The sequence below is a fragment of the Neltuma alba genome, unplaced genomic scaffold, assembly GCF_004799145.2.
Source record: "Neltuma alba isolate B1F8T4 unplaced genomic scaffold, ASM479914v2 tig00012036_pilon, whole genome shotgun sequence".
NCBI classification, from domain to species: domain Eukaryota; kingdom Viridiplantae; phylum Streptophyta; class Magnoliopsida; order Fabales; family Fabaceae; genus Neltuma; species Neltuma alba.
The window spans coordinates 920,485-992,573 of NW_021636601.1; the positions used below are offsets into that span (position 1 = coordinate 920,485).

General features: G+C 34.3%; 2 protein-coding genes and 1 long non-coding RNA gene across 3 annotated transcripts; 2 read left to right on the forward strand and 1 right to left on the reverse strand.

Moving 5' to 3' along the window:
- Positions 1-9,250: 9,250 nt before the first annotated feature.
- On the forward strand, positions 9,251-11,248 carry LOC114721406 (uncharacterized). The gene is made up of 3 exons (XR_003738075.1): positions 9,251-9,366; positions 10,151-10,215; positions 11,156-11,248. It is a non-coding gene; the product is annotated as an uncharacterized LOC114721406 (long non-coding RNA).
- A 28,155-nt stretch (positions 11,249-39,403) lies between these two features.
- On the forward strand, positions 39,404-39,910 carry LOC114721460 (uncharacterized). The gene has a single exon (XM_028907274.1). It carries the CDS (start codon positions 39,404-39,406, stop codon positions 39,908-39,910), a length of 507 nt encoding a protein of 168 aa, XP_028763107.1.
- Positions 39,911-53,472: 13,562 nt separating this feature from the next.
- On the reverse strand, positions 53,473-62,073 carry LOC114721462 (TMV resistance protein N-like). Its single transcript, XM_028907275.1, has 9 exons — positions 61,905-62,073; positions 59,898-60,342; positions 58,293-59,338; positions 57,643-58,096; positions 56,140-57,256; positions 55,634-55,909; positions 54,120-54,596; positions 53,911-54,000; positions 53,473-53,586 (listed from the first exon to the last, which is right to left on the reverse strand). The coding sequence occupies exons 1-9, from the start codon at positions 62,071-62,073 to the stop codon at positions 53,473-53,475; spliced, it is 4,188 nt and encodes a 1,395-aa protein (XP_028763108.1).
- Between the last annotated feature and the right edge of the window lie 10,016 nt (positions 62,074-72,089).

Sequence of the window (72,089 nt, forward strand, 5' to 3'; positions counted from 1 at the left end):
TTGCCTACTAGACCCTTCACCTCTCTTCCTCTTCCCATGGCTTCCTGAACCACTAGGTGTAGTATTTGCTGTTAAGTTTACGCCTGCCATCTCATCCGTAACTCCTACACTAGCACCTCCAAGATCTTCTTCGCTATCCCCCGATCCTTCAAGGAGATCTGTATCAACTCTATACACATTCTCTTCATCATCCTCTTGTGTCTAAGGTTGGGTTAAAGACGGTGCCAACATATCCTCTCCAGATGCTATCACACCCTTGAATATCGTGTTTAATTCATAAGCAAACTTTAACCCCTGGTACCTAAACTTTTCATATTGGGGATTCTCCTGCAAGAATACAATCAACAAAAATAAAAGCCTATAACAAGTAATAACACAGTTTATAACTCAAGATCAACAATTATATACCAGTTTTTTCTTCTCCCACCACTCATTTGTTGCCACCACTGTATTGTTTACAGGGTCCCAACCTACACCAGTCTCTTTGTTTAAATTAACCCATGTCCTCCAATCCTTCCTCAAGCTATCGAGCCTATTTTTCAATTGCTTCTTCTCATATGATTTTCCTGTTTTTGCATTGAATGCAGAGTGAATGTTGTTCCACCCAGTCTTTGAAAATGATGTTCCTTGACGATTTTTCCGGTAGATTTGCTCCATGCATTCTTTAAGTAACACCTCTGTAGTGCTTGTATCCCATGTTGCCTTACTTTTTTCTTTGTTCATAGTTCTATTAAAAAATGTCAATCAAGAATGCAAAAGGGAGTTACAGTGAACCAGAACACTTTTCTTCCAACAATGCAGAAATATTATGTTTATTTTGTAAATAAATATGACAGGAAATATCTAATATATATAATATGTATAAATTATAATATCACAATCATATATATTTAGGTTTGTAAAACATACTTATCAACAATAAGCATTATTGATGAATATATACGCCACTTTTTACAAACACTGATCTTCAGATTTTCAAACTAAAAAACGTATACTTTTCGGAGCTTGTGGCAAATAATTAACAGCAAAGGGGTAGTCAGTTTGCCAGAACCACAAATCATAAAATAGAAACATAGAACTACAAATAAATAGAAACACAGATCTTCAAATTTTCAAACTAAAATGCGCCTACGAGTCTGACCTTGTCACAAATAATTAACAGGAAACACAGACTAAACACAGCCAAAAAACCACATTAATCGATACGTTCAAGTCAGTTCTTCCTACTACACTACTACCAAGTTCTACAGCCAGGCCACACTGATCGAAAGAACATCAGATTAATAGCAAGAATATCATATTAACACTCCTATAACAGCCATGCATCCGTCGGCAGCCAAGAACAATAGAAGACAACCAGATCTGGGACCAAAATCGTGTATCTCTTACCAGGCATACAAAGGAGACTCTGAGCAGTGTGGATCTGGAGCAGATGCGATCCGGCGGCGGTGAAAACGGACGGCGACGCTTGCAACCGAACAGAGGAAGAAGATGAACGGCGACGGTATTTGAAGGATCTGAACGAACGACCAAGGTCTAGCCACTCCCACACAACAACCACAACTGATGAGACGGCGGGACACGGCGACGCTGGAAGAACTGAACGAACAGAGGAAAGAACTGATGAGACATTGGAAGAACTGAACAACCGACCACACAAGAACCCGAACTGTTGAGACGGCGGGAGACGGCTGGCGCACGGCGGGAGACGGCGGGCACACGGCGAGTATATGGCAGCAGACGTCGGGAGGAGTTTTTTTTAGCTTCAGAGTGTCTTATGGCTGAGTGCGTGTGTGCGTCTTTTTTTTTGAGCTGAAGTGAGGTGAGAGAAAATACATGCAGAGGGTCAGTTAGGTAAAACAATTAAACACACTCCAGCGGTTTCATCACCCCAGCTGCACGTCTGAAAAAAAAAGCTCCTTGTATGAGCTTCTCTCAGAAGCCCATTTAAGCCTCAAAAGTCAGATTGGGTAATCGGGGATCCAAACACTCAAAAATCTCAGCCACCCCACAAGTCCGTTTGGGACGCACGTTTGGGGCCCAAACGTGATCCCAAACGGGCCCTAAAATACTCACCTGCTTCTCGTCTCATCTCTTTGCAAAGTCCTGTAAAGTCCTATCCCTACGCTTCCATCACTTTGTTTCTAATTTTGGTCCTGTGGCTGAGGATTCACCTATGCTGCCACCGTCTCCTCTTCTCCCGCCAACCACGTCTATCTCAAAAGGGCTCAGATGCACTGCCAGCGCGTCACAGTAGGTTTCAATTCTGACAGTGATTCGGGCATCAGTGGATTGGCAAGGAAAGAAGGCTAGAAAGAGGAAGCACCAAGACCTGTTCTAGGCTTCTTGATGGTTCTGCTAATTGCATTAATTTTCAAGAGGTCTGGGGTGGTCTTGCAATTGGGTTTTCGGCAGATGTTGCTGCGTCTATTGATTACATCATGGGGAGGAAGAATGTTTCTTCGAAAGGGATGATTAATGTGGAAAGGATGACTCATAGAGAGGTATTATTGTTTTCTTTGCATCCTGATTCATCCGTCCTCTGTTTCTTCTTCACCTTTCTTTAATCCAATGGGTGTTTCTTTCTTTTTTTCTTTATCATTCATTAGGCTGACGAGGGATCGATTTTCTTCCTTTCAACTCTAATTTTTGATGTTCAATATTTTTGGTAATTCTGCTTTTCATGATTTACACAACCTGTCTATAGTAAGGATGATTTCTTCGACACCCCATCTTGTAATTCGCTTGACCATGATCCACAGAATGGAAGGACTAGATATTCTGAACAAATTAAGATCGATAATGGGATAAAGTGTATCTTAAGATTCATTCTATAGAGTTTTACATGTTGGAAACATTTGAACATCAGCAACTAATAGATATCCCTAAAGATTTTTGCTTCGTATGCAATAATAGAAGGCTGATATTTAACATGTTGGAAACATTTGAGCATCAGCAACTACTGAAGGAAGGACGAATTTAAACAATTTTAATTCTTGACACATGTAAATATTCATTTTATAACGTTTTACGTTTTCCTTTTGTTTCATCATGTATGACAGCAAATGTTCTTGGCTTAGTAACAAAAGGGAAGTTGAAAAAAGATGGGGGCAGATAGAACACTCTCACTGCTTCAAGGCGTGCTTGATTACTCTAAATTTAAAGATGTGGATATTGTCATTGAGGTGGGTTGCTTAATTATTATCTTTTCAATTTAATATGTATACTGTGTGACAAGGAAAGCCCTTTGTTTTAATGGGAAAGTAGTTGACTTTGTTGGGATTGGATGCTTTAAACAAGTTTGACAAATGCCCTTGTATTTTATATTCACTTAATGTTCGTTTCTCTAGCTCTTGTGCTTTTGGTATGATGAAGAATATCTTATATAAGTTGTGAACTGACTTATGAAAATGCTGTTGGAAATCAATTAATGTTGTTTTCTTTCTTTCCAGGCTGTGATTGAAAATGTTAGTCTTAAACGCTATATTTAAAGATCTTGAGAATGCCTGCCCTCCCCACTGCTGTTTAGCAACAAACACATCAACTATTGATCTTAACATCATTGGTGAAAAAACCAGCTCTCAAGATCATCAAACCTTAAATGATTAAGAAGCTGTTTATGTGAGAGATAGGTTCTATAAAACCAGCTCTCTTCTTCTCAGAGAGCTTTAATTTTCTCTCCTATCTCTTCTATTTTCTTCTGCCTCCAACATGCCTTCTCTAACTCCAACTGCAACTCCCGCCTTGACCTCCATGTTGCTTGACGAGGAAGGGGATGGGGATGTGGAGATGGGGTTGAAGTGGGCTAGGGGAGATGGGACAAGGGATAAGGAAGGGGGTTAGGAGAGAAATAGAAGGAAGAGGAAGGAGAGGAGAAGGAGGAAGAGAGAGAAAGAGAAGGAGAGGAGGGAAGAAAGAGAAGAAAAAGGGCAGGAGTATTTTTTATTTTCTTCCAACATTTTATAATTTATATTTAAGAATTTAGATACTCATTCGCAATTTTATAATTTTGAGGGTTTTTTTTTTTGCAATTTTCCCAACCTTCTTTTTTTTACAACCAAAGTTTGGTCATTTTTATATTCTTGCCGCAATTTTATCTTGGGAAAATTAGGGAAAGGTCCCTATTTGGACAATATATTGATAAATATAACCTAACAATTTGTCAGCTTTTGAGGTCTTTCGGTGTAAATAAATGTCACGATGAAAAGGCTAAAACATCCTTAATTGTATAGACTAGAAGTTTAGTTGTACATAAGGAATATATATTGCATATTACTGAAATTTGGTTGTATCTAACCTAAGTTGTATATAGTGAAAGATAAATTGCACATAACAAAAATTCAGTTGCCCATAGGGAAGATATATTGCATGTAATAAAAAGTCAATTGCATTTAACCTGTAAGTTGCACATAATAAAAGATAAAATGCATATATGGAGAGTTTAGTTGTATAGAAGAAAGATATTACACGTAAGGCAAGTTAAATTGCACACAACATGCTTTGAATATAAGTACAATATGTGCAAATTACATGAGGTGCAACTAAACTTTCTGTAATATAATTTCTTGCGTGCAACTAAACTTCTCGTATGTATAATTTGTCTTCTATTATGTGCAATTTAAGTTAAGTGCAACTAAATTTTTTTTTATGTGCAATATATCATTCTTATGTTCAACTGAATTCTTGGTTTGTGCATTTATTTTTCATTATGTGCAACTTAGGCTATGCGCAATCGAACTTCAATAACGTACAATATATCTTTTCTATGTGCAGCTAAATTCTCAATCTAGGCATTCTTTTTTTCCCATTATGTGCAATTTAGGTTAGGTGTAATCAAACTTTAATAAGTTACAATATATCTTTCCTATGTGCAATTAAATTTATATACAACTTATCTTCCATTGTATTTAAAACATGTCCAGTGTAATCTAACTTCCTGATAAGTATTTATTTTATTATGATTTTTTATATGTTATTTGAGGATTTTATCACATTTATTGTACTTAAATACATTTATTATGATTGATCAGATTAATTGTGATGAGATGAAAACATTGCTAAAAAAAAAGAGGCAAAAATATCATATTTTTATGATTTATTTTAACTGACTGATTTTTTGAAAAATATGATATCATAGTATCTTAGATTTTATTGTAAAAAATTTGGGAGAAATTGAAGGTGAAAGCTGAACCTGAAAGAGAAGGACTTAATGAATTATAGGCAAGGACGCAAGGAGCAGCAGATTTCAATAAGTACATAAGGGGACCAGCACATGACACTCGCCGTTTTGGGAGACAGGCTTAGGGCACCTGCTTCAATTCTTCTTCTATTAAGAAGGACAAGAGAAAGACCGTAGAATAAGGAAGCGACGGACTCCATCACCACCATCACCCTTCACCTTCCATTCAACCTATCCCTTCTTCCGTTCACCTTCATCATCACCGTCAATCCTCTTCTTCCAGTCCGTCTTTTCTTTCTTTCTCCTTCACTCCTTTTGAGATTCATGATCTCTGTCTCTATTCCTCTTCAAAACCCAACGGCCTTCGTCCGTTTCTCCGCTCTCACTTGTGCTTTCCTCTCCAGTCCGTTAACACCGTCCCTTTCCCACATTCTTTATCTTCATCGTCACTTGCATCCTCTTCTTTGCTGACAGGGCCGACGGTATGAAGGAGCTCATTGGAGTAGATTCTGAAATTATGTGTGGCTGAGCTCATTGGAGACTGAGATTGCGGTTGATTATCTCCGTTGAATTAAGCATTTGTGATTGTGATTGGATTTTGTAGCTTGAATGTTATATATTCATATATTCCCTTTTGTGAGTTTATTGATATTGCACTGTTTGGCATGTTAGTGGGAGTGAAACGATTGATTTGAGCTTGTTTTTTAATGTCTCGGTTGAGTGGCATGTTAGTGGGAGTGAAACAATTGATTTGAGCTTGTTTTTTAATGTCTCGGTTGAGCACTCTATTAATGTCTGGGTTAAGCAAGTTATTTGATTTAATCACAGTTGCACACTGAGTAGCTTTTAATAGTAACTCAAGAGGTGTTTATTAGCTATGGTACTAGAAATAATCAACTCAAACGGTGTTTTGGGGTTTTCTATTAAGACTTAAGGTATTGTTTTTACTCCCAAAATATTTTGAACAAGGAGGTCATTAATCCATTTTCAAAGAACATTTATATTATACATTTTAATATATCCATTTCCATACCACTTTTATAGCCAAAAATATAAAAAATAGTAGTTTAGATTTATTCCATTACATTTTTAATAATTAGTAAAGTAAGACTAATTTTCAAAACCCTAAACCTTTTTTCCTTGTCAATTTATTGTTTTTAATGCTTGGTTAGCTTAGGATCTCAAATAAAGCTCATCAAAGTAAAATGACCCAAGTTTTGTATTATATTGTGTTGTTTGGATTTATTTTTTATTGAGAACCCTATGGTGGGCAATAAAGGCTCTCATTACTTCCCTTATATGCAATAAATTTTCATTGCATGCAGCTAAAATTTCTATATGTGTACTTTATCTTCTATTATGTTCAAAGCATGCTATGTGCAATCTAAACTGCCTTATATGTAATATATCTTTCTTATGTGTAACTAAACTCTCTATACGCATTTTATCTTTCATTATGTGCAATGTATAAGTTAAGTACAATTGATTTTTTCTTATTTGTGATATATCTTTCTTATGTGCAATTGAATTTTTGCTTTATGCAATTCATCTTTCGTTATGTGCAATTTAGGTTAGATGCAATCAAACTTTAATAATGTGCAACGTATATTCCTTATGTGCAACTAAATTCTCAGTCTGTGCAATTAAGAGTATTTTGGTCTTTTCATTATGATTTTAATTTAGACTGAAGGGCCTCAAAAGATGACAAGTTATCAGGTCTCATTTACCAATATATTTTTCAAATGGGTACTTTCCCTAATATTCCCTTTTATTTTCAACTTTTTTTCAAATAGAGACCAATAGAAGAAAAAGGAAGAATAAATAAAGGAAAATCACACGACATTTTATGTAAAAAGAAAACCACAAATGGGAGAATATAATGCTCTATGTACAACCATGCATATCTGAGATGAAATATTGACTTCATGAAAAGTGTCGTGACCAGAAAAGAAAAACAATTAAAAGTGTTGTAGCCAAAAACGGAGGAAAGTATCCAAATTTCAAATGCTCCTCCTCCTCACATTTGTGTTTGGTGCCAATTAAATTTGCGGCTTTGGATGGTGAAGGCTCCATCGGTTCATCAAGGCACTCATTATATATCAAGTAGACAGCTCCTTGGTTCATAGTGAATCCATTCCCAAAAATTGCTTTCACCTCCATTTGGTCATCAGATTCTAGATTTGATATTATTTCCTTTCCCTCTGCTTTTTTTTGACGAATTTAGTTTGTCTTCAGTGTACACCAAAAGGGTTCGCTTAGTATAATTTATTATCATTAAGCTGAATATACAAGATTCACACATCTTCTTATCCAAATCACTTGAGGGGAAATATACACAATAAATAATCATCTCTTTTAAATCATCGCGACTATTAACTGAAGACACTTCAGATTGTATAGAATCTCCTTCTCTATTGATAGTTAGCTAATAGGGAAAATTATCACTAGGGAGATAATCATCACCATACTTTTTTAGATTCAACCCCTGCACAAGAAAAGAAACATAACCTCTAATTTGACCATATAATAGCAAGTAGAAATCTCCCCCCCCCCCCCCAAAAAAAAGAATCTAGAAAGAGAGAATCTGTGAAACCCTTTCTGAAAGTGCATAGAAGACTTGAGAATTCTTTCCAATTCGAATTTAAAGACATCCCAAAGAACTTTCAAGCCTCGAGACATCCATGCAACCGGTGGCATACAATGAAGCAGGAATTCCCAACCCATCTTCCAACAAAAGATCCTGTTGCTTTGGCTCACCATTGGGAATTGTTAAATGACGACCACAGAAACGGTTTAACATATTCCACAAAATTGATGATGGCGTGCGCTCCTGTTGGAATGCGAGGTAGTGGATTATTTGCTGGGGACATCCAGGACAGGTAGAGATGAGGAATCACATAATGTGATAATCTTTCATGACCACAAACAGATAGATATAAAATGCTTTTTAATCTCACTAAAGAATAGGGAACTTGTCTTAATGTAGAAGCAACTAGAGGCATCAAAGATTCTATTTACTCTATATCCTCCCCAAGCTTTTCAATATTCTTACAACCATAACAACAAGACAGAAGAGTATTGATATTTGAATGGGAAAAGTTTGAATAAGATTAGGATAGACCGAAGGTTTAAGATTCTGGTTGATCCCAAACTTTTGTTCCAGTGATCAAGGAGCTTTTGGGGTCATAAGAACAGCATTTAGCCTCTTCATGGACAGTCCACCGGCCTCAGCGATTTCTTCATCATCAGGCTGTCTTCCATTTTCACTATGCAATTATTTTCTTGCTTCCTTCACCCTGTAAGATGCCTCCACCATGTGGAGCTGTTGAGCCAAGAACAACACAAATCAATTCATTTGAACAAATTATATGTAGCATAGGAACTACTTAGATACATGGTTAAGGAGAAATTAATCATCATTCAACAATCACAGATTACTCACCGGTAAGCAAATTGTCCTTGACTGATCAGAAAGTGATTTCCGAACAGTTTGTTTAATCCACCAGTGAGCATAGGTGGAGAACTTAAAACCCTTTGAAGCATCATACTTCTCAGCACCTCTCACAAGGCCTTGACATCCTTCCTGTAAGTCAATAAGGAAAAGCATAAGATACTCATTACTAGAAGCATCAAGGTCATCATCACCACGCTTAACATGATATTTTAATTACTTCCTATATTAGTCCACTAAAGATGACCCAAACAATGTAATATCTTTAAAATTTTCATAATAAATTAATTAATACTTATATTAATTGTTGTAGCTTGAGTACTAAACAGAGTTTGGAAATAGATGGTAATAAAGTTTGCTAAGGAAGCCAGAGGTTCCAGGTTCGAACCCCGGCCTTGTTTAACGGAGAATTTATTTTGCTCAGTTCTATAGGAAAAATTACTTAAATACCCTAGTTAAAAAAAAACCAGAGAGATTGCTACGTTGTTTTTCCTCTTCTAGTGCTTTAACTTCGACGAGAGAGAGGAGGAATTGAGAGAATGAGTCATGAACTTCAAACCCTAACCCTCCACTCTCCCTCCTTTGGTTCGTCGCTCCTCCTACCATTCCTTGCTGTCAAAGTTGCTGTGACCAACATGGCATTGTGATTCTTTTGGGCTTGCTTCAGTTCTGAACTTTTCCAGCTTTGCTGTGCCATTTTTGTCGCTTGCTTTGTTCAATTTTTGGTGGTTAAAAGGTTTGGAGTTCGTCTTTTCTTACTCTTGTCTGACCATTGACGCGATCTTTATCTTCCTCTCCTCTAGATTCTTAGTGTGCCGCTGTCAGTGATGGAGATGAGTTGGTTCTCTTGCATTTTATTCCTCTGTTTTGGATTTAATGTTTATAAGTGTGTTAGGCTGTGAAATTTTCAGTTTGTTGTCGCTGTTATGAAGTTATTAAGGCTGGAACGGTGGATTAATATGCTTGGTCATCTTGTTTAATTATTGCTGCATATAAGGTGTTTGTAGAAATGTTTGGGAAGAGGGTTTGCTTAGAAGTCATGCTTTATCTATTGAGCCAAGATGCTTGTTCGGTGGATGAGTTTGAATGATTGCATGATCTTTAATGGGTTGAAAGATTGATGACGATGGTGAATTGTGGGCTGTAAGGTGAGTAGTTGGAGTTTATGATTGCAATGTTGATGGTATTCAAGTAACGGGAGAATTGAAGATCAACGTAAAAATGTGATTTGTCATTTAAGGACCAAGTTAAATTGCTCTCTTGTGTGTTGGGTTTAATTAGATGAGGATGGTATGTTGAAAATGGCACCCAATACAGTAAATCTTGTGGGATAAATTTAAAAGTGTAATGCCCATCCTATAAGAGCTATTGGAATATTGGGGGTCAAAATAGTGGGTTCTACAGTTGTTAGAATGTTTATTTAAGATGGTTCTTGAAGTTTATCTATCTAGTTATTGTGAAAACTTGTATATAAATTTTGACTTGAGTAGTGATTTTTTTTTTTGGTTTTTGGACTTTAGGGGATTGAGGAGAGTTCCTATTACGGACATGATTAAATTTAAGTATTATTGTGGGAACTTGTCAAGTGAGTGAATAGTATCCCATTACTATGGTTTAAGGGGGGAAAAAAGAGGAAAAACTTTTACTACTTGTTATTAATCTAGTTAAATTATCATTTTTGTTGCCAAATAGTTTATCTAGGTAATTTAAAGTAAATTCTATCATTTTTCAATCTTAATTATTTAATGTCTTATTGTTTTGCTGTTTAGAGAAATTCTTTTGCTTCTTATGTTGAATAAAGTGCCAATTGTGATATGTTAATCAACATTTTGTAATTAATAAATATTTATGCTTAGAACTCGAACAGGAGTTTTAAAAATGTTATTTGAGAATCTTCATGTTGGGATCATTTGTTACAATATATATATATATATATATATATATACTTTTAAAGGATTCCATTATTAGAAAACTTTATATATATTCTTCCTCTATTAAGTTAGTGATGAAGTGATCTATGCATGCTTGTGAGTTTTTCTTGGAGGATCGAATACAGAACACTGATGACTAACAGCAGTACTGTTAGTCCTTAGCGCGCCATGGAAATCTCGAGCTCGCTTGATATTCATGGGCATTGTCCCCGTGCTTGTTTCGTGGCTTCGGCTACGCTTGTTTTGTTACTCACCCTCGTGGACTGTGTGTCCACGCTTGTACTCGTGGCTTTAGGCTACGCTTGTTACCCCGTTCTGTTAAGGTCCTACGAAAAGACAAGATTTGAAGAAAATAATAATAATAAATAGAATGATGTTTTCTATCATTTTCACGTATCAAGTTATCCTATTATGAAGTTTGATTTGATTTAATTGTTTAATGAGTTCAAGTATATACTTACCCTTTTAAATTTAGGATTGTATTTTAATTCTTACCATTAATCTATCAAAGTTAAATTTATTTTATTTAGTTCCTAATATTTTATTAGATATTATAATGGGATGTTATTCACTGTTAGATTATTTTGGCTTCAGATAGCACCGCAGACCCTGTCCCTCCAGCTGAGCAGTGAAGAGCCTCAGTGAAGATCCAGAACCTCTAAATCTATTTTGAATAGTTGTTAACTAATGTAAGCCCAAGAGTACACTTATGTATTTAATTTTGTAGTATGTGCTCCACGAAATCTAGAGTTAGATCCTAGTCTTTTGAGATAAATTAGGATGTAATTATATACCCCGAATACTGTTTTAAACATGCAGGCCATTGTAGAACTTTCAGGGAGTCTGATTTATCATGAAGACCTTGCTGAAATTTCTACAAATAGTTTATTATTTTGGTTATATGACTTATTTATAGTGGATGTTAATTGTTAGTGAAAGAGAAGGCTCGGGAATGTGAGATTTCTCATATTCCTTGTCGGTTACCTCAAAAAAAAATTGGGGTGTGACACATTCAATTTGCTCCCTCAGAGAATTTGAGTATTATTATAGTACTTGAAAGTATGGCGGTACTACTATACAATCTTTCAAGAGTTAGATGTTCCATGGAATTGAAATAAAAGCAATCTTTCAAACAACAAAGTGGCACAAAATGTTATATGGAGCAAACTGATACTTGAGTAATTCTTGGAGGACTAAAATGGGATTTACCTCTGACAATATCTATTTACCACAAGAGTATACTGGTGAGACAAAAACCTGGACAAGATCTTGGAGATTCATTCCAGCTCCCTGATAATTTTTAGCAATTGATATGACAAGCCCTATATTACTCTAAATCATTTTGCCCTTGCAAAAGGTGCCATAATTTAAGCGCTTTCTCAAGGTTTTCTGATCCACTGCAGCCCATTGAGCGAATGTTGGCGGACTGCTACATCTTTCTGCTAGATCATCCTGGAGTTTTTCCAACTTTAGTAGGTCCTGAAATATAGAAAAGGAAAATAAGATAGGCTATAAAATGAATAGAGAAATTTAATCCACAATGAAAAAGATACTTCTAGTTCTCCAGTGATACTTTATGACTTCAAATCTTGAAAGCTCTACAAAGTCACGACATCTTATGATGGTGATATTTATTTACGAGTAGCTCTATTATTATTACATTAATAATAATATTTATTTTTTAACTTCTTTTTTCCTTTTCTGCTCTCCACTTACAGAACAGATGACTAAAGGGAGAGCTTGAAAAGCTTCCCTGTATCCTCAATTCTTAACAACACAGAAGTAATGTACACCTCTATCGGTGACTACAATTAAGGACAAAATTTGAGAAACATTACATAGCTATGAGAATTTTGAGACAAGTCTAGCAGCAAACAAAATCTTCTTCATTTTGAGGTAGCAGTTTCTAAATTCCATTAAATGCCAGCAAAACAAAAATTAAAAGAACCAGAAAGAAATTTAACCAAGCTTTAGAACATAGCTACTAATCTAAAGTAAATCATTTGAAGCAACTAATAAGAAATACAGTTAGTGGTGCTAAACACTATATCTCAAAAAGGCTGGCGCCAATTCGAAAATTTTTTGAATGACAACTAACATAGATGCCCAAGATACATTAAAAAAGGGGAAAAAAAGAAACAGCTCAATGAAGATTATCTGCTAAATATCAAGTGATTAGCATCATAGACATGAACGTCACTATATGCAAATCATACCTGTATTCCTTCAGATAGCTCAAGTTCTTCAGTTGGACTAAAAAGTTTAGTAGTGCTAGTTGCTGCTCTCAAATATCGTAATGGATCAGTATAGTCTACTTCTTGCATAGCAGCACGTTTCTTACGGCTAGAAGATCCAGACTTGATAGAATATTTGTGGAAGCCCTCTCAGCTGCCCTGGCTATTCTAGCTTTGCATTCAGTTTGGCGCTTCGACCTTAGCTATGGTGCCAAAAAGCTGTCCCTCCAGATGCTCAAGTTCCTCATTTGTCGGTCCCACATCATCAGACTCCTCTTCATTATTATTTATGCTACCGTCTCGCATTGTCTCTGCTTCAGTGCCCATGGATCCTCCCACTAGACCATCTTCAGCTTCCATACGTTGAATCCATTTAAGAAGTAAGTTATCAGGTTTGGAAGAAATAGACGGTTTATACTCCGATGTGCTGGGGACTTATTTTTGGCTAGCATAGCTGCATCCTTTGCAACCTTCAAAGCTGCTTTAGCAAGGGCAACAGCTTCAGAAGCAGCAGCAGCTATTACAGCCTCTTCACTAGTAATAAGAGATTCTGTAGCTAAAGTTGCTTTAAAGCTTGCCTGATTAATAGCATAAAGCTAATTAGCTATATTAAACATTTTGCATGACTTAAAAACTTTGGAAATACTCCAAAATTAAGAACTTGGTCACAACTCACAAATTAAATATCAACACATCTGCATATAACAAAATAGAAAATTTACATTTCATAACAACACTGGTTAACACAAACCAAAATGAAGGGCGACTGATAAAGCAAGAGAAATTCTATTGACCAAAAAAATAAAGCAAATGGTGAAATTCAATTGCATATGGCCCAAAAAAATTAATAAAAAAGGGTACTTGACGTTTTTCAACATTATTATAGTATAGTTCTAATGCAACAGTACACAAGACAAATCCAATCACAGTATATCACGTTGCAATTCAACATCACTAGGTGTGCATGCACAATTAACTTGAACTAGTTTGTCCATTAAATACCTCAAATGCACACAATTAGGAATACATTGCTTTCAGCAAATGTAACATTTTGTGTTGATCAGACAATCATGGAATTGATATAATAACTATGTCAAAATATAATTGTGTAATCTAACCTCTGTGGGTGGACCAGTTGTACCAACATATGTCCATGGTCTGTTTGTAGTGACCGCATCAGAATTACCATCTATTGGAGCTAATGCCAACTTTTCCAAACTGAGAATTGCTGTTGATTCAGTTGACGATGAGGTAGAAGGAGACATGGCAGATAAAAGACAATGTGCCTGGAAACATAGAGTTTCTCTGTTTTTCGCTGCATATTTAAAATTCCAACAAAAAATCATGTTAAAATCTAATTGCAGTACTAACTGTTACAACAGAGTACAAACAGTGAAAAATAGAGGACGTTCCTCACTCACTAATTAAACTATGTATGTGATCACTCTTCATGCTAGCAGCTTTTGAATAGTTTTGAAGCAATTCATGAATATTGTCAATAACATATTCAAATGAAAATACCACTTAAATTATAGAAGGTCAGGTTTCTTCAAGGAAATTATTATCTGTATACGAAAATTAGAAGTGAACAAATGCTCAAGGGAACCAATTTGATCAGATCAATTCAATCAGTCAGAGAACAATAGGAGTCAGAAAGTACCCACCTAATCTAGCCATTACAAAACAGAGTCAATGGCAATTCAGCACATCACTACAGCTAGAGAGGTAACCGTGGAGTTTTCATCCAACTTAGTAAAATGAGTTATGTATGACTCTCCCTAATTCGCATATATCAACTATGTGAAATCCAAATAATGTCCAAAACTAATTTTACCTCATATTTTCTCTACAAGTAACTAGAATCAAGCCCACAATAGCAATTTTGTTATAATAGTGTCCAGGCACAAGTACGTTCAAAATAAGAGGAAGGAACTCTAAAACAAGACAAAGGTCAATGTGCTATAGACTATACATAATTTCCAATTCCTAGGATGGTTTCTTATATGGGTAGAAATAAAAAGACTTTGCTTTCATTTTTCAAGTTCTTCACTATTTCCATTTTTCTTCAGAAATATCAAATTGTTAAAGTATTGGTGATCCTTGAGAAAATACATACAATAGAAATAAACTTTCCTCTTTCAAACTCTTCATTTTCATTTTTTTCCTTCAGAAATTTAACTAGATTAAGTTTCTTAGAAATATGATTAAGGCAATCTATCACAACCAATTTGCTCTAGCATTGAAGAAGCACAAACAAATTAAGAAATAAAAATGGCTTCGGTAGCCAAATTGGAACGGCAGTTGATGTCAAAATGGGAAAAGACTAAACACAAATGCATAATCGTCATAACACCCAACGGTAACTCAAAAATGATAATTTGTCCCATATGTCGCATATCAACTACACGATTCAGTGACCACAGTGACAGGGACTGAGAACAATATCTATCTAAATCCCAAATATTCAAAAAGAAACAAACTGACTTCCTTTGAATATATTTTTGTAGCACATATCAACAACAAGGGCAATGCAGACTACCGAAAACTAAAAAGTCCTCACAAAATAACCAAAACTACGATAAACCCAGTTCAGCATACATCGCAATGAAATCAATAGTATAGTCAAATGGAAAAGACAAGAGAAAACTTACGGAGATGGGAGTGCGAATGAGAATGAGTGGGGGGAAGAGAAACATGAGGATGAGCTCTGAAGTGGATAGAGAAAGACTACTAGGAACAGAAAAGTGTAGCCCGCTTGGGATGAAGGGCAATCGGGGGAGTGTCATTAGGGGGGGGGGGGGATAAAAGAGAAGACTCGCGTCGGGAACTGATGTAGAGGGACAGAAAATCGGTTAAGGGGGTCTGAGCCGGTGTTTAGATGATGAGGATGAGAGAGAAATGGGACACCGACCAATTCTTTTTATTTCTAGTTTTTATTCAAGAATAACAAGAGGATTTTTAGAGCCGTCAAAACAGGTCAAGCCTATCAAACTAGTCTATTTAAGCTTTTTTAAATAGAAGGTCGGGTTTGTATTTTAGGTGGTTTAAAAAGAAATTGGGTTTAAAAGGGTTAGTCCTATAGGACTCAAAAACAAAAAGGCCAACCCTTTAAGACCAAAAGCTAACCCTTTTAAGCCCGTTTATTTTTTTTATTATTATCAGCATATTTACAAAGTTATATATTAGTCTTTATGAATAAGTTTAAATTAGAAAAATAGTTAGAAGAATCAATACTCAAGCTAGATAATTGAAAAGAATTAGATGTCTTGGACTTGCGGAAGAACAATTAAAATCAATTTTCAATTCTTTCAAGAATGGTAGTTGATATTCTTAACATTTTAATCACCATAATAGCTAGTAGATCTTTATTTACTATCAGTTTACATATCTTAACAAAGTATAAAACTTTTCTATTCGAACAAATGTTCAGGCTCTTATTTGTACTTATAACTACTGTATGTTTTATTTTAGATAAGGTAAATGAAGACAAAAACCTTAATATTTTTATCACTGAAGAAAAGCTCACTTGTAGTAAAGACCAATGAAATATTGCTGATCTTGATGATACTGATGAAGATGAAGATAAAGATAATAATGATGTTGATATTATTAATCTTTAACTGTCAAGTTTTTATCTTTCTGTTTTTCGTGTTTTGTTAGATTTTGATTTTTTTTATTTTGGAAAATAGTTTATTGGCATTTATGTTTTTTTTCTATACACCACTAATTTATTTTATTTATATTTATAATTTGAATAAAAAATCTTAGAAGTTTTGTTGTTTTATTTTTTATTTTAAAATAATTAAAAAGAATTTAAATTTTAAAAAATAACATAAAAAGGCCAGCCCTTTTATTCAAGAGCCGAGTTGTAATAATTAGATAATTTTAAGGTCTGTGGGCTTTAAAGGGCCGGTCCTTTTAGACCTTGGCCCTTCAAGGGCTAGTTCTTATTGACAGCTCTAAAGAGGATGTAGGTAAATAAAAGAAAAACAATTATCTTTTTCTTGAAAAATGAAAACAGTTATTTTTGAGTAATTTAAAAAAGAAAAGAAAGTAGATCATATATGATAATAGTTCAATCATGGCATAAATAATTGGCAAGGTTAGATCTTAAATGCCACAACCTCAATAGCTAATGTGATAAGTATTACTTCCTGTATTTAGTAAGACTTAATTAACTAATTTGAATAGATTAAAAATATTAGTTAAATTAGTTAATATATTTTTTTTAAAATAACCTAAGCATTTTCTTAATTTCCTCCTTTACTCTCTTACTTGATTATTATTGGGAGAATATTAATAAGGTTAATTTGAAATAAAATTGATAAACTTATAAAATAAGCTTTACATATAAGACCAACATCAGCTTCCCAATCACTACAAAAAAATATATAATTAACAACAAAATTTAGCGATGAAATTTTTTATTTAGCATAGAATGAATTCTGCTGCTAATTCTTCTGTCACTAATTTGATTAGTGACATAATCCGTCATTAATATTTTTTCGTCACTACTCTCTTGCTAATTTGTGACGGAAATTTTCATCATTAATTAATGAAAAAATTTTCCATCACTAATTTAGGGTAGAATTTTTTCGTCGCTAATACAATTTTTTAAACCAGTCAAGCTGCAATAACCTACTAATATTTACAACAAATTAATTATATATAATATTCTTTTACCCAAAAAATTATTTATATACATATATATTGTTAAAACTAAAATAAATTATATGATAATTTTAATTTTAACTATTTTTATGAAAAAATCATTTTTATATATTTGTGTTACTATTTATTTTATAAAATTTTATTTCTTTTAAAAATTATTTTTAATGTTCATTTCTAATGAAGCTAGTTTTAAACTTTAAATTGTAAATAACTTTTTCATAACTATTTTTTATATTTAATTTTTTTAATTAACAATGATTAGATATATAATTTAATTATATATGTATGATATTCCATTATATATATATTTTTTATGTTTTATATATTTGATAAAAACTATTTATAATTAGTAAAAAATCTAATTATTTAAAAAATAGTTATAATAATAAAATCTAATAAATTATTCTATAAAAAAAATTAAATGATTTGAATAGATTATAATGAAGATTCTTCTCTTACTTATGCGCATATCCTAAATAATTTCTTTTCTAAAAAAATATTTATATATACATTGTTTTTAAGTTGAAGACTGAAATCAATCTGAGTTATTAATTATATCATGATCAAATTTTATTATTATATTAATTTGTATAGATAAAATTAAAAGCATCAAATGCTATACACTTATAAGTTGGGACCAACCATCATGACTTATTATATATTCCGCGTCCAAGTAAAATTAAAATGAAAAGAGATAAGATAAAATGACATTGTGCCAATCGTATTATTAGCAATTGATGAACCTGAGACTAATGGACCACAAGATACGATAATTGGGTTTATGAGAGTGGGCTGAGGCGGAAAAAGACTTTAGGGTGTCTAGATGGAGGCAGTGAAGATTATTATGAAAATTCCTCTCTGCTGTTCTCTCTCTTTTCCCTCTAGCTGTTGTCCCCCTGACTATAACCTGTAGTTTTCCATCTTATCTGTTAATGTTTCTGGTCTTCTTCATCTCTTAGTATTGTAATTCTGAGACTTGTCATAGGTGTGTGTGCGCGCGCGCGTGCCCGTGTGCGCGTGCGCGAAAGTATAGTAATCTTTGCTTTCGATTTATCTTGCAATTATATGTTAAGCTCTCATTATATATAAAGAGTGATTACAGCATAGTTGGCGACCCCTTGGCAAGAAGACGTCGAGCAATTCTAAATGTCTCTTGCTTTTGCTCCAAACTACTATTTCCAGTCCTATTTATAAGACCTTATTTATAAATTACAAATGAGATCTTATAAATAAGACTAGAGGTAGTATATAACCACAGTGATTTCTTCATTTTTAATGTCATAAATAGTATAGCCCCGCCGCTACTTTTGGCCATTATTCCGCATGGTTTTTTTCACATTGTAGAGTCATTAATGTTGATTTCCCTTCTTATGAAGTATACCAAATAAAAAGAACCATAATTCTAACCTCTTACCTCGTCCACCATTTCTTCACTGTGTTTGGTTATTTTTATATTTTTGATCCAATTTTATTTTCCTTTTTTTGCTAGGAAATGGAAAAGGAAGAGGAAAAAGGGATATCACCCCACATTATCCGCAAAAGGAGAGCCACAAATGGCAGAACATAATCATTTATGTACAACCATACATACAGATAAGTAAAGTGCGGAGGCCAGAGAATAACTTAATGAGAAAGTGTCGCAGGAAAACTGGAAGAAAGTTTCCAAATTTCAAATGCTCACTGCCTTTCTAGGTCTGGTAGATTGATGTGCCTCCTCCTCCTCACATTGTGCTTGGTGCCAGTTAAAGTTACAGCTTCAGACGTTGAAGGCTCCATCTGTTCATCAACTGGCTCACCATATATTAAGTAGACACCTGTTTTCTTCTTCACAATCAATCCATTCCCAAGAACTGTTATCATCTCCACTTGGTCACCACGTTCTAAATTTGATATTATTTTCTCTCCTTCTTTCAAGGATTTTATTTTCTCTGCCGCGTAGTGAAAAACGACTGCCTTTGTATAATTTATGATCATTAAGCTAACCATGACAGATTCACATGCCTTGGTACCCAAATCACCTGAGGGGATATATCCACAACAAATAATCATCCCTTTTAGATCACGGCCAATAACCGAAGGCACTTTAAATCTTACAGAAGTTCCTTCACCCTTGAATGTTAGCCAATAGGGGTAATTGTCACCAAGAAAAATGCAATCACCACCATACTTCATAAATCCCTGCACAATAATAGAAACATTACCTCTAATTTAAATATATAATATGCATGTAGAAATCTTTTCCAAAAAATCTCGAGAGGGAGAAAGAACCTGTGAAATCTTCTTTGAAAGTATACAAAAGACTTGAGACTTCTTTCCAATTTGAATTAAAAGATGGTTCAAGTAGTTAAGTCTCGAGATGTCCGTACAATTTGTGACACTCAGAGAATCAGGAGTCTCTAATCCACCTTTCAACAAAACACTCTGTTGCTCTGGTACAGTACCTGGGATTGTTAAAAGACCATTGATACTGTTTGGCATATTACATGAAAGAAATGATGGCCTAACCGCATGGGATGGAATAAGAGGTAGTGGATTATTTGTTGGGGACATCCAAGAACGGTAGAGAGAAGGAATCACATGATTTGATGATCCTTGACGACCACAAACAGATAGACATGAAATGCTCCTCAATCTCACCAAAGAATAGGGCACTCGTTTTAATACAGGAGCAACTAGAGTTGTCAAAGATTCCATTTGTTCTATATCCTCCTCAAGCTTCTTAATATTCTTACAACAGAAAGAATAAGAGTTTTTTAAGCATTTTAATTTATAAATGTTTCTTGGGAGACTATGAAGGCCAATACAATTCTCCAAATCTAGTAGAAGAAGTTTATGATGAAATTCAATAGAGGATGTATCATGGATAAACTTCGACAATCTTTAAGGAGCAGGTTTTCAAGATTTGGCAGCCCTGAAAAATCAGGAGTTTGCACCAAGTAAGGAGAGTGGCTGAGATTGAGATTTTCAGCCGCTCCAATACCTACCATGAAAACATTTAATTTCAAAGAAAATTAGATGACAACGTTGAAAAAATAAATAATAAAATACATGGAATTATTATATGTAAATCATTCATCTAAAACCGAAAACTCAAAGTGACAACATTGTTTACAATCAATTGAAAATTAACTCTTCAAGGGAAAACCAGACTATCTTTTTCACTTTTCTATGCCAGCGGAAAACAGATTATCAAGTACTTAATCTGGAAAAGATAACACATCATTTACTATGATAGGTGTATGCTTTAGATCTATAGCAAGACACATGAAGTGAATGTGAATTGAAAGAAAATCTAGTAGCTTTACCCGTCAATAGTAGCAAGGGAAGATTCATTCATAAGCTATGAAAAAAAGTCCAAATTAAAGACCTATCAAGAAGGCTGTAAAATATAAAAATCCAATGAAAAATGGAGCAATATATCCACACGTCCCAAATGCCCCTTTCATTCCATATCCATAAAATTGGAACCTAGCAATATCAAGAAATTAACTAAGCTTTTGAGTCAAATACTGACAACACAAAAAAGAAACGAAAAGAAAAGAAATAACAGCATTGATAATACCATATATATGACAGAAACTATTTATCATAATTCTATAAATTTGAAATATTTTGGTAATCTTTAAGAGAAAGTAAGGCTTCTGTCATATAGCAGTTTGGCATAATTTTATCTTTCAATTTTTTTTGTTTTTTGTTTCTTTTTGTAGTTATGGTTCAAAAAGCCAACAACTAAGTGTTAATCTGCATACCAAAGGTTCCTTCCACACACGTTTGAGGCTGCTGTATTTGAACTCAACAACAACTAATTTCTTTTGATAAAAGCTGCTGGGAATGTATTTTAAAGGAAAGCCATGCCAGCAAAGCCATCTGAGTTCTCTACTGATGTATTTGTAGTCTCCTGTAAGTTGTACATTGTGAAGACGAAGTAATCTCAGTCTCTTCATCTTCTTAAATGCTTCTGTCTGAATATGCACTTTTTCACTTTGTGACAACTTCAAAGACAATCCTTCAATAGCCTTTGTTCCCTGCAAAAAATAAAAACATATTGAAATCGAAGGGTGCACTTGTGCTATTTGTTTGCCGAAACGAAAAATAAAAACATATATGTCATGATCAAGCCTATAGATAAGATAAAAGAATGTGGCTAGTGAGTTTTAAAATGCATACAATAAGAGAGGAAACTAAATGGTTTATATAACCAATTTATTGATGCTCATTTGCACTTCTTGCAATACATATTAATAGGAAACAGTAAGTATAGCATCTAAAATTAAAGTTCCTACCAGGTGTTCTGATAAGACAGCAAGTGCGTCCTCATGAAACCACAACCTGCTTCTCTCCCCAAGCTCTTTTAGAGATTGTTCACGAATTATTTCTCTTCCCATGTCCCGCAGCAAATCATGCATACCAAGCTTGTTCTTCTTATCAATGGTTACAAGGCTTCGCTCCACAAGGGTTCTGATTCCAATGTCAGCAAAAAATTCACAGCCATTTAATATCTGGGTCACTCTGTTCCTGTCCTTCCCAATAAAAAACACACATATATCTAGGAATATTTCTTTCTCCAATCATCACTTAAACCATCAAACTTATTTTTAGTTTCTTTTGTATCTCTCCATTGGGAATTCTTTTAAGTTTCTCCAATAAACTCTCCCATTCTACCACTTGTCTATTAAATAAATAGGAGCCAAGGACTTCAAGAGCTAATGGAAGTCCCCCAGAATATGCAACTATGTCTCTTGAAAGTTCGGTGAAATCTTCTTTAGGACTTTCTTGTTTAAATGCATGCCAGCTAAAAAGCTCAATAGATTCCCTTTCATCCAAATTCTTCATCATATAAACACGACAGCCCATTAGAAGGAGTAGATGCCTATTCCTAGTTGTGATGATTATTGTACTTCCTGGTTTAAACCAATCATGGCTTCCAGCTAAAGCACTCAGTTGGTCCAACTTATCAACATCATCAAACACAATCAGTGTCTTTTTATGGCGAAGTCTACCCCTCAGTGCGATTTTTCCTAATTCAATGCTATTTATCTTTATTTTTGTTGTCTTAAATATTTCAGAAAGAAGTTGACTCTGTAAGAGCATTGGGCCCTCTTCTTGATCCCAAACTTCTCTGATATTTGAAAGGTAACTTCTACTTTCAAAAGTGTGACCAATTTTATTATAAATGGCTTTGGCAATAGTTGTTTTGCCTACACCCCCCATTCCCCATATCCCTACCATAACAACATCTTCAGGTTGGTGGTTTTTTAGCATTGTGATCATTTCTTGTACGCGATTATCCACTCCTACTGGGTGCCCAGCGACAAATAAGTCTTTCTTGTCCAAGATATTACAAACATGCTCCACAACTTCTTGCACTTTTTCGCTCTCGTTCCTGGGGATCATATAACAATAATAGGAAATCAGCATTGGATGTATGAACGCGTACGGTTACAAATTAAAAAAAGTCCATATTTTGAAAGATACATGTGTTTGGAGGAGAGGAGATATTATGAATAAACTATAGATCTAAGCGACGGGAAATGAGCATTGGTTCATATAACTATTTACTTCGTTTTTTATCCTTTGCTAATGCAACTACTTGCTTAGTTGATTGCTATGAGTATTGACTTGAAAACATTTATAGAAAAATCGTTTTTATGACTTGGGTGTATGGATTGTTATAGCCCAAAATATTGCACGCTTGGTACAACAACAAGTATTATTATTACTTTTAACCCCAAAAAAAACAACTATTATTATTACTACTACAACAAGTTCCTGGTTAGCAAATAGTTCACCGCACCCGTCATCAATTTTATGAATCAATGTCATAGGCACCGCTCAATTGCTATTTATAAGTAACATGTATTCCAAGCTCACAAACTAATAAATGCATTAAATTGATAATTTTTGTGCGTTTTTCCTTATTAAAAAAGATATTAAAAATATGTTTTATATTTTTTCTCACCCATGTACTCTCTCTCTCTCTCTCTCTCTCTGCATTCACACCTATTTTCTCTTGCCTATTTATAAGTCAACAAGTAAAATTGGAAAAAGCTCATTAATTAATACCTTACAAGTTACTCATATTTAAGAATGAACTTTTTCCTTATAAGTGACTTATATACCGCGACAGGAAATTGTACTCTCTCACGGTCTCACATCCACAAAATATTAGCAAAATTGAAAATAAATATAACGCAAAATGAAAGGAAAAATAATTACCTAGGCTCGAAAATAGGCACAATAACCCACTAATGCCTCCAACTTCATTGAGAGCTATCCTCCACCTTGAAACTTCATCTTCAGTGGGTGAAATTCTTTGTATAAGATTTTGAAATGCTCGTCCAAAAATATTTTTGATTACGAACTTCAAATGGTTCCACGCCATAGAATATTGGAAGAACTACCTGACCATATGCTCTGCGAAACTCCACGATTTTTGTGAGTTCCTCGAGACACCGTCTAGAACTAGCATAGTGTTCAGAGAATATGATGATTGAAATTTCCGAACCTTCAATGATGCTTCCCAATAGTTCAATTGAGATCTCATCTTTGAGAACGGAAATCCCGGCTTTCCTCAGAGATGAATACAGACAGGAAGGGAAAGATTCTGGGGTGTCTTCACCTCTACGAAAACTCAACAACACTTCACATTTAATGCCTACACTTTACCCAGAAAAATAAAATGATATGAGCAGTTAGTATTTTCTCATAAACACCAAATAGGTGATTTTGACATGTCAAAACCTTTATAACAACAATGAAAACTAAGCATCATATTTTTTAGCATTTTAAAAATATGTTTTTATTGTATTTTCTCTTTATTTCCTGTTTCTTTTTTTCTCTTTCTTCTCCACCGAACTCCGCTGGAGAAGTTCCTTGAAAAACACATTCACGTAGCATTTTTTATCGAAATGAAAATCAAATTTTTAGGTCCTCATAGCCAAATTCTGAGTTCTTTTTTTCTTTTCTAGGCAAACCGTCTATGCGTTTTGCCGGAAAGAAAGATCCTATCTGGATAAAGATAAATTTTTTATTTTAAGATAAAGTTAATAAGTTAACTGTTATTTTTTTAATTGAAGTGACTTGTATTATGAATCGGAATAGGATATCCCAACACCAAGGGTTTTTTTGGGCTGGGCTGAGACGCATTTTTTTTAAAGAAAAAACTTGGATAAAGGTACATCCAACAGTCTAATCTTATTTTTCATATACATTCAGCATCCTAATCCTTTGTATAGTGCATCCAGCACCCAATCTTCTTTTTTTTTTTTGGGTGCCTTTAGTACCCTAATTTTATTTTTATTTTTGGTACATCCAACACCCTAAAAATTAGAGTGTTGGATGTAACTAAAAAATAACATTGGGGTCTTAGATGCACCAAGAAAATAAAACCGGGGTGCTGGATGCACCATACAAAAGATCATGATACTGAATGCATTTTTAACCCAAAAACTAATGCATATTTATTTATCAGTAGTTTTTGAAATATACAATATAAGATAATAAACTATTGATAATCATTTATCATTTTAAAAAATCCAATGCTTTTCAATTTGATAACAAAGTCTAATTTTGTAGTTAAGAGTTTGGAGAGGCATCAGGAGTCAAAATGTGCACTTTGATTGCTTTTTTAATGTTTCTGAACAGGGATATAAAATACTTTCCCACTGAAAGTGAAAGTAAAAGGATTTATTGTTGGCAAAAAAGACAAAAAATTAATCTTCAGGTGCTTATGATTTGTTTAATTAAATTGTTATACCATTTTTTATAAGGTAGTATATAATTTTATCTGATGTTTAATGAGATTCTGTAATTTTTTAATGGTCATCATCTAAAACTACGCTGATAAAAAATGGGTGAAAACTAGAAGGATACTATTGGGGAAAAACAGAGATTTCATTAACTAAGAATGAAATAAAACTGGAAATTAATTTTTTCTAATAAAAAGAAAGAAAATCAATCTTTTAGTCTTTTTAACTATTAACTCAATTGAAACTCAATCGCTCAAACGTAACTCGCCGCGACTCAATTCCTGAATTCTTGACTCGTTTATAACTCAATCCTTAACCTTTAAATCATTTATATTTTTATCCTTTGTCATCGAGTCATCCCAGTTGGCAAAATTATACGATGAATCAGCGAGGGCGGGAAAAAAAAGGGAAAGCCGAGAATGAGATTGGAGAAGGAATAACTCAGATTAAGATCAAATGATGAAAACGGAGGAAGGGCCAAAAAAAAAAAAGCCCCAACTTACTGCCTTGATGCAAGCACTTTTCCACCTGAACTAAATGCTGCAGCTACAGGAGACTTGGGGGACTTAAGCATGGAAACTTAAAGCAGCAGTTCAAAAAAAAAGCAGTTCTTCGCAGATATGTGCCGTGATGACTATTGTTCAACCCCAAAAAAATCACATGATGCATCAGTAGAGCAACCCAAAATAAATAAATAGAAGAGGTGAAGCCCCAGAACGAATCAGAGAAGGAAATCAAAATGATAGTTGAAGAACTAAAATATTATTAAAGGATTAAAAGAATCTTTAAGAGCTTTATAAAACATGGAGACTTAAAGCAGCAGTTCTAGAAAATGAATCAGAACTTGAATTCGAATGAGTCCTAGTTTGGCGACTGCTTTCTGTTTGTTTACACAAAGATTTCATCCAAGACAAAAGCATGTGCCTTCTCCGATCTCATTCTCCGCTTTCCCTCCCCCCCCCCCCCCCCACAAAAAAAAAACACCCTTGCTGATTGATCATATGATTTTTGCCAACTGGGATGACTCGATGACTGGGTTTGAATCATGGATGACAAAGGATAAAAATATAAATGACTCAAAGGTTAAAGCGAGTTAAGAGTTCTTCGCATCGAATCATACTTGAGGCTGAGTTTGAGTTAATAGTCAAGGGATAAAAGATTAATTTTCCCTAAAAAGAAAACGCAAGAGTATTATTACCCTGCAGGCTCGAAGGCTTGTTCACCAGATCCAGATCCAGATCCATGGAATCTTCCTTCAGTATCCGCTTGAATGATATTAGAGTGCTTGGCGATCAATCGTTTCTTTCTGAAGAAGAAGAAGAAGAATCCGTTAAAATTGTAGCAACTGGCGTCATCAATCGAACCGTAGAAACAGGGTGTAATGGAGCGGAAAATTACCCGAGAATTGCTGCCTTTCCTGGGTAGGCGAAAGAGAGACGACGGATCTAGCTTATGACGAAGATCAGAGAGGGAGAGAGAGATTTAGAAGGAGCTTGCTGATTCTGCAGGAGAGTCGTTGGAGAAAGAGTGAAATGAAACAAAGGAATCCAAACAGCGGTTTACAGGGATAAGAACAGGGAGGCTACATGAAACGCCATTGACTTGACTCCCTTGAGAGAATTATTGACAATAACAAACGGGGCGTACACTGCCGTCTCTACCGTCCCCACCACCATTATGCTATGCCCATCGGGTTCCCATTCGGTGCTCATCAGGTGATGAGCACCCAATGCTCATCACCTGATGAGCAATCTGGACCGTCCAAATCTAATCTGGACGGTCCAGATTTAATATTATTAAATAATTATTTTAAAATAGAAAAGTTATATTTTTAAGAATGATAGTTAAGAGATTATCTTTATTTTTTATCCTATACCTATTAAAATAACTATTTTTAAAAAATAAAGTAAAAATAAAAATAAATCTGGACCGTCCAGATCAGACATGGAGGGTCCAGATTTGATGAGCATTGGGTGCTCATCAAAACTGATGAGCACCCAATGCAAATCCATGCCCATCCCGCTCGGGCGTTTTTAATTGTTATTAGGAGGAGATTTTTGTTTCTTTTTTAATATTTTATTTTTAATTCTGTCTCCATTAAGGATGTGTTTGGATAAAACCAAACTGTGGTTTAAAAAAGTAATTCTGGAGAATAGATTTTTTGAAAAATAGATTTTGTAAAAAAGTGATTCTGAGAAGTAAGAGTGTTTGAATAATTTTTACCAGAAGCACTTTTTACATGTGCAAATTACTAAAAATGGCATAAGTTAATATAACAATTATATAAGGGATAGATTTTATAATATATTTTGATTTGAAAGAATAAAATTGTTAATAAAATAATTTTTACCAACATATAAAATAATATAATTAATAAATAATTAATATGTATATATATTTTTAAATTATAAGATTAAATATGTTCATATAAAAATGATTATTTTTTCTAATAGAAAAATATTAATTTGCTTTAAAAATTTTAAACATGAAATTCTATAATATTTTTTCTAAAAGTACAACACTCTCCAATTTTTTCCAAAAACAAATTCAAGATACTTTTTTTAAAATCATGGTTTTGACCCAAAATTATGGTTTTAATTTTTTTTTTATGGGTGTTTGGGTCATTTTTTCTTTAAACCATGGTTTGAGTTCCCAAGACCCACACACCTAATTGAAAAAGATAAATACAAAAGCGAAAAGAGAGAGTGAGTGGAAAAATAGCTTGGCCAACAACTCCACTGCTAATTTGAAAAACGCGATGTCCACGAGCTCTAAAACTATCTCAGATACCGGAGGTGGAAAGCTGGATGATGGCGACCCAACCGCGCGTCAGAAAAAAAGTTCAAGAAAATCAGCAGAGACCAGGAGGATGGCCTCAATGGCAACCAGCGTGTTCCTAAGACAGGCTCTTTCAAGGATAAACTCATGGCTCCAAAGCAACCTGCTTACTCCAGTGACCGAAAGGGACGGAAAGTTTTTGACGATGCTCGTAACGACTATATATTGAAAGCATGAAAGAATAATTTTATACAGGTACAGAGGAGAATGAATCAGAACAAGCGGTGGATGATGATGAAGATTGTCCCACTTTGCGAGTAATCCGAGAGGAATATGAGCGGTGGTGTGCACCGTGTAGAAAGTCACTCATCGTCAAACTCTTAGGAAAAACGATACCCCTATGGTCGATGAAGACTAACCTGGCGAGATTGTGGAAACCAAGAAAGGCTTCTCTACGCGAGATTTAGATAACGGTTTCTTTGTGGTCTCCTTTGAGGATGAGGATGACATGAACTACATATATCAAGAGGGGCCCTGGATGACAGCGGATAGACATCTAATAGTGCAGTGATGGCGGCCAAATTTTGATCCTTGGAATGCTGATTTTCAGAAGAAAGTTGCAGTTTGGGTGCGGAGTCCTTTGCTTCCCCTGGAGTTTTTCAACGTAGAAAGCCTTAGAAGGATTGGCAACTTGATAGGTAGGGCTCTCAAGATCCACATGATAACTCACATGAGTGAGAGAGGGAGGTTTACAAGAATATGGGTTGAACTCGATCTTCAAAAGAAGCTTAAGTCCTCAGTTAACATATTTGGCACACGGCGAGTCCTTGAATATGAAGGTCTACACATTGTTTGCTTCCATTGCGGGAAATACGGGCACCATAGAGATGTGTACCCACAGAAATGTCGGCAAGCTAATATCAATTCTGAACCAAACAAGTCCGATGATGGCCAGGAGAGGGTGAGCGAGACCGAAGCTAAAAACAGCAACACAAAGCCAGCTGATGCTATGTACATACAAGAAACTACTCATCCTAAGAAACAACATACTGTGTCGGAGAGCGGCATACCGAAGCGGGCATGCGATGAACAGCTCACCGGAGGTTCTGCCGGCAGGAACTCACCACCACAAGCGAAGAAACTCGGAGTGTGGAATCTGGTCCAACGTTCGAAATGGAAGAAACCAAGAAATACCGGGAAATCTGGAATGGTCAATAATGACCAAGAGAATAATCAGCAGAATCAATTTAGATCAGATCCAAATCACGATATGGAAGGAGCGTCTAAGTCAAATAGCCTGAATAGGAAAGAAAGTGTGAAAAGCAAGCACGATAATCCAAGTCAACCTAAGAGTTTTGGGAAAGAATCTCAAAATAATCTAAGTTGGGTCCGGGTGGATAAGCAAAATCACTTCAACATTAAGAAGGCAGGCAATGGCCAAGAATCCTCTTCGCTAAGTCTAAATAAAAATACGAAAATAGCATCCGGCCAATTTAACATGAAGAGTAGCTTTTGGCAAGCCCAAAACCCATTCCAGGCTATGGTAAACTTAGGTGACCAACAGGAAACACGCCACATGGACAAGCAGGAGGATAGCATGATTGTTGAAGAGACTGGGTTTCTTGACATTAATAATTCCAATAACCCCACTACAAGAAAATGTTGAATTAGCAGTGGAACATTTCTAGCGGTTCAACAAAACCGCTAGAAATTCCAACATTTCTAGCGGTTTTTAGAAAAACCGCTGCAAATTACCGACGGTTTGACCATTGCCCGCATATTTCTAGCGGTTATCACCTAACCGCTAGAAATTCAGAGCTAGAAAATTTCCCGGGTTTTGGTAGGAACTTGGCGCCAAAATTGTAGCGTTTATTTTCTAGCGGTTCAGGCCAATAAACCGCTAGATACGGAAAATTTCTAGCGGTTGATACATGAACCGCTAGAAAGGTTTTAATTTCCCGAGGAGTTTAGAAATTTCTAGCGGTTCATCTAAAAACCGCTAGAAATTGCTAGCGGTTCATGTAAAAACCGCTAGTATTACTAGCGGTTTTTACATGAACCGCTAGAAATTTCTGTAAATTCCTGAGGCGCTTGGTGACCGTTAGGCTTTTCTAGCGGTTTTTCCCAGAACCGCTAGAAATTTCTAGCGGTTTTGACAAAAACTGCTAGAAATTCTCGGCCTATATATACCTCCCTCACTTTCACTTCTTCAATCGTTCAGGAAGCGAAGCTTTGCTGAATTTTCTCCACAAAATATTCGAGTTCTGGTTCAGTTGCAGATCCTTATTTTCAGGTAAAAGTAGTAACTTATTGATAGATAATTTTTATTTTTATGTTTTATTTTATTTAATTTATTATGTTATGGCTTATAAATAATTTTTCTTTTTATTTCATTTATAAATAATTACTATTTGTTGTTATTAGGATGAGTCGTCGGCCAGGGAAGAACCCAGTTGATCCTGAGAGAGTTGGACCCAGTGAGGTTCATCATGATGCTGGTGAGCCATTCCCCAGCATTCATGACTACGATCTCAGCGAGGAGGATATCCTCAGTTTTATGGAGCAGGATGATATTGAGCGGACTGAGGAGGCTCATTTTACTGGGGATGAGCAACCCCATGCTGATGCTGATGCTGCTGACGAGGAGGAGGAGGAGGAGCAGGATCAGGGGAATGAGAATCCCCAGGCTGCGCAGCGTCCTGCTCCCAGATGTCAGGCTGGTTTTGAGGTGGAATTTGTCGATAAGTATTTATTTAACTTTTTTAAATTTTGATAAGTATTTAATTTATATAGAAATTGTATTAATTCATTGATATATAATTTATTTCTTAATTAAATTTTGCAGACACTGAGGGGAACAGGTCCTATAGAAGGCTGACAGCCAGAGAGCTGTCTATGATGACGAGCGGACGAGTGGTTGTGCCGCTCAATGAGTTGGGCCAACCGACGAAGAAAGGTGGCCAGTTGTACAACAAGTACGTGCGCCTCCTTGGTCAGCAGTGGACGCTGTTCCCCATCTACGTGCAGGACTGGAAAAGATCACCTCAGAGAAGAAGCAGCAAGGTTGGGAAATGATGAAGGTAATATAAAATTGTTATTTATAATTTTTTTTAATTTAAATAAATGATTATATATTTTGTTTTCAAATAATTTAATTGTTTGATTATAATTTTTTATTTATTTAATTTGTTTGTTATTTATAATATTTTTAAAAGTAGTTAAATGAATATATATATTTTTTATTTAAATATTTAAAAGTAGTTAAATGAAAATAATTTGTTATTGATTTCATTAATTTATTACTTATAATAATTTTAAATTTAGTTGAGTAAAAATATTTTTTCATTTAAATTACTTAATTGTTTAATTATTATTTGTTTTTGATATATTTATATTTTATTTATAATATTCTTAAATTAGTTAAAAACTAAATATTTTTATTGAAATTGCTTAATTGTTTGTTTATAATTTGTTATTTAGTTAATTTATTATTTTAATCATAAGTAAATTTATTCTGGGGGAGGAGTTGAGGGCTGACACGATCAAGAGGCTTGGGATGGCATGGAAGAACAGGAGGGCCGACCTGTGGAGGGAGAAGAAAGGTGACGGGACGAGGCCCCTCCAGGAGATACTGGCAGATGTACCTGGTGGAGTCCCGGAGCAAGACTGGTCCAGTTACGTCTATTTTAGGATGACGGCTAACCAGATGGTATGATAATATTGTATTAATTATAATTTCTTTATTTTTTATCCGACTTGACTAATTTAATTTAATTTTTTTACATTTTGCTTCAGGCTCTTTCTAGGAGAAATGCTAGGAGCGTCAGGCATCAGACGATACGTCATAGGGCTGGATCCAGGAGCTTTGCGATCACTTATGACGAGATTGTGAGTACTTGAAATAAATTTATTAAATATGTATATGTATTTAATTTGTAACTAATTATTTCTTTGATTTCATTTACAGAGGGAAAAGATACGGCAGGAGCGGGGATACACGGCCACTTATGGCGAGATGTGGCCGATGGTGTATAGACCTCGAGACGGGCGTGCGTCGGATGAGGTTGAGGAGATAGCGGTAAGTAATAAATTAAATATTAATATAATATCACAGTGTAATATCATTATATTATAATTAACTTCTTTATATTAATTTTGGTAGGCACGGATGACTCAGGTCGATACCGAGTTGCGTGAGTCTCAGGGGTCTGCCTTGGATCCCACCGCCTCACTTTTAGCGGGTCGTGGCCGCCGCAGCACCCTGGTCGAGTTAGCGGGCTTGGACTTGGACCTACACCGACTAGGTTGCCCCGCTCAAGTGGCGCTGGCCCTTCATATACTGCCGGGAGCTCTCAGGCGAGTGCGAGAGCGAAGCGGCCGGGTTCCTCATCCTCAGAGGAGTTGCGAGAGGAGCTCAGACAAGAGTTAGAGGCCAGGATCGAGGCCAGGATCGTGGAGCGTGATCGTCAGCTGCAGGAGCGTGATCGTCAGCTCCAGGCGTAGCTTGACCAGCTCTTGGCAGCTGCTACGGCTATGCGTCATGTGGTGGTCAGTATAGCTCCAAACATCTCGATTCCTGAGATCCGACCTACCTACGCCTGCCACCAGTCCCGCCCCTACCCCCCCATCCGCCAGTCCAGTCCCAGCAGGTTGAGCGGCTTGCCCACCCCCAGCCGGAGGATCCAGCAGAGGATGATCACGATGATGCTGCTTCTACCCCTCACCCATGATTTATCTTGCTTTCATTGTATAGGATTTTATTAGAATTTTGATTTTATGATTTTATACACTATTTAGATATTTATTTAAATTTTATATTTATTTGTTTACTTTATTTATTTATTTCTATAATTTTATTTATGTCAAGTATTAATTAATATTGAAATATTTATTTATTTATTACAACATGAACATTACAATTTATTAAACACGTTAAAAATGTTAATTAATCAAAATAATTCTATAATCATTTATTAATTTAATAAATATTATTTTTGTAATGTTATTAATTTATTACGCAGTATTTGTATTTAATATTTAAAAATAATATCATTTCTAGCGGTTAATAAACCGCAAGAAAATCATGGCAAAATATTTCTAGCGGTTCTAAAACCGTTAGAAAATTCAACAGAACCTGATTACAATGCGAAACTTTTCTAGCGGTTACAAAACCGCTAGAAAATTCAAAAACCGCTAGAAAATTAATAATTTCCTAGCGGTTTTGTAACCGCTAGAAATTTCAAAAACGTTGGAAACAAAATTCCCGTTAAAACCGCTAGAAATTTCTATCGGTTTGTAACCGATATTTTGAATTTCTAGCGGTTAATAACCGCTGGAAAATGAAAATTTCCGTTAAAACCGCTACAAATTTGTAGCGGTTTTGTAACCGCTACAAAAAAATGACCGTTCCACTTCGTTGACAGCCTCCTTTATAAGCTGAAGCACTCCAACTGAATTCCATTTTAACTTCTCTTTGAGCTTCCTGTGTCATATTTTCACGAAATTTGAGCATATTAGTGATGGATAGGTCGTGGATCAACTTGCACCGGTCGACTCCGCAATACTTGGCTGGTCTAAACTATTTCTTGGATTTTGCTTTCGCCAATGCTGCCGTAAATGGTAAGATTCAGTGTCCCTGTCCTAAATGTAATTTCAAAAAGTGGCATCCCAAAGATATTGTTAGGGAACATTTAATCTTTAAGCCTTTTCCGCGAGAGTACGTATTTTGGCAACTACATGGGGAACGGCTAGATATGGGTGCTGAGTCAGTTCCAGTAGTTTCACGGATGGGAGTTCGAGTGGATGAAGCCGATGCCGTGAATGATGCTGTGCGTGATGCTTTTGGTGTTCACGAAAGCCCGAATCCCAACGAAGATGAAGTAGAGGGACCTCAACCGGAGTTTCTAAGAAACGAAACTGCTCGGGAATTTTTTGACCTCATGACCGAAGCTGACAAGCCTCTTTATTCTGGGTGCACAAAGTATTCGAAGTTGTCATTCTTGGTGAGGCTGTATCACATCAAATGCTTGTGCGGTATGACTGACAAGGCGATGTCCATGTTGCTGGAATTACTGGGAGATGCTTTCCCCCAAGCTGAATTCCCTCCATCTTTTTACGAAGCAAAAAAGATTATTAACAAGCTTGGCTTGAACTATAAGAAGATAGATGCATGCCCAAACGACTGTATGCTATACTGGGGAGATGATGCCAACAAAGAGATTTGTACGAGATGCAAGACGTCACGCTATAAGTCGGTACGGAAGGGCAAGAAGCAAAAGAAGAAACCGGCCAAAATTCTCAGGTACAAATTATTACAGTGTGTTACTTGTTCCGTCTCTAAATATTCGATATTTGAAATTCTTAAAACAATTGATTATGTCATCAATTTTTTTAAATTGAGTCGATATTTAGTATTTAAATATTCGGTATTTTAAATTTTTAATATATTATTTTCTTAGATACTTTCCTTTGAAACCACGGTTGCAAAGAATGTATATGTCATCAAAATGGCTCAGCACATGAGGTGGCACGCGACTGAGGAAAATCTAGATGGTAGGTTAAGGCACCCACGAGACTCGGAGGCGTGGAAAGCATTTGATGCGAAATTTCCAGACTTTGCCAATGATCCTAGAAATGTACGTCTTGCATTGGCAACCGATGGTTTCAATCCCTTCGGAAACATGAGCACAAGTTACAGTATCTGGCCGGTGGTGTTAATTCCATACAATCTACCACCTTGGATGTGCATGAAGCAGAGCTCCTTTTTGCTTTCCATGATCATTCCTGGCAAGAAAGCACCAGGAAATGATATTGACGTATACCTGCAACCGTTGATACACGAATTGATCGACCTATGGACGAATGGTGTTGAGGCATATGACTCACATGACAAGCAACTATTCAATCTCCGTGCAGCCTTGATGTGGACAATAAGTGATTTTTCCGGTTTGGGAACTTTGTCTGGCTGGAATGTGCATACTGGGTTGGCCTGTCCTGAGTGAAATTTTGATTCTGTGCCATGTCGCCTTCCACACAGTCGCAAGTGGTGCTTCATAGGACATCGACGGTTCCTTGATTCCAAGCACAGACTTAGATTGCAACGGATTCGCTTTGATGGGAAACAGGAGAAGAGAGATCCTCCTGTTACTTTGTCTGGTATGGATATTTTGCGGCAGTTAGAAGATGTTAATGTCGAGTTTGGTAAGAGTGTGGATCCCGAACGATTGGGACGACGATCTCGTGGGACATCTGATACGCAACCTATGCAATGGCGGAAGAAAGCATATTTTTCACTCTTCCTTATTGGGAATCTAATTTGCTACGACACAGTTTGGATGTTATGCACATTGAAAAAATGTGTGCGATAATGTGCTATATACGTTGCTCAATGAAGCTGGAAAGTCCAAAGACCATCTCGCAACTAGAAAAGATTTACGGGCCTGGGGAATTCGTGAAGAGGCTTGGCCTGATAAAAACGACAAGTTTCAGCCAGCTAAATTCACCTTGACAAAGCAGAACAAGGATATCTTCCTCTCGACGTTGAAGAACATAAAAGTACCAGATGGATATTCTAGCAACATCTCAAGGTGTATCGATCTGCAGGCTCGAAAGGTTACTGGGTTGAAAAGTCATGACTCTCATGTTCTTATGCAACAGTTACTTCCATTGGCCTTGAAAAACACACTTCCTTCTGATGTATCAGTGGTTTTGGTAGAATTATGTTCATTTTTCAAGAAGTTGTGTGCGAAGGTCTTGATAGCGGAAGAGCTTGATCAGCTGCAAAATAAAATTATTCTTACACTTTGTCACTTGGAGATGATATTTCCTCCATCATTCTTTACTGTTATGGTTCACTTGACTGTCCACCTTGTTCGAGAAGCAAAGGTTGCTGGCCCAGTTCACTATCGATGGATGTACCCTATAGAGGGGTACTAGATTATCTTTTATTCCCGCCTCTTTAAATTTCACATTGTTCTTTCATTTACTCGTAATTATTAATGCAATTTTAACTTACAGGTACTTGGGAAAATTAAAATCATATGTTAGGAATAAGGCATGGCCTGAGGGGTCAATAGCAGAAGGTTATTCCGGAGATGAGGTCCTAACTTTCTGTTCGAGGTACTTTGATGACATGGAGACATCTTTTAACCACCCGCGTCGCGTAGATGATTCTCCTCCTGGTCCTTCCACGTCAACTTTATTTCCTCCTGGTGGGAAACCAGTTGGAGGATATGAATTCTTCAGACTCACTCCTACAGAGAAACTCCCGGCACACAGACACGTTTTGATAAATTGCAGCCAAGTTGAACCCTTCATGTAGTAAGTATATATATCATATAAGCTCACTAGCTTTTACACTTTATATTTGTTTCTTACTGACTCTTCTAACAAATTACACTTTACTATAGTGAGTTTAGGAGTTATCTCAGGCGTCAGCTACGGGGCCGTGCGCGTTCTGCTGACATTGATAAAAGAGTCCACAAAGAGTTTCCCAGTTGGTTTACACGTCGAATACGAAATGACAACAGCCCATACACAGATGAATTCAAAGCTCTTTCTCTCAGTCCGTTAGACCATGCACGAAGGTTTACCGTGTACAATGTCAACGTCTTCAAGTTCTGTATGGTTGGACGTGATCAGGGATTGCTCACACAAAACTCTGGAGTTTACGGGACATTCGAAACGAGATGTTATGCTAGCAGTAGTGATGGCGATATGCGCTTTGGAAGCGTCACTTACTATGGAAAGCTAATTGACATTATTGAGTTGAGTTACCAGCTTTTCACCGTGACACTGTTCAAGTGCTCCTGGGCAAATACGACAACTTCACGGGGACTCGCTACTGACCATTTGGGCATTACCTCAGTTAATTTCTCTAGACTTATTCATACGGGGGCATCTGAAGATGATGAGCCATATATCCTTGCTTTTGAGGCACACCAAATTTACTATGTCGAGGACGAGAAACATAAAGACTGGAATATGGTCGTTCACCTCAAGCCACGAGATCTTTATGATATGGGTGATGGTGACATTATTTACGACAGTGAACCCTTCCAACCCTCGAATTTTGAAGACTTCTTTCCTCAAGGAGATGATAATTTGCCAATTATCAAGTACACGTCTTTTCTTAAATTATTTAAATAATTAACTACTAATTACTAATTTTTTCCAAATACATTATAAATTTAACAAATTTTTTTAAAATGTGTCCTTCAGGCCGGATGATGATGGAGAATAGCAGCATCCAAAATAAATTATTAAAAAATTTTTCCGTCCATAAATACATATGTATAAATTAAAATTCGTATGGTTTTTTTAAAAATAAAAAAAATTAAATTTGTAGCGGTTACATAACCGTTACAAATTTATTATACAAAATTATAATTTGTAATGGTTATTAACCGCTACAAATACATATCTATAAATTAAAATTCGTTCAGATTTTAAAAAAATAAAAAAAATTAAATTTGTAGCGGTTACATAACCGCTACAATTTTATTATACAAAATTATAATTTGTAGCGGTTAATAACCGTTACAAATACATATCTATAAATTAAAATTCGTTCAGATTTTTAAAAAATAAAAAAAATTAAATTTGTAGCGGTTACATAACCGCCACAATTTTATTATACAAAATTATAATTTGTAGCGGTTATTAACCGCTACAAATATAACCGCTACAAAATACTAGCGGTTAGGTATACGCTAGAAAATGAATAATAGCCACAAAATGTAATAAAACGCTACAAAATGCAATAAAACGCTACAAAAACACCGCTACAAATGTGTCGCTGATCTCTATAAATATCATATGTTCTCTACATTCATTTACTCCATCTCTTTTCTTTCCTCTCCTATTCTTCTTCATAATTCTCTCTTTTTTTCTTACTATCTCATATGGTGGTTTCTTTCTCTTTACTGTATGGTAAGTGAATTTTATTTTATAATTCATTGTATCTTTTATTTGTTTTTATTTAAAATTTACTAACATATTTATTTCTCCTTTTCTTTCAGATTTTTCTTCTTCACACTGGTCATGCCCTCCTCAATTGATTCAAATACTCCTCAACCTAACACTATAATTTCAATATTACAAACTATCTCATCTTCAATTCAACTATCTTATTAAATATTCAATTCAATTATCTTATTAAATTAAATTCACTTCTTTTGACACACTCATAATTTAATTACATATTGTTTATTACAAAATTTAAATATATAAAATGTAACATATAACTAAGTATACAAATTAACAAAAATTCTTCAACATAATTTATTTAATGGTTTTTAAAATTATGATATGAAAAACCATAAATTTTTTTTCTGGCATGGTAAACATTTCTAGCGGTTCCAAACCACTAGAAATATTTCGTCAAATTTAAATTTTGCGCCAAAATTTCTAACGGTTCAAACCGCTAGAAAATTTTTTTGCCGCCGTTCCAAAAATTTAATTGGCGGGAAAATTTAATTTCCCAAACATTTCTAGCGGTTCTCTAACCGCTAGAAATTTCGGCGCGCTAATGAAATTATTTAATTTCCGGCAAAATAGATTTGGTTTAGCATGTTTCTAGCGGTTATAAAACCGCTATAAATTTTATTCCGTTAAACATTTTCTAGCGGTTTTATAACCGCTAGAAATGTTTTTCCTTTAAACATTTTCTAGCAGTTAAAAACCGCTAGAAAGTTTCTAGCGTTTTGACCATGATGTGTAGCGGTTGCCATAACCGCTAGAAATTTTTTCTTGCGCTTGGTTTTCTAGCGGTTTTGTTAACCGCTACAAATGTTATTTGTTGCGGTTAAAACCGCTAGAAATGTGTCACTCTAACCGCTACAATTGATATATTTTTTTGTAGTGAAGAGTAGCTTTTGGCAAGCCCAAAACCCATTCCAGGCTATGGTAAACTTAGGTGACCAACAGGAAACACGCCACATGGACAAGCAGGAGGATAGCATGATTGTTCAAGAGACTGGGTTTCTTGACATTAATAATTCCAATAACCCGGACATAAACATGCAGCTACAACACCAGGAAAATTTTAATATTCTGACAGACATTCACGTTGATGCTCCAGAAGCCACTCTTACCAATTCCTAGGGGTCTATAAGCACGAATACCCCTACTCAAGGTCCTCCATGAATTATTTGTTTTGGAATTGTAGAGGTATTGGGTCCAAGGCTTTTCCAGGACTCATTCGGAAAATAAAGAAAAGATATAAAGTTGATTTTTTTGCTTTGTTTGAAACAAAATCAAGTGGAGAAAAGGCTCAAACTATCAGGCAAAAGCTGGGCTTCCAGTATTGCAAAGTTGTAGATTCAGTGGGCTTTAAAGGCGGAATTTGGATTTATTGGATGAACCATAACTTTGCTTTGAATATTATTGAAACTAATGCTCAGTTTATCCACATGGTTTTTGAGCTGAATGATGAAAAACTTTCTATCACATCAGTGTACATGAGTCCTGCCTCAAACGAGCGTCGCTCGCTATGGAATAATCTACAGCGGCTTGACCCAGGTAACAATTACTCTTGGTTTATCGGTGGTGATTTTAACAGCACTCTATTGTATAATGAACGCAGGTCAAATGCCTTACGCACCACCCCCATTGATCGCGAGTTTAACAATTGGGTGGAAGAATTGGAGCTAGTTGACTTGGGTTGCTCTGGGCCATTTTTCACGTGGAAGAGAGAGGGGTGCGAAAGTAGAATTGACCGCGTCCTTTCCGACACAAAAGCCAAGTCCTACTACCTAGACGCTGTGGTGAAGAACCTACCATGGTTCAAATCTGACCATCGACCAATACTCTTCCAGCTTAGACCAGGTATGTCTTCTCGCCCCAGTTCTAATCACCCGTTTCGCTTTAACGCTCCCTGGGTGCTCCATGATGATTTTAGCAGATTAGTGAAAGCGTAATGGGACCATGAGACTAAATGGAACACTAATATCGACAACTTCACTACCGTCATCATTGATTGGAGCAAGAATACTTTCAGACATTTGGGCCAAAAGATAAGTCGATTGATGGGAAGATTAGAAGGTATCTCTCGACATATTGCCACCTTTGGTGAAACTTCTTCCCTTGACCAACTGCAGCGCAAACTTTGGTTTGAGTTGGAGGAAGTGATTCTCCAAGAAGACCTTCTTTGGGCCCAGAAAGCCAAATGCGATTGGTATATTTTTGTGATACAAACTCTAAATATTTCCATGCGAGAGCCAATGGACAGAGACGAAGAAATAGAATTGAAGCTATTAAGCAGGACAATGGTGAATGGACCTATGACATGCCCTTAATTAAATCTCTAGCCATAAATTTCTTTATCAACTTGTTTAAAGAAGACGCTTGTGATGTGGGTGGTCAAACTTGCACAAGTTCTTATCCTGATCTAGAGGCACTACATTTGGAGAACTTGGGTAGGATGGTGAGCAACGAGGAAATTAAAAATGCTTTGTTTAGCATGGGAGCCCTCAAAGCTCCTGGTCCAGATGGGCTCAACGCACTATTCTACCAAAGCCAATAGGACCTAGTGGGTAACTCAGTAATCACGTTGGTAAGACAAGCTTTTCTAAATCCTTCTCTTATTGAGGCTATTAATCATACCTTAATTGTACTTATTCCTAAGATTAATAGACTCGAAACTACTAAAGATTTTAGACCAATTAGTTTGTGTACTGTGATTTACAAAATTATTACTAAAGTTGTGGTGAACAAGATGAAAACTTTCCTGCCTAGCATTATTTCTCCTAACCAATGCAGCTTCATTCCCGACTGTACAAGTTCAGACAATATTATTGTTGCTCAGGAGGTTATCCATTCTTTGCAAAGCATAACTGGAAAACGTGGGTATATGGCTATCAAAATCGACCTAGAGAAAGCCTACGATCGTATTAGATGGAGTTTTTCCATGAGATGTCTTGAGGAAATTGGGGTCCTGAGCTCCCTTAAACAAGTTATTGAAGCTTGTATATCAACTCCAACCATGCAGATTCTTTGGGAGGGTGAGAAAGCTAGAAAATTCAACCCATCTAGGGGATTGAGACAAGGAGACTCTCTATCCCCTTACCTTTTTGTTATCTGTATGGAGAAGCTGGCGCACATAATTTAGGAAGAGATTAACAATGGGAGTTGGAAACCCATTAAGCTTGGTAAGAATGGTCCCCCCATATCCCATTTATTCTTTGCTAATGACCTTTTGATTTTTGCAGAAGCAAGCATAGAGCAAGTGGAAGTAATCAAGACTTGCCTAAGTCAATTTTGTGATATCTCCGGCCAGAAAGTGAACCAAGCCAAAACAAAAGTTTTCTTCTCTCACAACATGAACCATAACCGTGCCTCACAACTAAGTGAAGAGCTTAGGTTTATGCGAACAATGGATCTCGGAAAATACTTGGGGGTTCCCCTCCACCATGAGAGAGTTTCTAATGAAACTTATCAATTTATTATCGACAAGATTAAAAACCGCTTGAGTAATTGGAAGATCAATAGTTTGTCTCTAGCAGGTCGAGGTACTCTTGTCAAATTGGTGATAAATGTGATGCCCTCTTATGCCATGCAAACTGCATACATCCCGAAGCCTACATGCCAGGTGATTGAAAAGAAGGCTTGGGACTTCTTCTGGGGCTCCTCTAAGGAGGAAAAAAGGATGCATCTTATTGCATAGGAAGGTCTCTGTAAAGATAAACAGTTAGGTGGACTAGGAATGAGACATATCAAGCAACATAATAATAGAGCGTTTATGATGAAGCTTGGATGGGGGCTTGTTACTAAGAGAGATGATCTGTGGGTCAAGGTCATTCGAAGCAAATATGAATGTGGGAATGACCTTATTCCTCACATAAAAGCGAAGAAGCCGGGGTCAAACACGTGGCGTGGAATCCAAAACAACTGGCCTCAAGTCGAAAATGGTATCCAGGAACTCAAGGATAATCAAGGAAACACTCAGGTTCGTTGGAAATGGAACAAAAGTGGCACGTTTTCTACGAAGTCTGCATACAAATCCCTTGATCCCCCTAGCGAGGCATATGATCGAAAGTGAAACATCATCTGGAAACTAAAAGTGCCTCACAGATGCAAGATGTTCACTTGGCTTATGTACCACGAACGGCTACTTACTAATAAAAGAAAACATAAGCGGGGTTTGTACCAAGATGTACTTTGTCATAGATGCCGTCAGGAGGTTAAAGATGAGAAACATGTGTTTCGAGACTGCCCGGATGTCAAGAAACTTTGGGAACGTATAATTAAAGTTACTTTTCATAACCACTTTTTTGCTGGTGACTTTTAGGTTTGGTTCCAACTGAATATGAATAAGAACGTGGGAGCTACTGAAGAAGAATGGAGGAGTGTCTTTGCAACCATTTGCTGGCTACTTTGGAGAGAGAAGAACGAGCTCACGCACCAGGACAAAGTAACGAACCTCTCAACAATGGAAGCAAGAGCGCGTGTGATCCACCAATGCATGCGTACGTCCCTCTAGAAACTTAAAGGCATCAAGATGAACACACTTCAGAACCAGATCACAAAAGCTGAGGAACCCAATACATGCAACAAGCTTGTGGTAGAGGTAGATGGCACGTTCTCCTATGAGTAGCAGAAAGCAACATGCGGAGGCGTCCTCAGGAAGCTCAATGGCGAAATTATTGAAGGATTCAAATTCAGACTTGAGGAGGGACACCACCTAACAGCAAAGCTTTGGGGGTGCTTAATGGGCATCAAGCGAACCTGGGAGACGGGAGAAAGAGATGTTATTCTTTGTTGTGATTCTTCTGAAGCAATCCAAACTATTACTAAAGAGAACCACATCTTACATGAGGACGGTAATCTCATCAAGGATATCCAAAACATGCTTGCGTGGCAGTGGCAAGTGGAAATGCTAGTTATCAGTAGAGACTCCAACCACATGGTGGACATGCTTGCAAAGATCGCACTCAATGATCCAATTAGTCTTCCAATTTTGAGCAGTGAGTCTGTCAGGATGAGAACTAGCTATTCTAACGTAACTTAGTATGTTTCTGTTTCCAGCATATCAAAAAAAAAAAAAAAAAAGAGAATGAGTGAGAAAAATATGCTAGTAGATTTTATATATCTAATAATCTCCTTAGTATGTAAAAAGTTACTACAAGTAATTATTAAAAAGGTTCAGAATGGTAGTTGGTATATGATACTGAATTTTAGTGGATTAGAATTAAGAGTGGAGATAGGGCTTTAATGTTTAGTATAAAGTAATACTCTCTCCCCTGTGATTTTAGAGTTAATATAATTTTTAATCTATCAAGTTTGTTTTCATTTTAGTTTTAGTCTATCAAATTTCAAATTATATATTTTACTCCCTCAAGTTTCTTTTTATTTAAAACATTACTCCTTATAACTCAATAAAAACCTAGATCATTTTATCCCTTCAGGGACCAAAACCTATGGTTTAAAACTTGAGAGACTAAAACTAAAATAAGGATAAATTTGAGAGATCAAATATTATATTAACCCATCATTTAACTAAACCACGCTGTTTAATAAATATGTAAAAATTGAACTTGGTTTTTTCATGTCTTTATTTAACAAGAGTATAAATAAGAGAGAAAAATACTCATAATGAAATAAATGATGAAAGAGAACATAGTATGTATAAAAAATGATAAAAGAGAATAAAAATTAATTAGGAGCAAAATTAGCAAAAATGCATTTGATGTTTAGATACCACTAAGTAGGATGTTATAAAAAAGACCTGAGTAATTTAAATTTTGGGATCTTATAAAAAAAAAATTGGAGAAAGCTTTTCTAAGTAGTATTTATATTAATTTTATCTTAAATTGGAGTGTAAATTGGGTTGAAAACCTTCAATCTTATGATCAAACTGGGCAGATCTGACTCTGATAACATTTGGTGTGTTAGGTTGTATTGAATTGGATTCACGAGTGCTTGTATTGTTTTGGCTTTGTTAATTTCTCCAAAAGAAACGAGAGAGAGAGAGAGAGAGAAGAGAGAGAGAGAGAGAGAGAGAGAGAGAGAGAGAGAGAGAGAGAGAGAGAGAGAGAGAGAGAGAGAGAGAGAGAGAGAGAGAGAGAGAGAGAGAGCACTAAGCATATCATAACCATGGTAGCAGAATATTTTTTTAGGTTTATTTATAAATCATTTTTAATATGTTTTACCCAAATCAAGAACAACGTTAAACATTATTAGCTTTGCCTTAAATTCAAAAACTTTCTAACTTCATTTCTATTTATATGCACTTTATACTATGAGAACAAAATCTATTCAATACTCCCTCCATTCCTTATTATAAGAGACAAATAACCGAAGTACGTTGATCAAAAAAATAGTTAAAATTAGTTAAGAACAATTAATGTGTAAACAAATATAAATTTTTTTTCCAAAAATGTCCTCATTAATAAGGAGAGAGAGCATGAGAGAGAACAATTAAATTATTAAAAGAAAGAGAAGTGGGAGGGAGAGAGAGTGTGAGTTGGAGATAATAAATATGGGTAAAATAGGAAATCAACACAAAAAAGTAGAGACAACTTTTAAGTGTCTCTTATATATAGGAACATGCCATAAGCATCAAATGTCTCTTATAATAAGGAACGGAGGGAGTAATAAATAGAGAATAAACTAGTACACTCATATAAAAAATTTGATAATGTGAATTATTAATAAGACTGTTATAAATATTAGAATATGTGGATGTCCATAAATTCTCTCAACTCTTAACCTTTTATATTTTACACTCTATAACCTTTCCATTGAATAGTTTTTAGGAGTTTTTATTCTATAACTTCAAGGTTACATGTACCACACTTATGTGAATTAATATTGTTATTTATTTTGTCACCCTTGGTTGAGTTTTGGAGTCTATAAATAGAAGGCTATGTAATGCACATTTTGATCATCCAAATGAATAAGAATACACTCCTCTTTCTCTCAATTTCCCTTTTATCTTACTCATCTCTTTTATTCTGAATCTTGCTTATATTTCTCATTTTCATAACACGTTATCAGCATGAGTTTGCTCTGAAGATTTGAGTACGAGTTTCCTCTGAAGATTTGAGGTATGCCCTTTGTAAATTAATATATTCTCATAGTATATGATAATACATTCTACTAATTTCTCCTACCCAATTATTCTTTTTATCTTATTATCATGTCTAATTTTAATTTTCTATATATTTGCTATATATTATGTTGTTCTTTTGTGTTATTTATTAATTTATTCTTTTTATACATTTTAATTCTATTATCTCCCCATTGTGATATTGTGTTATTTATTTTATTTATTTTTTTATACTTCTTGTTCTATTGTTTGTTTACATATATCTGTTTGGTTTACATTATGTCATTTTATATCTATCGCAGTATTATATATATGATTATATAATGTTATTTATATTTGATTATGAATTTGAATTTATTTAATTTATTTTATTATAATATTTTTTTAATCTCATTTTATTGAATGGCAAGAAGTCATAATACTTATCCTGTGATTAGATGACCAGAAGTCATATCACCTTTGTAATCGTTCTTCTGTAAAAGGACACTATGGGTGCCTTTAAATGGCATGACAAGAAAAATTTATGGCATTTTGATGATCTAATGGTAACAAATATCAAAGCCCTAAAGGCTATATGGTGACAAATATCAAAGCCTTGAAGGCTAATGGTTCAAACATCAAAAGGCATAAAAGAGCTTTATTTGAAAGATTTTACTATAGTCCTAAAGACTAATATTTGAAGAAATTAATTATGTGCTATTGAAAGCAAAGAACATGTCTATAAGACTGATAAGGAGCATGACCATATTGTACTGTTGGAATTAATAATTGAAGGGCAATAATCTTTGGTCTTAGCTATTGAACCATAATTGAGGAGATATTAATACCTCTATAATGAAAAATAATTATGAGCAAATGTCATAATATGACTAGAAGTCATATAGATAAATATATGTACTAAGCCATTAAAAGTAAATGTTAAAATTGGTTATGAAACCAAAAGATCAAAAGATATTATGAAAAATATGAAACATAGCCATGATGCTCAAGGTAATATCTTGTAAAGAAATATACTCAAATTAGTCGAAGTTGAAAAATATAACCATTAACCTTGAAGGCTAAATCCAGAAGGTTATATGATATTACAATTTCTTGTGATTGATTAGTAGAAACATATTATTATAAGTATTTAATATTAAGATATTAATAAATATTTCAAGAGTGGTATGAAACAAAATATACCAAAAAGTATTTACTGGTCACTTTAAAATGTTAATTTATTGCGGCAATTTATTTGCATATTTAAGAATATGAAATATAAATATAATTTATTTTCATATTAATAGAATAATGTAAAAGATAGTCGTCATATTATGATATTGATACTTTATTGTGCTATTGGTGCACAAATTAAAGAGATAGTATATTATTCATATTTTGTTCATTTATATGCTGTTAATAAATTTTAGTATTTGAAGTTATTTTGAGTTTGACTAAATAAGAAATTAGTTGAAAAAGAAAAATTAAGCATTCATATAATATGTAAGTATTTTTCCAAATGACATATTTTGGGTGTTGCAAATTAAATAAATGATATATGGTATCATATTTATTGTTGAAAAATTATGAATAATATATTCAATTTTACACTTTATTTTCAAAAAGTTTATTTTAAAAGATCACTTACATTTTATGTTCCTTTCAACTATATGAGTTTGTTTATGAAAAGAAATTTAGCATGTACAATGATAATCATAATTTTAAGACAATTTTATGAAAGTTAGATTGGTTCAAATATCCTTTAATCTTTAAAGTTTTGAACATTTTGAAATAACATGATAAAAAATTGGATATTTATATTCCTCTATTCTAATGTTAAGAGGTATGTTAATCCTTTTTTTTTTTTTGAAATGATGAATCATTGGTCTTATATATTGAAATTAAATTATTCTTATTGTGACATTTGAAGAATAATAAAAATTATATATTTATGTCACATTTGAATTGAGAGAATAGAAAGTTATTTAATTTTGTGAAAAAAATTATTATAAATAGTTGATATTGATTTTGATTGGTTAGACAAAATCATTTTTTATAGCATGTGTAAACTTTGTGTACATTGCAAATTAAATCTATGATATTTGTAACTATTCATTATTATGTATTACGATGTTATTAAGATGAATTTGTCTCCTTAGTCTTCTCAAATCACATAGTTCCTGAAGAACTACGTGTAAAAAATATTAATATAGTTCCTGAAGAACTCATGCAATTTTTTTTTGTGCAGACAAAGAATTGATAGTAAAAAATATGACCCATTGATCTACATCAAAACTTTGATTATTCAAAGGGTCTAAAAAGTAATAGCCCAATTGAATTAATACAAGTGTAAGTTGATGTTAAATAGAGTTTTGCTTATATAAAAAACTTATTACAGTAAACCAGAAGTTTACTTGTCCAATTAAATTTATAGTTGGTGTGCCTTGTTTGATCATCATGAATCATATATATGATGTAACAAATCATTGATAATTATTATTGACATCCATTGAAGAACCAGAAGATTCTTCATTAATAAATAACATATTATATGATTCAAGAGTTTATATAGTTCTTGTTCTCAAAGAAAAAATTGATTATGTTGATATCACTAGTTATGATGTGGAATATATCTCTACCTTTCTGGAAATATATCAAATTCAGATATATGGGTCCATACGGATAGCATATAAACTATAAAAGTATTCAATAAATTTGATAGATGCATCTATAAGATGATTGAATGTGTTATTATTAGGTTGCAACCTGAAGTTTACAAGACTAATTGAGTAAATTGTTATACATGTTGAGTGCACATTTCCAAAAAAAAAAAAAGTGTGATATAGAAAATTTCTGTTGGAAAAGATTGTGAATTTATATCCCAGAATTTCAATGATCAACATGTATTTGTTAGAAAAATAGTTGAAAAGTCTGCTTAACAAAACGATCTGGTAGAATTACTAGCCTCCATGAATGGCTAGATCAATACTTTTGAGCACAAGATGGCTCAGTGTTGGCTTATTTAGTTTGATATATTGCAGCATTTATACAAATCAAGCCGAAAAAATTCTCCTAATGAAATTGACTATTAGTCAGGAGCCAAATACTTTCTATCTTAAAAGTTTGAATGTGCAACTCTTATGTCTATTGACCCACCAAAATATACATATAGATGGACCCACCAAAATATACATATAGATGGATATAAAAATTGGAATGAATATGGGTAAGAACCTCCTTCTTCTTGTTTGTATTTAAAAGAAACAAGAGGGATGTTTCTAAAAGAAGCAAATGAATTGAGGAGACTCATATTGCATGATAATTGATTGTCATTTGACAAAATATTCCCAACATGAGCAAAGTTTTTCCAATATGAGGGGGAGTAATTGAACAGCTAGAAAACATAACATATAAAATGTACTATTATCATCGAGTATAGATCCTCAAATATATGGCAGCATGAACCAGAAGTTCATCAAAGAATACATTCATAGGATATTACAAAATATCTGGCAGATGTTATTAATGACTTAAATGAATACTATTAAATCTCATATTCCAGCTAAAAATACTCCAATTAGTATAAATTAAAGTGAGACATGCCTGAAGCATGAGAGATTAATTGGTTCCAATATAATTATATCAGATAGAAAGAAGTATGAAATTTAGAAGTCATATTAAGAAGGCATGCGTTCTAAAAGAGTGTCAAGACATAACTAATTGGGGAAAAAAAACCCAGAAGAGGTTCAGGTACCTGAAAAGTAATGATGAGATCTCAATAAGTTATGTCACAAGAGGAAAAATGGAACCAAAAATATAAAGTTGTCTTTGTTAATAATATCACGTGATTTTAAAGACTATCTTATATAAAGATAGAAATTTGGCTAAAAACAAAAAGAAAAGAGAAAAGACACATTGGAAATATAATTCTATTATTTTAATATGTAAAAATTATGGACCTGCAATCCAAGCACATCAAATGCAAATTTATTATGACATATGAATATTTTTGGGAAAATAAAGAATTTCAGGAAGATCTAGTGATTATGATTAGGCATGGTATTTTGTGATGGGTGCAATAATTTTTTTTTGCATCTATTACTAGTATGGCAGTATATGAAAGACGAAATATGCATTTGTTAGATATCGTTATAGCCTATGTATGTGGCTCACTAAGTAATGAAGTTTACATGAGAATTCTTGAAGGATTTAAAATGCTAGAAGCATTTATATAGAAGAAAACCATCCAATATTTAAAATATTATGTTGAATAAGATAATCTGAGTATACATATTTGGCTTAGAAAAATGTATTAAAAAATAAATAATTTCGTATCTTACTTGACCCATAGATCAAGTTATTGAATGCATCAATGATTGCAAAATGATTGAATTTGTTATGATAATTTTGTCTGCAAAATATATTCAACTAAATATACTAGAAGTCTCATATATTTATTCTATAATAATATTTACATATATTGTCAATATTACATGTTATAATTTTATTGATAAAGATAAGTTTCTGCAAGTATGCATATAAATAACGAAATTAAGATTGGATATGTAGTTCTACAAAACTATTATATGATATCATTTTGTTCAAATTAAATTAATCATGTCGATGCAAGATATATTATGGTGTTTTTTTTAGAATAATCTTTCTTTGCAGTTTTCTCAATGCAAGTGAAGAATATATTGACAATTCCACATATCCAGAAGATATGTTAGAGGAAAACATTTCAATATAAGCTGATGATGATGTACTATGCACAGTTCGACTAAAAAGAAGATAAGCTTGAAAAAACATTGGATGGCTTGAGAAATTAATACACTCTATTATGATAAAATGATAAAGAGTTATGCTGTTGATAGGGGAAGCAAAGATCATACTGTACTCTTTTTCTTAACTAAGGTTTTGTCTCATAGGATTTTCCTAGTTGATGTTTTTAATGAGGCAGCCTTAATATATATTGTGTACTTTTTTTTCCTTAACTAGGTTTTTCCTAGTAAAGTTTTAATGAGGCACAATATTTGTTTATGAACATCTAAGGGGAGTGTTATAAATATTAGAATATGTGGATGTCCATAAATTCTCTCAACTCTTGACCTGTCATATTCTACAATCTATAACCTTTCCATTGAATAGTTTTTAGGAGTTTTTATTCCACAACTTAAAGGTTACATGTACCACACTTATATGAATTAATATTGTTATTTATTTTATGTAACCCTTGGCTGAGTTTTGGAGTCTATAAATAGAAGGCTATGTAATGCACATTTTGATCATCCAAATGAATAAGAATACACTCCTCTTTCTCTCAATTTCTCTCTTACCTTACTCATCTCTTTCATTCCAAATCTTGTTATATTTCTCATTTTCATAACAGACAAAAAATTCTTCTCTTACTATTTTATAAGTAGAAACATAGGAGTAATTGTTAGTGTTCATAGAACATTATAATGCCCACTAATAGTAAGATCCAACAAAATCTCCCTCAAATTACAATTTTTTCCACATTCTCCCTCTCTTTATAGAAATGGGAAAATTTTCGGTTAGCCCGCTCCATAGGCACTTGATTACTCAAGAAATAAATTTGAAATTAATAAATTCCAAATAAATTTTTTTACAAAATTGTGTTTTATTTACAAATTCATTGTTGTCAAACTCAAAATCTATTAAAGTGTTATTACTAAATTTGATTTGGAATTTCGTAATTTCAAACTTTCTTGTGGGAAATTCAATACATAGTATTAAAGATGGTAATTATCTAGCTCTTAAAAAAATAGTATTTACATTATATTTTTATAACATAATATATTGGAATTTTTTTTATTTATGTAGTTCTTCAATTAGCTTTTAAACAACAGAAAATAACAGAAAAAGAACTTAAAAATTACTAATCTCAAATTAAAATTTTTATAAAAAAATGTTGTTATTTACAAATTAAGTGTTACCAAAATATGTTAAAATATAAAAAATAATCTTGATTTGAAATTTAATAATTTTCAAGTTTTTTCCTATCATATTTCCTAATATCATGAGGAAAAATGACAAAAATTACAGAAAAAGAACTTAAAAATTACTAAACCCCATGAAAATGTATTATGCGTATGATAATTAGATCTCTATACATTAAGCCTATGCGCATTAATTCAGTGACATTTTTTTTTAATGAAAACTAGCGCATATAACCAAAGGGAAAAAGCACTAACAAGACATGAAATCAGTTGAGGTAGTAGTTTAAGATTATGTGGGTCAAACTGAGATCAATTTAAGATCAAACCAGTCATATTAAAATAATACTACTCCTGTCTTTAATATAAGGCCTAATTGTTGAGTTGATTTTGATCCTAAATATAAATCTTATTTCTCATATTTATCAATTTTTTCTAAATTGTCCCTATGAATATTCTCTCAATCATAATCAAGTAGAAGAGGAAGAGAGAATATTAAGGAAGATGATTATGATGTTCTAGGAAAGACATGTCATATTTCGTATAATTAACTAATTTATCTAACTTCTTTAATCTATAATCAAATTAGTTAAATAGATTTCATATTAAGGACTGGAGGAGTATAATTTAATTGAAAATAACAAAATATAACAACATTAATAATAATTAATAACAAAATACAGGGAAATACAACAATATTTTGATTGCAATATAATCATTCAAACCTATTCATCATCGGTTCATCCCGATTTGCCTGGGTTGATGCCAGTTCAATTCTCTAGCTAGTTCATCAGTTTTTTAGTTAAACTAGCCTGCTCGGTCCCCTTTTTTTTTTCACTGCATATAAAGAACTAATGCTTACGAAACGATAATTACGCAGGGATTATAACAAAACATAATAATTAACGATATATTATGCCATAGAAAAGTAGTCCTCATAGCCAGCCAGCCGGTCGCCACTTGTGCTGCCGCCTTATGGCCATGTCATCCATCAAATATCATCAACTGAAATGTGCCTCTTTCAAAATTCAAATTGGTGTATTTTAGGCAGATAAAAAAAAACTTAAAATTTTGTTAATTTTCATTTAAAATTCAACAATTTTTTAATTTTATCCTTATTTAATATATATTATATATCATATACACAACGTCAACATGATAATAAATAAAAAATAAAATTATACATTCATATAAAATTTCTCTCACTGTCTTATAAATAAAATCAAATAATGTCTTCTCTCTCTACTATGTAAATAGAACCAGAAGAGTATTAAAATTATTAAATGTTACTGCTATTATTAAATATTTTTATTTAATTTTCTTATTTATTATAATATTAATTAATTATATTTCTTTTTGTATAAAAATATAATTGATACAATCTTATTTATATTGTATATAATTTATTTTTTACTTGTATTTATATTATATAATAGTTTCTAGGTATTTTATATATATAATACCTATAAGCTATTATGTCATTTATTTTAATATTTATATTTAATTTTATATAAAGATATAGTTTTAATTATAAATTTTGTAGTAATTTTTATTTTTAAACTATTTTTAATCATTATTTTTATTTTAAAATAGCAAGAATTCTTAAAAAAATTATTGATTTTTTTATATTTTAATTTTATTTTATTGTGAAATAATAAATTTATAAGAGAACATTATATAGTAGACCATATACTAATTTACATTTATATTATAAATTAGTATCAACACAAAACCATATATAACACCGCATAGATAGAGTTAATATATCATTGTCAGATACAAATTATGATTAAGTATATAGTCTCATTCATTTTAGCTTTCTATATATAAGAGTAATGTTTCTTTGAAATTATGCTATGAGAACAAATGCTTGGTTTCATCCCATACTCTAAGAGATTGAAGGCTTTAGAAGGTCAATCCTTCAATCACAACCAACGGATGATCTTTTGTTACTTTGACTAAGATTAGATCTTTTGTTTAAAAAAATATAAAATTTTGGTTCCCTGCGGTCCCATCAAATATCACTAAATTCTATATTAGTGATGAGATGAATCTAACCGAGAAGCTAGTGTATACACAAATTAACCACATGTTTAATAACAAGTCAACGAATATTAGTTGATTTAATTACTTATTAAGTATACCCAAAAAAGATGTTATACCTTTTACTTCTCAAATGAGTCTAAATTTTCATTTCATTACTATATTTTGTTATTTTAATTTTTGCTGCAATTTTATTTTCATTTTTTTGCCAAACAGTTACCACTGGAAGAGAGGAGAAATTAAAGAAGAAAAATGGAAATCACACCACATATCTATGTAAAAGATAGCCACAGATGGGAGAATATAATCATTAATGTACAACTACATATAGATCAGTTTTAATTCCAAAATGAAATAATATTGACTTCACAAAAAGCGTTCTGACCACACAAAAAAACCAAGGCTTCATAAAAAGCGTTGCAACAAAAAAAAAAAGGAAGAAACTTTCCACATTTCACATCTTCTTTGCTTTTCTAGGTCTAACGGATTGATGTGCCTCCTCTTCTTCCTCCTCCCGTTTGTGTTCAGTGCCAATTAAATTTGTAGCTTCAGATGTGGAAAGCTCCATCTGTTCATTAAATGACTCGTTATATATCAGGTAGACTGCTATTTTTTTCATAGTGAATCCATTCCTAAAAACAACTTTCACCTCTACTTCATCATCAAATTCAAGATTTGATATTATTTTTTTCCTCTCTGCTTCCTCCAAGGAAAGAAGTTTGTCTCCCGTGTGTACCAAAGTAGTTTTCTTTGTATAATTTATGACATTTAAGCTAACTATGCAAGATTTGCATGCTTTCTTACCCAAATCACAAGAGGAAAAATACATACAACAAATAGTCATCCCTTTTAAAGGATTATGACCATTAACAGGAGGCACTTTAAATTTTACAAAATCTCCTTCACCTTTGAATGTTCGCCAATAGGGATCATTGTCATCAGGGAGAATACAGCCATCACCATACTTTGTAAAATTCAATCCCTGCACAATAACACAAACACAACCTCTAATTTAACTATACTTTGCAAGATTCAATCCCTCCATGCAGAAATTTTTTTTAAGGGGAAAAAAAGCAGAATCTGACTAGAGAGAGAGAAAACCTGTAAAACACTCTTTGAAAGTGAACAAAAGACTTGAGAATTGTTTCCAATTTGAATGACATGATGTGCCAAGGAGTTTTTAAGAGTTGAGATATCCATACAATTTGTGGCACAGAACGAATCAGGAATCTCCAATCCATCTTCCGGAAGAATTCTTGTAGGAAGAAGTAGAGTTGTCAAATGTTTCATTTGCTCTTTGATCTCCTCAAGGTTTTCAATATTAATACAACCAGAAAGAATGAGAGTTTTTAAGCTTTTTAATCTATAAATCATACTTGTGAGACTACGAAGGCCAATACAATCCTCCAAATCTAGTAGAAGAAGTTTATCAAGAAGCTCAATAGAATCATCTATCTTGGACAAATTTGGACAATCTTTGAAGATCAACTTTTTAAGATTTGGTAGTTTTGAAAAATCAGGAGTGTCCGCCAAGTAATGAGAGTGGCTGAGGTTGAGGATTTTTAGCTTCACCAATAACTACAATGAAAGCATATAATTTCAAAAGGGAATTAGATGAACATCTTGAGGAAAATAAGTAATAAATACGTAGAAACCATTATATGTAAGTCCTTCATCTAAACCAAAAGCTCTTAAGTGAAAGCATGGTTTTCAATCAATTGAAAATCAACTCTTGAAGGGAAAATCAGAATATCAAGTACTTCATCTCGAAAAGGTAACATAAAATTCAATCTGTTGGTTTAATGTGTTAACAAGATATATGAAGAGAATGTTAATATCTACCGGAAAAAAAGAAAAAGAAAAAGACCGAGAATGTGAACTAAAAGAAAATCTAGCAGCTTTATTCTTCAATGGCAAGGGAAGATTCACTTAAGAAGCTATCAAAGAACCTAAAATAAATATCTATATATTGTGTGCGAACAAAAATTGATCCAGTTGATAAATAATTAGCTCATAACCCATGGCATCATGAGTTTAAGTTCCATTGCTAGTATAAGAATCATGTTAGTGGGCAATATCTATAAATACCTTTCAAAGTGCTCTATGAGCTTAAAAGTATGTCCTGATTTTGGTGAGTACCCAATATTCAACTCATCTAAATTTTTCTTATATACAAAGAAAGTAGGCTGTAAAATAATCCAACTCATCAAATAGTAATATATTTACACGCCCCGAATCCATCTTTTATTCCATATCCATACGCTTTGAAGCTAACACCAACAAATTAAACTAACTAAGCTTTTTGAGTCTTACTGGCGAACAAAAATAAGAACTAAAAAATTACGACAGTACCATGTCACAGAGAGTATTTACCATAATGCTTCAAATTTGAAGATAATTTTCAGAGAAACTAGGCTTTCTGTCGTATGGCAGTCTGGCTCCACCCCCCCCCCCCGGGGGGCGGTTTTTAAATGTTTCAAATTTTCATAGTTATGGCTCAAAAAGCTAACAAATTAAGTACTACATCTAGTCGTAAAGAAATATATTTTATAGTGTAATTTATAGTCGACAACAGATTTTATATTTGAGACAGGAGATAGTATTAATTTTCATACCTGGGGTTGTCTCCACACTTGTCTAAGGTTGCTGTATTTTAATTCCATAACAACTAATTTCTCCTGATAAAATTTTTTAGGAATGTGCTCTACAGGAAAGCCATGCCAGCAAAGCCATCTAAGAGCTCCATTGATGTACTTGTAGTCTCCTCCAAGTTGTATATTTTCAAGATGAAGTAATCTAAGTTTCTCCATCTTCTTAAATGCTTTTGTTTCAAAACGCTCTTCTCCACCTTTTGACGACTTCATAGATAGTCCTTCAATATCCTTTGTTCCCTACAAAAGTAGAAGTGTGCACTTGTGTTATTTGTTTACCGAAAAGCAAGATAGAAACTTAGATGTCATGATCAAGCTTATAGAGCATGTGATTACAAAATTGAGTTTTAAAATGCATACTATAAGAGATGAAACCAAGTGATTTATCTGACCAATTTATTTATACTCATCTACATTTCAAGTGCATGTTAACCAGGGAAACATTAAATATTGGACATAGAAGTTCCTACCTTCTGTCTTAATAATACAGTTCGTGCATCCTCGTGAAACCATAACCGACTTCTCTTCCCCAGGTATTGAGACCGTTCACGAATTATTCCTCTTCCCATGTCCCGCAGCAAATCATGCATACCAAGCTTGTTCTCCTCTTGGATGGTTACAAGGCTTTGCTCCTCAAGGGTTTTGATTCCAATGTGAGCAGCAAATCCACAACCTTTTAATATCCGTGTCACATCTTTTCTATCCATCCCAATAAAGAAGCAACATATATCAAGGAATATGTCTTTCTCATTAAAGTCATCACTTAAACCATCAAAGCTTGTTTTTAGCTCGTCCTGTATCTCTTTAAAGGGAGATTTTTTAAGCTTTTCCAATACACTCTTCCATTCCTTTGCTTCTCCACCAAATAAAAGGCGGCCAAGGACTTTAAGAGCTAATGGAAGTCCCCCAGAGTATGCAACTATGTCTCTTGAAAGTTCATTGAAATCTTTTTTAGGACTTGTTTGTTTAAATGCGTACCAACTAAAAAGCTCAATAGATTCTCCTTCATCCAAATTTTTCATTGTATAAACACCACAGTCTCTTTCACGGAGTAGACATTGATTTCTAGTTGTGATGATTATTATGCTTCCTCGACCAAACCAACAAGGACTTCCAACTAAATCATTTAGTTGGGCCGGCTTATCCACATCATCAAGCACAACCAGTGCTTTTTTATGGCAAAGTCTGTCCCTCAATATGATTTTTCCTGATTCAGTATTATTTATCTCTGTTTTTGTTGGCATACATATGTTAGAAAGAAGTTGCTTCTGTAAGCTCACTTTTCCCTCTTCTCGACCCCAACATTTTCTGATATTTGAAAGGTAACTCCTACTCTCAAAAGTTCGACCAATTTCATTATGACCAATTGCATTATAAACAGCTTTAGCAATAGTTGTTTTGCCCACACCTCCCATTCCCCATATCCCTACCATGATAACATCTTTAGATTGATAGTTTTGAAGCATAGTGATCACTTCTTGCACACGATCATCCACTCCTACTGGGTGCTCAGCGACATCCATGTCTTTCTTGTTCAATAGACAACAAACCTCCTCAACAAGATCTGTCACAATTTTACCCTCGTCCCTGCGAATCATACAAGCATATATAGTAGGAAATAAGGATTAGATATCTAAACATGTATAATTACAAAGAACGTCAATATTTTATAATAAATAATTCAGAAGCCAAAAATACAGAAATTACTTGGGATGAAGCACAATTAGCGATAACGCATATATCATATGCTTAATTGATGTTTATAATAAGCCATGCATGATTACGAGAGGAGTATGCTTGCCCTAATTATTTTCTAACCCTAACACTAGGTTTGTTAAAATATTCAAGGAAATTGCAATCGACCAAAAGTTAGTCGGACGTACTCCAAACAACGTGACAAGTCGTATACCAAATATTCCAAATAACATGCACCAGGTGTCTCAATCAATAGCAAATAAAGATTAAAAAATTACCTGTAACCAGGTACGACAATCCCTGCAATTTCCCCAGCCTCACGAAGTGCTGTGGCCCACTTGTGAACCTCAAATTTTGGTGGTGAAATTTTTTCTGTAAGACCTTGAAATGCTTCTCCAAAACCTGAAGTTTGATGACGAACATCTGATGGATCCATGTGGTAAAACACAGGCAGAACCACCTGACCATTTGATTTATGAAGCTTCATGATTATTGACAATTCCTCCAAACACCATTTAGATCCAGCGTATTCCTTAGAAAAGATGATAATTGCAATTTTTGAACTTCTAATTGCTTGTAGTAGTTCCGTTTTGATATGATTTCCTCTGGGAAGCTCAATATCATCTTTGAAAACAATAATGCCAGCTTTATCTAGATCCTTATAGAGATGTGAAGTAAAAGTTGCCCGAGTGTCTTCACCTCTAAAACTTAAGAATACCTCGTACCTATCACCTGAATGTTATTTTTCAAAAATATATAATATCAATAAATTACATTCTAAATTAAAGTATGATTAAGATATAAACATTTCTATAATTTAAGATTATAAAATGTCATAAATATTAAGGATAATAATAGTAATTATCACTGCTACATGCATGTTTGATAATATGTCAAGCACATGCATCCTCACGAAACCATAGCCTACCTTGCTTTGGAAGCTCGTTTTGCGGACTTCGACTTATTATTTGTCTTCCCATGAGCTGCAATGAGTTGTGCATTCTAAGTCTGTCCTCATCAATGGTTACAAGGCTTCGAAACTGTAGGTCTCTTATCCCAGTTCTAGCATTATAACCACGGCCTTCCAGATTTTGTATCGCATCGTCAATCTTCTCCCCAATATAAAAAAAAACTAAATTTAGAAATATGTCTTTTCCATTACCATCCAAAGAGTCAAAGCTAGGCTTTAGTTTTTGGTATATATCATCAGGGGGAATTATGCTTAGTTTCATCAACATCGACTCCCACAGCCCACATGACTGCCCATAAAAAATAGAGCCAAGAACTTCAAGAGCTAGTGGCAGTCCCTCAGCATAAGCAACCACTCTTGTGGATAGTTCGATGAATTTTCCCTCAGGACTTGCTTGTTTAAATGCTTTTCTACAGAAAAGGTCAAGAGACTCATGATCGCCCAGGAGTTTCATGGTATATACACGGTCCTCTTGAAAGGCTTCAAGTAGATGTTTATCTCTAGTTGTAATGATGATTCTACTCCCTTCACCAAACCATTCGCTACTTCCGCATAAAGCATGTAGCTGCTCCAAGTGAATAACATCATCAAGCACAAGAAGTACTTTCTTATGACAAAGTCTTTTCTTCAACTCGAGGCTTGTTGATTCAATGCTATCTATTTTCACATCTGTTGCTTCACATATTACTGAAAGAAGTTTTTTCTGTAAATAAGCTTGGCCTTCCCTCTTCCATTCTTTCCTGACATTTGAAAGAAAACATCTACTCTTGAATTCGTACTGAATGTGCTCAAAAACGAGTCTGGCAAGTGTTGTTTTGCCACTACCCCCCATTCCCCATATCCCTATGGAGACAACATCTTCTGATTGATGCTTTTGAAGCATTTTAATCACTTCTTGTACTTGTGAACTCACCCCAACCAGGCCATCTCTGGAAAACGGGTCTTTTGTGTCCAATATATGACGAACACGCTTGATAATATTCTGAATAACCTCACTTTCATTCCTGTGGATTATAAAGAACAGCAGAAAAGGGAGCACTGATTAATATTCAACCATAATGGTATTAAAAGCAACACATATATTTCCATCAAGAAATTAAACACTACATATAGCATTATTAATTTTATCATTTTTTCACCTTCATATATAGAATTAAAATAATATAAGTCAACTAATCACAAAACCATAGAACCTGTATCCTAAAGTTGTTACCTCTTAAGAGCTGTTTCGATGATGACAAGCATGTAATAAACAAGTCACCTGTGATTATAGACTATGTGCTAAATTAGTTGATTGCTACAAGTTCTGATTTAATAACATTTAAAGAATAAAAAAACAATTTTATATTACTCTTGGCTGAAAAAACACGTAATGTTTCTAGTGAGCGAACAGTCCACCCAACTAATTAATTTTGTGAATTAACATCATACTTATCTTTTAATAACTTATTATCATAGATTGTGACAAGAAATCGTATTCTCTCACACACACACACACACACAAAATATTAATAAAATTGAAAATAAATAAAACGCAAAAAGATGAAGAGAAAAATAAATTACTTGGAGTCGAAATCATCTGACACAACGAACCCATAATTGCCTCCAGCTTCCCTGACAGCTGTCATCCACCTTAACACTTCATTTTCAGCGGGTGAAATTCTTTTTATATGTTCTCGGAATTCTTGTCCAGGACCAGATTCTAGATTACGAAGCGTAGACGGATCCACACCATAAAATATGGGAAGAATAACATGATCTCGTGTTCTGCGGAACTCCATGACTTTTGTGAGTTCCTCGAGGCATCTTCTTGAACTAACATATTGTATAGAAAAGATGATGATGGAAATTTCGGAACTTTCAATAATGCTTGGCAACAGTTCAACTGAGATATCATCATCAGGAGCAGAAATTCTTGCTTCCCTTAAGGATGAATAGAGACGAGAAGCCAAAGATACTTGAGTGTCTTCCTCTCTACTAAAACTCAAGAATATTTCATATTTATTGCCTACAATTTATACAAACACGTAAAAGGAACTGTACACGATAATATTCATTGTGCATATGTTATTCAAGAGCCAAAAAATATGTAATTCATTGGTACTCAAACCCAAGAAATAATACATGTATTTTTCTTGCTTTTCTTCATTTTTCTTCCTACCAAACTCTGTCGGAGAAGCAGTTGTGCAGTTCATTAAAAGACGCGTTCACATAGCATTTTGTCTCTAGGTGCAAAATCAAATTGTTAGCCCCCTCTAGCCAAATCCTGAGTTTTTTCTTTTCTAGGTCAACCGTCTGCGCGTTTTGCCCGAAAAGAACAATCACACACACACACACACACCTCAGGGGCCCTATAAGTCTATAAAGACTATAACGGAAACAATGTGCATTTTGGCCGAGGGGCAGATCTTTTTCAAAAAGAACAATACTAATATGTGTGTGTGTGTGTGTGTGTATTGGTGGGCGAATTATTTTCCACTGGGAACTGAGACAGTAGCAGAAGCAGAGATTGCCAGGCGAACGGTTCCCTCTATTATATCAGTTAGATCATACTGGTAAAAAAATGTTGAGTACAAGAAAATTGAGAAAGAAGAAAGGGAGGTGGAATTAGGGTCACCGTTTAACTCAGTTCTCTCACACACCCACGAGAAAAACAGCGTCGGGGAAGTGAGGGGGTGACAAGACGGACAAGCAACAGGATGAGGCTGGTGGGCCTGAGTTATAGGTACAAGGACTAGAGAAACACGAATGTTTTAAAGAAGGCGGAATCGGGCCAAAATGGAGCACGCAAAGAGTTTCAATTGCGGATTTCTGATTGATAAGAGGAAGTGGGGTTGACCAGATCCGACTGAGCAACAATTCGTGTTTATGTGAGACCAGGGAAGATTTCTGGAGAGGAGAAAGGGAAGGGACTGATCACGTGGCAAATGAGTTGGATTATTGGGTGACACCTAACACGCGAGAGTCTCAGTCAAATAAAACAATTTAACGCTCAAATTTAATTATTTCCTGAAATTTTTATTATTGGTCATCATTTTTTTTTTCCAGTCATGATTGAAGCATTGTCAGTTTATGTGAGACTACTTCCCCCCGGTAGATCCAAACTCCCTGATATTATTAGTCATCACCTAAAACTATAAAAGGATGTGATTAAGGGAAAAAAACGAAACCTAATTAAAATGAGGTGACAACTACAAGGAAGTAATTGGGAGATTGGAATTAAAAAAAAGAGAAAATTGGGTAAAAAATAAAAAGAGAGAGAAAAAAATGCAGATTGATATTTCAAATGGAACAATAAAACAGAATAAAGAAATGAAAACAAAGGGAACGGATTAATGATTTTACCCTGCCGGCTCGAAGGTTCGTTCCCCAGATCCATGGGATCTTCCATCGGAACAAACTTGAAAGATATTGGAGTGCTGGAACGACCAATCGTTTGGAGCAACTAGCATCATCATCGATCAACCAAAGGAGAAAGAAGGAGAGGAAGAAGAAGAATTAAAAATGGAGCCCCTAGCATCATTATCAGTCAAACCAAAAAAGAAGGTGCAGATCGAGCGGTAAATTTACCTGAGAATTGCCGCCTTGCTGGGTCGGTGAAAGAGAGCGACCAATCTAGCTTGCGACAAAGATCAGAGAAGAGAGAGGCAGAGAGGTCAAATTTACGAGGCCTTTGCTTCTGCCGGGGAGAGTGAGCTAGGAGTGAATTATTAAGAGGGGAGGCTCCAATGGGCACCATTGACTTGACTTCGGGAGGAGGAAAAAAAACTATTAGTGGTTGTTATATAAAAAACTAGTTTATTAATTTAAGTAGTTAAAAAAATTAGTGAAGTTAATTATTTGTAATAAATAGTTGTTATCTTCCCTAAAATACTTTTGTTAATCAAGTGTTATTAACCAGAATTACTATTTAATAAAATATTTAACATTGCAACTACTACAAATGCTATCTAAAAAAATAAATAAATGTGAAAGACAAAATAAATTAAATTTTGAGAAAATAGCAAACAAAGATCCCCAATATGTGAAATTGTGATTTGGGACCCTCAATTTGGAAAATGACAAATAAACACATGGTCCCATATTGTGAATATGAAATCTTGGTAAAATGTTTGAAATGCCCTTCAAACAAATTGTGATTTGGTCTACTGAAATTGTTATTCGCTAAAGTGAACTTATCATTTCTCATAGTCAACTTGTCATTTAGCATACTCTCAGCCAAGTTATGATTTGGTCCACTAAAATTGTCACTTGCTAAAGTGAACTTGTTATTTCCCATAGTCAACTTATTATTTGTCATCCCTGAGTTGTGATTTCAAATATTTTACCAAGATTTCATATTTATAATATGAGACCAGATCTTTATTTGTCATTTTTCAAATTAAAGGTCCTAAATCATAATTTCACATATTGGGAGTCTTTATTTGCCATTTTCCCAATATCCTTTCCATTCCTGAAATGCATTTTTGGTTGTCTAGCTCTCTTCTTCTGCTAGTCATTTCATCATTATCCTCTCTCCAAATTTTATATAGACAGAGTAACAGAAAAACATCCATATCCTTCCTTCCCTCTTCATCTTTCTCCATGTTTATGTGCCATCTAGAAGGAAACAATAACAAAACGGACTTTTTTTTTGTGGTGTGCATCTCAGCTATCATATGTATGATGATGACAAATACATGCGGGGGCTCGCAAGAACGAAGTCGAATAAGCTGGTAAAGGCTCTGAAGTCGCAATCATCAAGTGAATCAAAAGGGTTCGTGGTCGAGCAGGCAGGAGTGCGGGGCGCAGCAAAGTAACTCGGTCAAGGAATTCAAGTCGGCGGATTAGGGCGACATCACCGGGGAGAAGTGAAGGAGGAAAAAATGCACATAAGGGAGTCAAGGAATGCCCGGTCGAAGTTTGAGCAGGACAAATGAGCAGCGTCGTGGCTTTGAGCCGAGCTTCAAGTGCTAGCTTGGGCCTCTCTTTCTTATGCACCAGTTTCAACTGAGTGGGGAAGGCGGAGAGAGAAGTCGGGGAAGGAGATGGCCGAGTTGAGAGAAGACATGCTAGCGCCTATCACCCTGACAGTAACGGTCTTATAATGGGAGGAGATTAAAACTGTGCAAACAATAAGGATAGGATAACTAGGTAAGAAAAAAAACTATAAGGACTCATTTCAAAATTTGATGAACCATAAGGACTAGCACATTAATTTTTTTAATATAAAACACAATTGATTAATTTAAAAAATTTAAGAAAACTAAAACACCACTTAATTATAGCATATGTTAGTGATCTCTCTCAAAAAAATTTATATTTGTCATTAGATTATATATCAATTTATAAGTTGAGCAAATTATTTTAGAGAAAAATAATAAATATAATATGTTAAAATAATTTATTTTATTTTATTTATTTTTTAACTTAATTAAATAGGTGTTATATTAAGTACTGAAAGTAGTAATTCAATAGACCTTTTCCTTCTTTTGGCTCAGTGCTTATGGTTGTCTTAAAAAAAAAACATGTGATCTAATTCCCATCTGTTTACTGTGAACTAGAATTAACAAAATATTAGAGGGAATGTTGCGTGTGAACTCCACTTTGCTGGATTGCAGTGTATAATGCCCCTTGCATGTATTTTGATGTTTGAGTAGGGAATATATGGACGCAGACGTTTATTTATTTCAGAAGCAAACTTTTCAATTTGTAATATTTTATATTTGTACTTGTATGCACCTTTTATTTGGATTTTCTATTCATATGCAAGATGATTGTTTGTTATTCTCTCGTACTGTATATATGTTTCTCCGAGTGGAACTAGTCTTGAAGATTACTTCTCCATGCGTCAATCCCTTTGTCAAAATGCAAATGGAAATGGATATTTAAAACAGATTTAATGATTAACTACTAGTTCTGATAAATTAATTAAAAGTGGTGCCTTTGTTGCGTATAAGGAGGTTGATAAAATGGAGATGGATATGAAAATAGATAGATGGAGATAAAGATAGGGTTTAAAAGTGTGTTTGGTCTTTTCATGAAATCTCGCATCTACACCGTTAGATTTAATGACCGTTTTAATGGTAAAAGGCTAATGTCAAACCATAGAAGTTAAGGATGCAGTTTTTAAATTTTTAAAAATGAAGAAAGTTATATATGCAATAGAGCTAAAGTTAAAAGGGATTATATGTATTTTGGCCTTCTTTGTATAAGAAATATTTTCTCTTATAATGATATTTCTAAATATAAAAACAAATTTTTTATTTGAAATTTTAAACTTGTCTTTCTATTTTTATCCTCATTAAATATATCTCACTTATTATCTCACTATAATAAATTTTCACTTATTATTTCTCTTCAATAATTTTTCACTTTTTTTATCTCTCGTGTATTTTCTTTAGTATTTATAAACAAAATTATAATTAAAGATATATGTTTGATATTTTTAATTCAATTTAACAAACATTTTAAACTGTATGATTTTAACAGTTGTTTCTTAAAAAAGGGGGAAGTAGCAATCGAATTTTCCTGGCCAAAGTTCTTTGGCATTGTGATTTGCAACCTATAAAAGGAGCATAAAACCTAAGTTCAGAGAACACACTAAGCTATGAGCTTTCAGGCAGCTTTTTTTTCTTCTTTAGTATTTTATCTAGATGAGTTCTTCTATCTTTTACTGTTCAACTCGCCCTGCTCCTGTAAGAAGAATCTATTTAATCCTATAGAGTACTACATCTTGCTTTGATGGTAGTTGTCTTTTGGACTCCCGAGTTTGAAGTATCCTACTTTCACGCAATTCACAAAGGATATTATTCGTAGGACATGACTAAGATTTATTGTTTCTTTGTAAATGCTGCCATTAATAGGATTTGCATAGCATTATAGAAAAGTTAGAAGATCAGCTGAATTTTCAGAGAATTTGGGTGGTGCTGCCAACAACTAAGACAAGTTTGGTATGCTGTTCCGGTGGGAAAATATTTTCCATGAAGATGACGTTTTTCCTTGTACACAGGAACAATTTAGTGGAACCAAGGCAATTTTCCATTGCCCGCCCAAATGTGGGAAAGACAAATTTATCCCTAAAAAATATAAATGCGACGACACAGCCTCCGTCTGAACTTTTCAAGAGCCCTCCAAAACTTCCACGACTTCCATTGTTGCATTTTTCACTTTTTCCAGATCCATTAGATATTCCTATGTGTTCTTCTGTTCAGCTTCGCTTACTGTTTGTATAACATGTTTTGGTTCAAATGCATCAAGTTTGACGAGGGTTCTTCTCCAACACACGAAGTTTTTGGATTTGCACATTACTCTGTTTCACCACTTGAAAAATAGAGGTGAACAAAATGGGCTGATGAGCAGGAGGCAAATTCAAATTTATTAAACAAATTCGAATTTTGTTAACCTTGCAGAGTAAATTCGAATTTCATTAATAAATTTTAATTCCAACATTCATAATGGTGTTGATCTGAACCGATACAATCTCTAGGATTCATAAGGAAGTAGTTGCGCGACGTGGGTTTTTGAATTTGAAAGAGGGAGTTTGTGCAATATGCTATATGGGAATATATTCATTGAGGTTGAATTCGCAAGATTTCCGACACGTTACTGTTTAATATTATTTAGTTGTTTATCTAATTTTGTTATTGTTAATGATTGTCATCATACAAGGCCATCAATTGCGAAATAAAATAGATTTGATATGTTAACTTAACAAAACGCAATTTTTTTAACATTTACAGTAGTTTTTAGTGAAAATATATAATTAACTTTTATATTCACATTGAATATTTATATTTAGCCTTAAACTAAAAACAATATTTATATTTATTTATTTAAATTATAATTGTTGTAAATAAAGAAGAAGAACAGAGAAGAAAGAATATCAATAAGAGAGAGTATTTCTCTTTCTATTCAATGGGGTGCTAAATACATTGTACATGGCCTCTATTTATAGGCACGGCTTTACATCTTTGATAGAATCTACAGATATAATAATAAAAGATAATTGCAGATAATGGGGATAATGGGAGATATTGAAGATACTGGGAGATAAGGGAGATAATGATAGATACATGGACATCCATAAAGATATTATATTCATAACACTCCCCTTGGATGTCCATAACTAAATATGTGCCTCACTAAAAAACTTCTACTAAGAAAACTGTGGGACAAAAACTTAGTAGAAGAAAAAGAGTGCAACATTTATTGATATATATTTCATAGTGCTGCCTTGTTAAAAACCTTGCTAGGAAAACCCAATGGGAAAAACCATAGACAAGGAAAAAAGAGAACAGCATACATTTACTCCCCCTCTTGACAATGTCAGTTGATATCTCTGAGTCTGCGAAGCCCAATGTCATGAACAAGTCTCTCGAACGTGGTGGCTGGAAGTGATTTGGTGAATAGGTCTGCTAAATTTTCGCTGGAACGAATTTGTTGGATATTGACTTCACCATCCTTTTGAAGATCACGAGTGAAGAAGAATTTTGGGGAGATATGCTTTGTTCTGTCTCCTTTGATGTACCCTTCTTTTAGTTGGGTAATATATGCAGTATTATCTTCGTACAGTATTGTTGGGATCATTTTACCAGAAGACAAGCCACAAGTAGTTCGTATGTGATGTATTAAGGACCTTAACCATACACATTCTCGACTTGTTTCATGCATTGCTAGAATCTCCGCATGGTTAGATGATGTGGCTGACATAGTTTGTTTCATAGATCGCCATGAAATGGCTGTACCGCCACATGTGAATACATAGCCAGTTTGTGATTTACCGACATGTGGGTCAGACTGAAATCCAGCATCTGCATAGCCAACAAGATCGGTCTTGGATGCATTCGAATAAAATAATCCCATATCCATTGTACCCTTAAGATAACAAAGGATATGTTTAACTCCATTCCAATGCCTTCGTGTTGGTGAAGAACTATATCTTGCTAGTAAGTTGACTGCAAATGATATATCAGGTCGTGTATGATTAGCAAGATACATTAGTGCTCCAATTGCACTAAGATATGGTACTTCTGGACCAAGTAGCTCTTCATCACCTTTTTCCCCGATTTCTTGAGGTCTAAAAGGGTCCTTATCCACCTCTAAAGATCTTACAACCATTGGAGTACATAATGGATGTGATTTATCCATATAAAAACGTTCTAGGATCCTTTTTGTATAAGTTTCTTGATATACAAAAATTCCATTTTTCAAATACTCAATTTGTAATCCAAGGCAAAATTTTGTTCTTCCTAGATCCTTCATTTCAAATTCTTTCTTTAGGCAATTCACTGCCTTTTCAAGCTCTTCAGGAGTTCCAATAATATTTATATCATCAACATACACAGCGATTATAACGAACTCATTTCCTGATCTTTTCATAAAAATACATGGGCATATTGCATCATTTTTATATCCTTCCCTCAATAGATACTCACTAAGCCTGTTATATCCATTCGCCCTGATTGCTTTAATCCATATAGGATTTGTTTAACTTAATTGAGTATCGTTCTCGAGAGTTTGAATTATGTGCTTCTGGCAATTTCAGCCCTTCAGGGAGTCTCATATAAATGTCATTGTCAAGTGAGCCATACAGATAGGCTGTAACAACATCCATTAGATGTAAATTGAGCCCTTTATTTACTGCGAGGCTAATCAAGTATCGAAAAGTAGTTGTATCCACTACTGGTGAATAAGTTTCTTCAAAATCGATACCAGGTCTTTGTAAATCTTGGGCAACGAGTCGTGCTTTGTATCTTATGATTTCACCCTTTTCATTTCTCTTTCGCACAAAAACCCATTTATATCCAACCGGTTTTACATCTTCAGGTGTAAGGACTACTGGTCCAAAAACTTTTCGCTGTTATAGCGATTTTAATTTTGCCTCAATTGCATCTTTCCATTTTGGCCAATCCTTTCTTTGTTTACATTCACTAATTGACTTTGGCTCATGATCCTCATTATCATTCATCACATCGAGCGCTACATTATAAGAGAAAATATCATCGATGTCGACTTCACTTCGGTCCCATCGTATCCCATTCATAACATAATTAATTGAGATCTCATCATTTTCACATATTTCAGGTACCTGACTTTCACTGAGAATTGGGACGTTAGCGTTGTCTAATGACTCTTCTGGAGTTGCTAACTTTTCTAAATTATTCTCGACTAGGCATCTATACTTTTAACTCCTTTTTTCTTTCGAGGATTTTTATCTTTGGAGCCGATGGGCCTGCCACGCTTCATGCGTGCTTTAGAATCATTCACAATTGGTTGTCCATCAGGGACATCAATTTTAATAGGAGCATTAAGAGCTGGAATATGTGATTTTGTTACTCTCTTCGGGTCAGTAAATGCATCTGGTAATTGATTTGCTAAACTTTGTAAATTGACTATCTTTTGAACTTCCAGTTCACATTCTTTTGTGCAGGATCAAGATGAGACAGTGATAATTCTTTCCAGCTAATGTCTTTTTCCAACTTCTTATTTTCTCCCCTCATTGTTGGAAAAACTAACTCATCAAAATGACAATCGACAAATCGAGCCGTGAACAAATCTCCTATTGAGAGTTCTAGATATTTTATTATAGCTAGAGATTTATATCCAATATATATTTCCATCCTTCTTTGAGGCCTCATCTTGGTACGTTGTGGGGGAGCAATTGGAACATGTACAGCACATCCAAAGGTTCTTAGATGGGAAATATTTGGTTCATGACCAAAAACCACTTGTAAAGGGGAGGACTGAGATAACTTGTTGGCATGATGTGAATTAACATTGCTGCATGCAAAATTGTATGTCCCCGAGCAGAAATTGGGAGATTTGATCTCATAAGTAATGGTCTTGCAATTAATTGTAAACGTTTGATTAATGATTCTGCAAGTCCATTTTGTGTGTGCACATGAGCCACAGGATGTTCAACATCAATCCCAAGAGACATACAATAATCATTGAAAGCTTGTGAAGTAAATTCACCAGCATTATCAAGACATATTTTCTTGATAGGAAAATCAGGGAAATGTGCTCTTAATCTAATTAATTGAGCCAATAATCTTGTGAAAGCCAGGTTAGGCGAAGATAATAAACAGACATGCGACCATCTTGTTGATGCATCAATTAGAACCATAAAATATCTAAATGGTCCACATGATGGATGTATCGGTCCACAAATATCTTCCTGTATGCGTTCTAGAAAAGTGAGAGGCTCACTTTTTAGTTTTCCTGGTGATGGCCGAACAATTAACTTTCCCTTGGAACATGCATTACATGAGAAAACATTGGATTGTGGTATTTTTTGACTTTTCAATGAATGTCCACATGAATTCTCAATTATTTTTCGCATCATAATTGTCCCGGGATGGCCTAACCGGTCATGCCAAACATTAAATTTTTTATCATTTATAAACTGCTGGTTTATAATGATGTGTACTTCAATTGTACTAATAATTGTGTAGTACAAGCCAGAAGAAAATGCAGGCAATCTTTCTAGTGTGCATTTTTTACCTGAGGTTGACTTTGTAATAGCAAGATATTCTTGATTTTCCTCAATTTTTGTTTCGATATGGTATCCATTCTTGCGGATATCCTTAAAACTCAACAAATTTCTTTTAAACTTAGTTGAGTAAAATGCACTATCAATGTATAATATTGTTCCTCCAGGTAACAATAAATTGGCTCTTCGGATCAGTTTTGCACTTCCAGATATAGTTTGAACGTTGGCTTCTTGCATTACCAAAGAAGAGAAATACTTTTTATTTCTAAGTATTGGATGAGTTGTTGCACTGTCAACAAGACATAAATCTTCATGATTGACGTCAATAGGAGCCATTCTTCGTTACAAGGAACATAGTCAAGAGAGGGAGGAAGAAACAAAATTAAATAAAAGGAAAATACTCATAATTTTATTAATTTGGAAAGATAACAACATTGAAAGTAGAAACTTTATAAAAGAAGATGAAAAAGAAAAAAAAATCATAGAAATTTAACTTCACTAAAACAATTTATTGTTGAACATTCCCATCACCAATCAGGTGATCAATCTTTTCATTAGGATCAGCAAAGAAATCAGCAATATCCAAATGAGTGACATCCATGTTGCCATAATCAGAATCGCCCTCTTCATCAACAAAATTGGTTTCTACCCTTGGCATTTTGCCGTTGCCTTTACTTTTATTTTTAAGCGATTCTTGATAAAGGTCAACCAAATGTTTTAGTGTACGACAGGTACGTGACCAATGACCATTCCCACCACAACGATAACACGAGTCTTCAAAGTGGTTATTACTTCCACTAGTTTTTCTCTTGCAATTCTCATCATTCTTTGCCCTCTTTGAATAGGAATTTGAACCACCTCGATTATGACCACGACCACGTCCACGGTCAATGCGACGGCCTCGTGCATGTCCATGTCCTCATCCACGACCACGTGTTGGTCCATTTACTACTACATTCGCTTCCGAGAATGGAGTGGAGCCGGTTGGACGGGATTCATGATTTTTCATTAAAAGCTCATTATTTTGCTCAGCCACAAGAAGGCAAGAAATTAGTTCAGAATACTTTTTGAAGCCTTTTTCACGGTATTGCTGCTGCAGGAGCACATTGGATGCATGAAATGTGGAGAATGTTTTCTCCAACATGTCTTCATCAGTGACTTTTTCTCCACATAATTTCAATTGAGAACTGATTCTAAATATTGCAGAATTATACTCACTAATAGATTTAAAATCTTGTAGGCGCAAGTGCATCCATTCATAACGAGCTTTTGGGAGAATGACAGTTTTCTAGTGGTCATACCTTTCTTTCAAATTGTTCCAAAGTACGAGTGGGTCTTTAATGGTCAAATATTTCATTTTTAGTCCTTCATGTAAATGATGGCGTAAAAAGATCATAGCTTTAGCCTTTTCTTGATTAGATGCCTTATTTTCTGCCTTAATTGTGTCTCCCAGACCATTGGCATTTAGGTGAATTTCCGCATCTAGTACCCAAGATAAGTAGTTCTTCCCAGTAATGTCAAGAGCCACAAACTCAAGTTTTGTAAGGTTTGACATGATGGCACTACCACAAAAGAATATAATATTAAAAAAAATTTGCCATGTATGGAAATTACATTGCTCTTCGTTAATGAGAAGAAAAGAAAGGGAAAAAAATTATAAATTACCAAAAGAAAACAAATGAAAAGAAAATTAAATGAGAAAGAGACAAAATTTGATATATTGTCTTTGCAGATATAATCATTTTAAAATCATATCTATCAAATCAAAATAAATTAACAAATAAACAATAAATATTTCTCAAAAATAAATATATACATAGTTTCTAGCCATGTACTTAGATAAAATCAAATTTGAATGACTTCTGGTCATGAGTTAAAAATTATATGGCTTCTAGCCATATGTTAGAAAATTAAAATTATGGCTTCTGATCATTAAAATAGAAAAATCAAAATTATGACTTCTGGCCATAAGAAAGAAAACAAAATTTTATGGCTTCTGGCCATAAAGTATAAAATAAAGTTTTTATGGCTTCTGGCCATAAGAAAGAATAACAAAGTTTTATGGCTTCTGGCCATAAGAAAGGATAATAAAGTTTTATAGCTTCTAGCCATAAAGTAGAAAACAAAGTTTTATGGCTTCTGGCCATAAGAAACAAAACAAAATTTTATGGCTTCTAACCATAAGAAAGAATAATAAAGTTTTATGACTTCTGGTCATAAAGTAGAAAACTTTAAACCATATGGCTTCAAGCCATTTAGGAAAAGAATGGAAAAAAAAAATA

Bases quoted from the DNA above. Each gene is read 5' to 3' on its own strand.
- LOC114721460 (XM_028907274.1), top strand. From the start codon at position 39,404: ATGGTTTTTGAGCTGAATGATGAAAAACTTTCTATCACATCAGTGTAC.
- LOC114721462 (XM_028907275.1), bottom strand. From the start codon at position 62,073: ATGGTGCCCATTGGAGCCTCCCCTCTTAATAATTCACTCCTAGCTCAC. The intron at 57,257-57,642 runs GTAATTTTTTAA...TATGATTCGCAG, and splicing joins ATTGTCGTACCTGGTTACAG to GGACGAGGGTAAAATTGTGA. The intron at 55,910-56,139 runs GTAGGAACTTCT...CTACTTTTGTAG, and splicing joins CTGTATTATTAAGACAGAAG to GGAACAAAGGATATTGAAGG.